This window comes from Lygodium microphyllum, chromosome 11, assembly GCF_053477565.2.
Source record: "Lygodium microphyllum isolate KBCC chromosome 11, Lygodium_microphyllum_v1.1.10, whole genome shotgun sequence".
Lineage (NCBI taxonomy): Eukaryota > Viridiplantae > Streptophyta > Polypodiopsida > Schizaeales > Lygodiaceae > Lygodium > Lygodium microphyllum.
In genome coordinates, this window is record NC_141145.1 from 89,975,758 (window position 1) to 90,047,846 (window position 72,089).

The 72,089-nt window shown below is 42.5% G+C and overlaps 1 protein-coding gene and 1 pseudogene across 8 annotated transcripts; both read left to right on the forward strand.

Moving 5' to 3' along the window:
• Window positions 1–2,829: 2,829 nt before the first annotated feature.
• On the forward strand, window positions 2,830–58,136 carry LOC148029065 (lipase-like). Of its 8 annotated transcripts, none has more exons than XM_087687828.1 (11): window positions 2,830–2,942; window positions 3,564–3,646; window positions 3,794–3,882; window positions 34,342–34,407; window positions 34,496–34,543; window positions 34,626–34,693; window positions 34,769–34,841; window positions 34,924–35,085; window positions 35,481–35,675; window positions 35,796–35,884; window positions 57,627–58,135. In XM_087687828.1, exons 2-11 carry the CDS (start codon window positions 3,568–3,570, stop codon window positions 57,820–57,822), a joined length of 1,065 nt encoding a protein of 354 aa, XP_087543954.1. In that variant the 5' UTR covers window positions 2,830–2,942; window positions 3,564–3,567; the 3' UTR covers window positions 57,823–58,135. The 8 variants fall into 8 exon arrangements, with proteins under 8 accessions (XP_087543954.1, XP_087543950.1, XP_087543951.1 ...); XM_087687824.1 differs by having other exon boundaries at window positions 2,831–2,942; window positions 3,564–3,655; XM_087687825.1 differs by having other exon boundaries at window positions 2,932–3,063; window positions 3,564–3,655.
• On the forward strand, window positions 39,316–43,254 carry LOC148029066 (uncharacterized; annotated as a pseudogene).
• Window positions 58,137–72,089: the final 13,953 nt, after the last annotated feature.

The window sequence follows — 72,089 nt, forward strand, 5'->3', positions numbered from 1 at the left end:
CCGTGGAAAGTTCATCGTACTCTTCAAACAATACACGTAGCCACCAGCTACCAAAAGCTCAAGCGTCAATGAGCTCAATTATGCTATATCATGTTGTCAAAATCACAAATGATGTCTCAAGAAGCCTTCTTGTGTACTTCTCCTCAATATCATCGACAAATTTTTTCACCCCATTGAACCCTTGGTTCATCCACACATTGCTACGAGAAACCAACCAACAGTCTTCTAATTACATAATATATAAGTATATACATTTACTCACATAATATTTACACCATAATCTATACACAGTTTGGCTCCTCAAGTGCATGACATTACTCTCGGCTCGCGACTTGTCTCCCAAACTAATCAAACTACGTTTCGTGTACGATAAGAAAACTAGCACTACCCCCCCAGGGAGAGACCACATATAAGAGGTTTTTCAATTGCAGGTATTGAAGACTCCAACGAAAGTATCGTCAGCTCTTTATCAACACTCAATGTTGAATTCTTATCCTTTATCATCCTGCAAGCCCATCAAAGAATCTCATCGCCTGTAGAATCCCAAGAACATCAACACCTGTGCCAACCCATGAGTGTAACTCCCAACAAAAACTAGTCCTATCACTAACTTCAACAACCCTATCACTAACCAATCAGGCCAACAAAGTGCCACTAATCACCTTCATCTGCACCACCAACAAAACTCCTCCAAGGCAAATCACAGTAGTCCCTTCCACCCATGTCTTCGGTGCATACCAAAGCCTACTACCTACGACAGTGAGTGCCATGGGATTGGCACTCATCTAGGAGGGGGTAATGTTAACCCTCAGACGGACAAGGTGGAAAATTCGAAAAATCTAAAGCAGAAGACAAGGCCAAGGTAAAAGTGAAACAGAAGACAAAGGTAGGCCAATAAAAATATGAAAACACAAGAAGTGCAGAAAAGTCCCAAATCAAGGAGAAAGGCACACAAGAAAAAGTGCAAGTCAATACTTTTGTGAAAGAGCGTAAGGCGCACCATGATTTATTTTAAGAGCGCCGCCGTGCAAATTGTAAAGGTAGATGGGCGGTAGGAAGAAGGAAGCTAGGAAGATAGGAGGATAATGGGAAAAAGGACCTAGGCATGATTGGCCATGTAAAAAAGGGGATAAGGAGATGATCGCCCAAAAGGGATTTAGGGTTTTGTATATAAAGTTGAAAAGTGAATGAGAAGCTCATTCTTGTGTGTAGCCAAAAGTAGCTCTCCTCCTCTTCTTCTTCTTCTTCTTGTTTTTGTTCTTACTTGCTTGAGCTTGTGCTTGAGAGAGGGAGTGTGAGGGAGTGAGTGTGCGAGGGTGAGGGACTGTGGTGGAGAAGCCCTCCATCTTCTTCTCTCTTCTTCTCTTCTCTTCTCTTCTCTTCTCTTGCTTGTAGCAATGGAGTTTGGAGTGTGGAGCTCACTTGAAGCTTGCACTTGGATCGTGGAGCTACCGAAGTGCTCGGGAGAGGAGGCAACTCGATCAGGCATGGAGGTAAGCTCACTACACTAGTAGAGAGAGATAGTGTGTAGGCTATGTGAGAGGTAGCCATTAGTGCTCGGCTTGAAGCGCTTGAAACAATAAGCAGTCTGCGGGTCTTGGTGGTTGCTACAAAAGCATTCTACAAAGCTTCAAAGAGCATATAGAACTTTTCTCTCCTTTCAATTCAACCAGTAAGAGCTAAGTGTGTCCAATTCATACTCTATAATTCTACAAACCATATTGTGCTATCTTCAGGTTGAAGATAATGGGCAGCTTTATAGGCATTGCCTTCATACTCAAATTCAGATATTGCATTGAATACTTTGATTGAAGTATTTTCAATTAATTTTTTACAATGAAAACAAAGACCATTGGAAATTTGAGGATGAGCACATTGTGAATGAGAAAGAAACTTTAGTGCGTTTGCCCTTTGAGAAGGAGACACCCTTAGAGTGGGTTGTTGCTGTTGGGGTAAAATAAGAGTATCTGAGATTTTAGGAGAAAGTATAAGATTCAGGGGTAGAACCAATGTTTTGCCCTTAATATTCCTTGCTATCAATGGTTTTGGAGAGATAAGCTCCTTTATTTGCAACGACTGGATGTCCAGTGGCCACTCTTGAGGGAGAGTGATTTCAGACTAGTTGATGCATTCTGATAGAAATCTTTGTGTGTTTTCATCAACCTTCATTATTATTGTTTGTCCCTTGCCTTTATCATTATTTACTCCTTCTAACACTCTAGGTATAGTTAAATACATACACCAAAACACCATCCTATATTGAACTGCTAGATGAGTAGATGCAGCTTTCATCTGTAAGCCTGAAGTTCTTACATGCAGGATTAGAAAATCACTTAAATAGGGATCTTCAATGGAACTAACATAGTTAAGGTGAAGCTCAAAGAAGATGGGGCTATTAGATAGAGGTGACATTGCAACTCCTACAATCATGTCCATGATTTCCTTGTGGTGTGTGTCTAGCATGGGAACCATACATGAAACATTCAACCCATGACGAAATAGAGGAATGATACCTATAGCTATATAGCCAAGATGGAAGATGGAGATAAGGATATTTTTGGTGGGTTACCGCATGGCCGCTTCCCTTTTCTCACAAATGTGTGGCGAAGCCTCATGGGCTTTGCTACCACGCAACGTGCAGTTAGTGGGTCTGGCTGGCTAGAGCAGCTATGATAAGAATATGAAAAACACAAATGGGCATACATGGATAAATTTTGCGAGACTATTGAATGTCCATATGAACAGGCACGATAAGACTGGGTGGTTGGATTAAATAATGGCGGAAATGAAGATAACAGGATTAATTTGAAAAAAAGAGAAAAAGGGGTCGAAGACTATTTTAAGCTAGCGATCTACATGTGTGCTTGATTTGCGACTCTTAACGTAGAAAAAAGAAGTGTTGCCTTGTGCAGAAGGAACGATCACTCCGTCGATGAATTCAAGTAAGCACTCTCTCTCTCTCTCATTTTCTCTTTCTCGTTCCCTCACATACACACACAGCGACACGCAGAGAATCTATGGACATCTCAGTTTTCTGCTAACTGCGAATTACCGCTTCTTTTGGTCGGTCCTCTGACTTTCTGAGAAGTTCCGTGTTTCGTCATTGGTAAATCTCTGCGTTTTGTTTTGTCTACAGAAATGGCAGGTGTTGGCCCTCCCAAAATTGTTAATCTTGTCGGTGAATTGATCACTTTCACCTGTTTTCTTCTTGTGTTTCTGGATCTATGGTTTGACTGGAGGACAGCCTTTCGCAGTTTCTTTACTGCTCCTGAGAATAGATTGCTTCTGTATAGTGGTTTCGTTCAATCTTTTTAGCCAGGCAACAAATTATTCGTTCTTAGCTGTTGAGATCCAATATTGCCAAAGTTCATGCTATCATACGCCATGTATGTTATGCGCTGTGTTGCTCTTTAAAAGGATAAAGTTCTTAACATAAATTTAAGCTCTGGTAGTTTTCAATATACTGGCAGACGCCTGTTTCGAAAAATATGAGAGAATACTGCTTTTGAAAGTGAAAACGGTGTTAAATATTTGCGCTTGATTGCTGACTTTCTGGATGCTAGATGCATGGAGTGCCTCATCAGGTCAGCCATATGGAAGGCTGTGTGCTGCTTCTTTCTGCTAGGCCTAGTGCCAGCTGTTCTAGGTGGACGAGGTCATCACTTGGCTTCTTGTAAACATTTGCATGATCCTGTTAACAATATTTTGAAATGTAGATAACCGTGTGTTGTTTTCAGATGAAGAATGATATCATGTGCATGCTTTTGATAACCCCCTCAAATTGCATTTACAGGATTGGAACTTACAAGGGTTCATGACTATGATGATGGCTTTCAGTACAACCATACACTTGCTCAAATACTTGTGGAGTATGCTTCTGTGGTATGTTTTTGTAACGGATAGTTGAGTGGAGAAATGCATGATGGCTGCAGTTTAACTATACATTTAAATTCTTGTGAGGTATGGAGGGAGAGAGAAAAAGGGGGGTGGAACGAGTCAAGGTAAAAGAATAAAACATTGTATTAATGTGTACAAAAGGCCAAAATGACCTGTGGGACCAGGAGACACATGAGATGTTTGATGAAATATCATGATCATGATTTGTGAGTGCTGTAAAGATGAAGGTATAAATGAGGAGAAAGTATGACTAGAGAAGGTACTTGGGGGGGGGGGGGGGGAGAGAACCAAAAAGGCACATAATAATGGCCTTCAGCTGGTGAATTCTCTCATAGATCTCTCCAACATGTGATTAATTTCTCCTAGTGACATGTTTGGAAGAGCTTTGAATGTTTAGCCATGATCTCTCAAATCCTTCTATGCAGCTTGAATTGTTGATAAGAACCCCTAGTCTTGGTTGACTTGCTTGACCAAGTTGTGTAGTTTGTTCCATTGTGACTTTTGTCATGGTCATGGAGATTCTCAAGAGATGGGAATGCCCAAGATGCCCTTTGAAGTGTAAGGGTACACAATGGATGAAGAATATGAACAAGGAGAGTGAAGGAAAGAGAAAGACTGCAATGAAAGAAGAGAATGGAAGACGAAAGTTTGCATTGAACTCGAAAAGAGTGCTGAATACAATGAGGTCTAATTAATCCCCCTGCATGCAGTCCAAAATGTGAGTGAGGGCACTAGATCAGGCTGATGACAAAAGGTAGCACCAGAAATGGAGGAGAGACTAGAAGTTGGATTGTGTTGAGGCAATTTGCAGATTGGCAGTAGTCAATCGCCTTGCTATAAATAGCAAAAGATGCTAGAAATCAGCTAGCGTGGTCGAATTGATGCCAAAAATGCTACCTAATTGCATTTTGTAGTCATCACAAAAAATCTAATCGTCAATAAGAAATGTTGATCGCCCACTGCTAGGTGTGAACAAGACCCAGGTGCTATAGCCATTGAGTAAGAAATGCATGAGGCTGGAAATTGATCTTCAAGAGACTAAGAAACAATCCATCATATCACAAGACTTGCACCATAGAGAAACATAGAACTTCAAGGCACAGGCTAAAGCTCAAAGATTGATCTTATTGTATGCGCTTAAGAAATGGCAAGGTGATCCCTATCCCCTCTAAAGAGCAAAAGCCCTAGCCTCGAACCAATCACTACAATGTCAATATTTGAGTTTCTAGTCACAAGTTCAATCCTTGAGTCCACACCTCTCAAAGATCTTATGAGAAACCGAGTAATGTATCGGTGATGGGTATAAAGCGGGTGGCAAAATCTTGTGCCAACCCCAAAGGGCTCTCCTCAAGGAAGTGGGAGGTTTGATCGTAGGATTAGGTGCGCGAATTTGCTTGTTTGCTATGAAAAAATTCATTCATTTAGTTAAAGATAAAGTGGCCTAGCCAATTTAATTATTGGCTGGTCAGACTATTTTTTTGGATATTGAAATAATTATTATATTATTTTTTAGTAATTTAAGATGAAAAATTAATGTAATAATATGGATAATACTGGAAATTCATTTGAAAAGGTTGCCACTTGTTAAATTTTCCAAAGGGAGCCTAGGAAAAATGTGGGGAAGGTTGGGAGAGCAAAAAAGAAGGCTTAGAGAGAGAATATCATTCATTCTTGCTGGAAATACATCGTGAGGAGTTGAAGCAGCCATTGTGAGCTGAGTTTCAGTCATTATCAGTAGGCGTTTGCAGATTTGGAGCGGATGAGGCCCAACAACTACACGAGATCCTAGGCAATTGGGTGATAGTCCCAGGTTGAAGGCATTAGTAGATTTTGGGCCTCCAGGTGTAGGTGACAACATTTATTGCTACTAAGACAAGGCAATAGGTGCATTTGACCAATTTTCAGTCATTTCTTGCGGCAAAACTTTGAAATTTCTCTCTTCTCAACATTCTCTCTCATTTTCCAATTATTTCATAACCTTGCTTAGAAGATCTGTGTATTTGGAACCTTGGAAGCTAAGGAATTTCAGTTTTCACTGCTGTGAATCCTAATTTGTAGTAGAAATTAGGATTTAGCAGTTGCCTCGAGAGATGTATTGGACATTGAAGACTCCAAGATCTGAAATTTTTAGGGCTAAAGGTGATTTTCAGCTGAAATTGGGTGGAGGACGAGCGAGTCATCAAATTTGGGGGATTTCCACTCTTCTCTAAGTAGGTAAAAGCCAATTGTGTAAGCACGGGGAAAAACGTGAGAATGACAATACTTTGAACTTAGCCAACTCGATCAATTATCACCATGAAAACTAGGAGAGAGAGAGAGAGAGAAAGAGAGAGTCAACACCACATTGAGAGGGGAACCAACCTCTTTACCTTTACAGGAATTTATTGAAACAAACCACGGGCACTATGTGCTTGAATCATATACAAAAGGGTTGATTTGCTGTAATTTTTAAAAGCCCTAATTTTTGCAAACTTTAGGCAGCAAGTTGACTTTGTTCTTTAGTGCTTGGATTAGATCAAATGAAGTAGAAAGTGCTTCTTTGATGAGAGATATATAAGAGAGTATAAATCATGTGGTTGAAGTTTCAACATGAGAGCTGTTTCAAATGAAAAGAGAGGCCTTCAATATATAGATGTGGGGCTTAGGTGCTCAAAAGTAGAAAGTGGAGATTACAAATGACAAGTGTTTGCTGAAAATGATCAAGTGTAGAGACACTTGTCTCTTCAAAATGATACATGTTCTCTTCTAGATGTCATTTATCACTTTTCTAGAGAAAAAAACTTTCAAATCTTATATTCTAAAAATCTCTCAAATGGTTAAGAATGTCTGGAGCCTCTGACACAAATAAAAATTTCATTTGAGCAACTTCTGAAAATAGTAACCTTGTAAATTTTAGGAGTCGCTAAATTTAGATTTTGATGAGCTTCATTATATAGGTTCACCAGTTCGTGGTTTGTTTCTTTGATCATAAGCATCTGGTTCTACTTTTTGAAATCACTCATTATATGGGCTTCTAGTGAATGCGAGTATTTGAGTGTAAAGGTTTTAGTCATTTGAGTTTTTTGGTTAATCTGATTGCTCGATTAAACTTTTAATTTCTCTTGGGTATCTTGTCAATTACGATTCAAGTATAATTATAGGGCGTTCTAGCCATCGAATATACTTATCAGAAATCTTTGGTTGGTTGAGAAAATGTTTGAGACTGTCATGGTCCGTTTTGATGAGAAATTCTCCACCTAGAAGATAGTGTCTCCAATCTTTTAAAGCTTGAATAATGACCATTAACTCCTTTTCATAGGTAGTAGCATTCCTTTCTGCATTTTGCAACCTTCTGCTTGCATAAGCAATTGCATGACCTTCTTGGTTTAAGATTGCACCAATGCGGTCTCTTGAAGCATCACATTCCATAAAGAAAGGTTTTGACAAATTAGATATAATCAAAATAGGTCCTTTGTTGATATAGAACTTTAGACCTTCAAAAGCTTTCTTCTAGTTTGGTCTATCAGAATGTCATTGCTTTCTTGGTTAAATCATGCAATGGTCTAGCAACCATTACAAACCATTTAATGAATCTCTTGTAATAAGAGTATAAACCCCAGAAACTTCAAACTTCATGAACTCTAGTAAATTCTAGCTATTCTATAATAGCCTTGACTTTTTTTAGATCCATATGAATCCCATCTTTGGATACAATATGGCCCAAGTAGTGAATCTCTTCTAGGAAAAATTCACTCTTTTTCACATAAAGTTTGTGTTTGCAGAGTTCTTGAAACACTATTTTCAAGTGTTACTTATGCTCTTCTTCATCTTTTGAATGAACCAAAATATCATAAAAGAAAGTATATGTAAACTTCTGATATGCTATAAAGATTCTTTCCATCATTCTATTAAAGATTGTAGGAGCATTGGTGAGTCTAAATGGTAGCACAAGAAACTCATACAAACCAAAAGTTGTCTTGGATGTTGTTTTATGAATATCTTGAGGAGCAATCCTTATATGATGGTAGCCACTCTTCAAGTCAATTCGGTCAAATACTTTGGATCCATCCAATCTATCCAAGATAACGTCAATTCTTGGAATGGGAAACCCATTCCGAATTGTTATTTTGTTGAGGGCCTTGTAGTCCACACACATGCGCTAAGATCCATCTTTCTTCTGTACTAAGAGGATTGGAGAGTAAAAAGGTGAGGAATTGGGTCTTATTAGACCCTTCTCCAAGAGCTCATTTACTTGCTTCATAATCTTCTCTTATTGTCTTGGACATGATAGATGGTCTATTTGGAGGTGAGCTTCCATGAATGAGATTAATGTGATGATCTTTTGGCCTCTCTGGTGGTAACTCATCAGGTAAAGTATTCGCAAAACAATCTTCATACTCCTTTAAGAAATTCATTCGGTCCTCGTACATATTTGAGATAGACTCTTTAATTCTAGACTCTTTGTTAGAATCTTTGACAAAAATTAAGTATGAGAAAATAGACTTTTTGATTGCTCTATAAATTTGTACATGGGGTAAGATGGGAATAGAGTTTTCTTTTACTCCCACATCAAAAGATGTATTTTTATCCTCGAAAGGAAATCTAAATTTATTTTGATTCTAATCAATGGCTACATCTATTCCTCCATGCCAAGGCGTTCTTAATACAATATCACAATGACCAAGATTTTGATAGCCTATGCATAGTGAAGATTCGATGATTAGCAATGGCAATGGCGGCGAGAGAGAGAGAGAGAGAGAGAGAGAGAGAGAGAGAGAGAGTCGTAGTAGAGAGTGAGATGCATGACGTGTGGGTATAAAGAATTATACCTCTCGTAGGTTTTTGCGATAGTTATATGTAAAGTTCTAAAGTACAAGTGCTAAGGGTGCGTTTACACTTGAGCATGTATCAAAGGCATGGTGGCCCTTTATTTCCAACAACCTCTCATCTAAAGGCAGCGTGCATGAAGGTTGAGAAAAGGACAGCTAAGTCTAAGTATATGCAAAGCTGAAATACATATACTTGTGAGAGTGCGCTGCGGAAGAGGGAATACGAACACGGAGGGAGAGAGAGAGAGAGAAAGCAGAAAATAAGGAAGAGAAATCTGCACTGACTGAAATGAATGCTGAATACACTGAAATGGACTGATCAGTCCCTGCACGTAGCCCACAGCGTCAGTGAGGGCACCAGATCAGGCTGATGATGATGGCAGCACCACCACGGGGGAGAAGGAGTGTTGGAATCTGCAAGAAGACAAGTGACCAAGTGGGGAGGGGGACTGCTTATAAATAGGCAACGGACAAACCCTAACTCTAACCCTAAAATGGGCGCAAACCCTAAAAATGCCCTAAAATGGGCGCCCCACAACAGTGACCAAAAAGTGGCCGGGCAGCCAGTGGCTGCCCACTAAAAGAGGCCAAAAAGAAATACACAACCTAAGACAGCCAGTCGAGAGTGACTAGCCTCCCCCATCATAACACATGACAGACATGTCAGAGCTCCTAATGTCCTCGTCTGACTCAGACTAAGGCTCACAGGCAGGAGATGACAAGGCATGACAAACATGACTGCTAACACCCCCTCTCAGATCCTGGATGTGGCTGAAGGCCGAAGAGGAAATAGATCCTGGGGTGGCAAGAGGAATGCCAATGTCGATGAAGTCCGTCAATGTAGACTGTCGCTGAAGGAGCTCCTCATGATCCTGGGAATCCCCCTCTAAAACACTAGGGGCCAGGGAATCCAGAACCGCATCACCGAGATCGTCCCCCTCTGAAAGGAATGGAGGGTATGAGGGAACCACCGGAGGAGAAGGTGGGGGATGGGAAGGAACCTGTGGAATAGAAGGTGCACAAGCGGGAACGGGTGTAGCAATAGATTGCCGCGGAGGACCCTGCATCAAAGAAGGGGAATGGAGCCTATAAAGCCCGCTCTCCTGCCAACCTGTAGATAAGACAGCTCGTGTAGAAGAATCCTCAATAACAACGGCATGCTCGGTGAAGATCACTCGTGTGCCAAGCCTCGTAAGGCCATAAACTGAGAGGAGAGGAAGGCCCAAATCCGGAACATCTAGGGCCTGTGAAAAGGAGCTCGAAGGTCGGTCAGTAAACAAAGGCAATGTGCCAACACCACTAATAGGCACCAATAAAATGTCACCAACAGTGACTGAACCCTCTGATGGACGGAGATCCTGTAACAAATCACCTCGGGGAGTCATATGACTCGAAGCACCACTGTCCACTAACCAAGGCTGCGCAGAAGACATTGCAGCCACGGAAGAAGGATCCTTCTTCAAAGCATGGATATGAAGGAACACTGACTTATGGGTAATAGCTGGTGTAGAGGTAGAAGAAGGCTCCAAGTCCTCGATGTAAGAAGGTTGGTGTAGAAGACATCAAACCGAGGCGATGGCAGCTGAGTCAAAAGAATCATAGCCATGTCTTCAGAAGATATCGTCCGACCGAGAGATGCAAGCTCATCCCTCATATCCTGTAATCTGTTGATGTGGTCCTTCATGGAAGGACTATCATCAATAGCGAGCATCCGCAACTTCTTTTCAAGAGATATCCGGTGGGCAAACGTCTTCTGTTGATAGAGAGACGCGAGCTTTCTCCACACGTTTGCTGCAGTCTTCAACCTGTGAACATGAACAAGGACAGAATCCTGCAAACTCAGAAAGAGGAAAGATCTGGCTCTAGAATTAAGCCGATCCCATAAGGCTGCACGATCCATAGATGTCCCATCTGCAGGATCCACCTTAGGCCGGGGAATAGGAACAGAAACAAGCTCCCAAAGATCGAAGGAGTCCAAGATACACTCCATCTGCAGGACCATAGTGAAAAGTTGGAGCCATCCAACCGGTCCTCTTTGGGCAGCTGAGGAAGTACGGGTACCTGTACAGGGGGTACCAAAGGCTGCATCTTCGGCCCACTGGAAGAGGCTCGCCAAGATACATGAATAGAAGGGGGACGGGAAAGAGGAATAGACTCCGGACGATGGTCCTCGTGATAGAAATCACGCCTCCGTTCAGATGAGTGTCGAGACAAAAGCTCGTCATCTGAGTCATCAAAGCCCGTAAACTAATGAGAAGACATCTTCGATATCTGCAAACACCAAAACACAACAAGGGAAGGTTGCCGGTGCCGAAACACAAACACCAGAAGCTCTTGAGCTGGCTGCCTTGCACAGAACGCAAGGATGATGTCAAACGCAAATGCTAACGATGCAGTCACCACAGAAAAACAGCCTCCTGGCTCAAAACGCCAGTAAGGAAGACGTTGCCCAGCTGTTGGGGAGGCCGCCTGGCTGAAAACGCAGGCAGGAAGAGGTCGTTGATGACGTGGCAGCCACTGGAGAAGGCGCCAGCAGCAAACGCAAATATTTGGGACCTCCTGGAAGGGCCCCCTTGGCTGTTGGGGATGACGCCAGCAGCAAACGCAAAGATGTGACACCAAAACAGGCCGCCTTGATCAAGAAGATGGTGCAGAAGGTGACGTCTCAGCTGTTGGAGACGTCTTGACCAGCAAACGCAAAGTTGTGGGTGTTCTCCCGCGTAAAACTCAGCTCCGTGTACTCTCCTTCGGCTCTGATACCATGTGAGAGTGCGCTGCGGAAGAGGGAATACGAACATGGAGGGAGAGAGAGAGAGAAAGCAGAAAATAAGGAAGAGAAATCTGCACTGACTGAAATGAATGCTGAATACACTGAAATGGACTGATCAGTCCCTGCACGCAGCCCACAGCGTCAGTGAGGGCACCAGATCAGGCTGATGATGATGGCAGCACCACCACGGGGGAGAAGGAGTGTCGGAATCTGCAAGAAGACAAGTGACCAAGTGGGGAGGGGGGCTGCCTATAAATAGGCAACGGACAAACCCTAACTCTAACCCTAAAATGGGCGCAAACCCTAAAAATGCCCTAAAATGGGCGCCCCACAACAGTGACCAAAAAGTGGCCGGGCAGCCAGTGGCTGCCCACTAAAAGAGGCCAAAAAGAAATACACAACCTAAGACAGCCAGTCGAGAGTGACTAGCCTCCCCCATCATAACACATGACAGACATGTCAGAGCTCCTAATGTCCTCGTCTGACTCAGACTGAGGCTCACAGGCAGGAGATGACAAGGCATGACAAACATGACTGCTAACAATACTATCCAACTTCCATCATTTGTTGGCAATGAGTAAACCGCTCTACTGGAAGCCCCTTTGTGAGAAGATCTGCAATATTATCATCTTATGTACCTTGACAAGCCCCTTCGTGAGAAGATCTGCAAGATTATTATATGTATGTGACTGTTTTAGCCCATACAAGCTTTTGTTGGGTTTACATACAATCTTTTCTTTCCCCTTAGCCACAAAACCTTTTTGGGTGTTGCATATATATGTCCTCATGCAAATCACCATGTAAGAAAGCATTCTTTACATCCATTTGTATGAGTTTCATATCCTCACACGCAACCAAGCCGAATATGGTTCTTAAAGTAGTCATCTTGATTACAGGAGAAAATATCTCATCAAAATCAATCGCATATTCTTGCTTGTCTTTTTCAGCAAGTCGTGCTTTGTACTTTGGCAAGGGAACAGAGGTGACCATCTGTAAACCCATTTGTATGGTAGGACTTTCTGCCCCTTGGAAAAATGCACCAAATCCCAAGTACCATTCCTTTTTAGAGATTCCATCTCTAATAGCATAGCTTTATGCCATTTCTTGTAGTCGTCTCTGTCCATTACTTTCTTGAAGCATGACAGTTCACCACAATTTGTCAACATGACATAGTCAACAACATTATTTGCACCAGGAACAAACCTATGTGGCTGTTTGGTATTTCTGGCTGACCTACGGACCCAATGATTAGTGTTTGTTGGTTGTTTAGCCTGTAAGTCTGCATTAACAGCTTGCTGTTCAAAAGGTTCAGCATGCTGTTTTGTTTGTTTCGGTTGTTCCAATGGCACATTTTCTTGTTGAAATTGTGGTATATCGTGGGCAACTTCTTGTTGATCAATTTCTGCATCATTCCTTGCATCTATAGGGTCATTTACAGCAAGTATTTGCTGTTGTACAGTGGACACTCTTTGTTGTCCTATTGGTATTTCTTCTCGGAACGTAACGTTCTCACTTCCTTTGTCTTTTCGGGCTGTTTATGCATGCGATCTTTCCGGAAGATTACATCATTGTTGTGTAAATTTTTCTTTTTTTAGGATCCCATAACTTATAACCCATTTCTCCCTATCCTAGCAAAATGCATTTATAGGACTTTGGCTCCAATTTGCTGTGTTGTTCTATGCATATATACACAAATGCTTTGCAGCCAAACACTCTGAAGTGTATATACAAAGGTGGCTTGCTCGACCACACTTCTTGAGGGACTCTCCCCCCTTAAGACCTGTTTGGTAACCGATTTATCAAGTGTATGGCTATCATAAGAGCCTCTGCCCAAAATCCATGATATAATGCAACATGAGACAACATGGTAAGGATATTCTCTTGAATAGTCCTATTTATACACTGTGTGACACCGTTTTGGGGTAGATTATAAGGGGTAGTGAGCTCCCTTTTTATCCCTTTGCTGTCACAAAAGGCCTGAAAGGCTTTGGACACATATTCCCTACCATTGTCAGGGCGAAGACATTTTAATGTCTTGTTGGTCATATTTTCAGCAAGTGCCAGTAATTTTTTAAACTTATCCAAAGCCTCATCTTTACGACAGGTTGGATAAACCCATACTTTGCGTGTGGCATCATTAACAATGATCAAAATACAATGATCAAAATCAGCATACCTCAAACATGTCAAATAACCCAAACGAGAAAGCACTTTCATTCTAGTTTGACTCATGTGCCCCAACTGGCTATGCCACAAAGATACACTTGGCTGCTCTGTTATGGCGACAACATGATCACGCACACTAGATACATGTAATGGATACGTAGTATTACTTCTAGAGCCTTTTGCAATAATCCTAGAGCCCTTACATATGTTCCATTTGCTATTCCCAAAAGTAGTGTGATAGCCTTCATCATCTAGTTGCTTATCAAGCTCTTCTTGAGCTTGGGTACATGCCTTACATTATGCAAAGTGAATACTAACCATACTGAAATGCCAATTGCACACTGCCAATTCCTACAATGTTACATGCATAATTATCCCCGAAGTGGAAAACACCATGTCTACCACCATTGTAGTTAGAGAGCCACTCAGTGTGGTGTTACATGGAATGAAGTACTTGAATTAAGAATCCAGGTGTGCATGTCATCGTCAGAATTTGCAATCAATGATTGTGCACTAAAAGAAGAAGTAAAGAGTACATAATTGCCATTGTTACTCTTATAACTAACTATATTGACTTCCTCTATCTTCACACTGCTCGTCTTTGCATGTTGGCTGTCCTTTTTTTCATCTTTGTTATCATCAATGTTTTTGTCTTTGTCCATTTCTTTCTGATGTCGATGTGCGAGGATCGAGACAAAGCGTAGGTCAGATTGAGTGCAGAGTTCAGAGTAGAAAGAGCGAGAGCACGCCACAGGAAGTGTTTTGGTAAAATGACAAGATGTACCACTTTAGGTTTTGATAATATATATAAAGCACAATGTAAGGGTGCGTGCATACCCAAATACTGTAAAAGGCATGGCGAGTCTTTATTCACAACAACCTCCCACCTAAAGGCAACATGCCTGAAGGTAGAGGAAAGAATCAGCTAAGTCTATGCATGTACAAAGCTGAAATACACATATACTATCTAACCCCCATCATTTGGCGACAATGAGCAAACCGCTCTGCTGGAAGACCCTTTGTAAGAAGGTCTGTAGGATTATCATCTCTATGAACCTAACAAGCTCAATGCTCTTGCTATTAAGTACATCCTTGATAAAATGATACTTCACTTGTATGTGCTTTGTCTTTGTGTGAGACAAGATTTCGTGCTAGCATGATAGCACTCTGACTGTTACAATGGAGGATAGGATCCTTTGTAATACCAAGTTCTCTCACCAGATGTGAAAGCCATAAAGCCTCCTTGCATGCCTCAGTGGAAGCGACATACTCTGCCTCTGTGTAGACAATGCAACACACTTTTGCAGTCTAGATATCCAAGAGATTGCTCCCCTTGTGAACGTGAACACATATCTTGAAGTAGACTTCTTGCAGTCAGGATGATCAGTATAGTCTGCATCCGTGAAGCCAACAATAGATGACTTCTGCTTCCCAAAGCAGATACACAAATCCCTTGTGCCCTTAAGGTATCTCATGATACCTTTCACTGCTTCCTAATGTTTTTTGCTAGGACATGCCATGTACCTGCTAACCACTCCCACCGCAAATGCAATGTCAGGACGTGTAGCAACCATAGCATACATCAAGCTACCAACAACTGAAGCATAAGGGACCTAGGCCATAGCCTTTCCATCATCAAATGTAGGCCTGTCATCTACACTAAGTTTCACATATGGAGGCAAGGGTACACCAACGGCTTTCCCTCCCGCCATATTGAAACACTGCAAAACCTTAGTAACATACTCTTGTTGTGATAGATAGAGAAGACCCTTGGATCTATCCGTGAGTATACACCTGCCAAGAATATGATTGTCCTCACCAAGATTCTTTATATCAAAGTTGTTATGTAAGCTTTGTTTTAAGGAGTCCAAGGCATGAACATCCCTATCTGCAATCAACATGTCATCCACATACAAAACAAAGAGAATAAGGCTGCCATTTGCTACCTTCATAGTATATAAGCAGCGATCAACTTGAGAGCGGTAGAATCCATGAGATTGCATAAATGTATCAAATTTATGATACCATTCTTGTGGTGTCTGTTTCAGCCCATATAAACTCTTGTTGAGTTTATATACCATGTGCTCTTTTTCCTTTGCAACAAAACCCTCAGGTTGTTGCATATAGATCTCCTCATGCAGATCACCATGTAAGAAGGCTATCTTGACATCCATCTTTATGAGTTCCATATCTTCAGACACAACCAAGCCTAAGATGGTTCACAAAGTAGTCATTTTGACTACATGAGAAAAGATTTCATCAAAATCAATTCTATGTTCTTGCTTGTACCCTTTAGCAACCAAGTCATGCCTTGTACTTTGGCAAGTAACCAGAAGTGACTTTCATTTTGTAAACCCATTTGCATGGTAGCACTCATGGTTTACAAAATGAAAGTTTTTTTTGTAAACCCATTTGCAGGTTGAATAACCAACAAATCTTGACCATTGGGTCCGTAGGTCAACCAAAGTGCAAAGATAGCCAAATTGATTTATTCCTGGTGTCAATTATGTGGCTGATTATGTCATGCTGACCGATTATGGTGAGTCATCATGCTTCCAGGAAGCAAAGACAGCCAAACTGATTTATTCCTGGTGTCAATTATGTGGCTGATTATGTCATGCTGACCGATTGTGGTGAGTTGTCAGCTTCACCAGGAATAAATCAGTTTGGCTGTCTTTGCACTTTGGTTGACCTACGGACCCAATGGTCAAGATTTGTTGGTTATTCAACCTGCAAATCTGCACTAATAGCTTGCTGTTCTGCAGGTTCAACATGCTGTATAGTTGGTTCTGGTTGTTCCAAAGGCATCTGTTCTTACTAAATTTGTGGTACATCGTGGACAATATCTTGTTGATCATTTTCAGTATTATTCCTTGCATATTCAGGGACATTTATAGCAGGTATTTGTTGCTGTCTAGCGGGTATCCTTTGCTGTCCAATCAATACATCCTCTCGGAATACAACCCTTTTGACCTCCTTTGTCTTTTCGGAGTGTCTGTGCATGCGATCTTCCTAGAAGATAACATCATTTTTGTGTACTACTTTTCTTTTCTTGGGATTCCATAATTGATATCCCATTTCACCTTCATCACCATATCATAGTAGGAAAATACATTTACAGGACTCTAGCTCAAGTTTGCTATGTTCTTCCTTACAAATGTGCATAAATGCCTCGCAGCCAAACACTCTCAAGTGAGCATATGAAGGTGGCTTGTCCAACCACGCTGCTTGAGGGGACCCTTCTCCCCCCCAAAAGACTTGTTTGATGATCGATTAATCAAGTGTACGATTGTCATAACGACCTTTGTCCAAAATCCATGAGGTAAAGCAATATGTGACAACATTGTATGAAACTTGTCTTGAATTGTTCTGTTTATATGCTTTGCAACACTATTTTGGGGTGGATTGTGAGGGGCGGTGAGCTCTCTTTTAATCTCTTTGCTATCACAAAAGTCCTGAAAGGCTTTGGACACATATTTTCCACCATTGTTAGAGTGAAGACACTTTAATGTCTTGCTGGTCTGATTTTTAGCAAGTGCCAGGAATTTTTTAAATTTCTCCAAGGCCTCGTTTTTACGACGGATTGGATAAACCCATACTTTGCGTATGGCATCATGAACAAAGGTAATAAAATACTTCTTTTCCCCTAGAGATAACCCTGTTATTTGACATACATCTAAATGTACTAACTCTAAGGATGAAGACTTTAGAAAAAGAGATTTTTTATATGACGTTTGAGTATGCTTACCATAAATACAATGATGACACTGTTCAAAATTAGCATACCTCAAAGATAGCAAATAACCCAAGCGAGAAAGCACTTTCATTCTAGTTTGACTCATGTGTTCCAACCGGCTATACCACAAAGAAATGCTTGGCTGCTCGGTTATGGCGACTACATGGTCACGTACACTAGATACATACAAAGGATACAAAGTATCACTTTTGGAGCCCTTGGCAATAATGCGGGAGTCCTTACAAATTTTCCATTTGCTATCCCCAAAGGTGGTGTGATAGCCTTCATCATCTAGCTGCTTTGTTTGTAGGCTTCCAAGATGTGGCAAATGCTTGGAAGCTATGGAACACGGAGCCCTCGACTGTTGGCTTGGTCAGAAAGTGTGTCATGTGGTGTAGGCCATTAGGTTGTGCCTCACTGTGAGCAATCACTAAACCAGTTTGAGAGTCAAGGATCTCAATTGTGGTCACTGTAAAGAAAACCGCTCGTCCCAACCGGCAAAGCTATTGAACAAATAATAAGTTCACCCCAAGCTGAGGAACATGATATACATTGTCCAGTGAAGCTAGATCTAGACCCTCATCAGTGGCAAAATTGACACAACCTTGAGCTTGAATCTTGACCGAGGAGTTGTTTCCTATGCGGATCCGCCCAGTTGCAGGGGCTCAGGTACGGAAGATGTCCTCTGTAGGAGTCATGTGATGTATAGCTTCATTGTCCACAATCCAAACAGGAGCTAAAGTGCTCGGTTGTGACGAGTGGGCCTCTGTGGAAATCTCATTAGGAGGCAACTCACAGATATAGATGAGACTCACATTTGATGTCTCTACGGAGATGTTGTGGGCCGTTGCAGACCAATCAGACAAGCCCTCTAGAGTTGAGAACGTTGTTGACTGAGATGGCTGATCGGTGGTAGTGTGAGTTTGAGCTTTAAACGGCCCCTTGCCATCACTCTGCCTCCCTTGTTGGGGGTTGCCTGATTGAGAGGCTAGGTCTGAGACTTAGGTTTTGGTTTTGTGCCTCTTGCCTTTGATCGACACTTATCGTCCAAATGGCCAGCCTTTTGACAATGTTGACAATACCTATTCTTTTTAGGTGCATTCTACCACCCTCGTGTGAGTTGTGACTGGGAGTTTTTTTGTGATTTCCTGGATTGATTTTGTTTTTGATTTTGATTGGAAGTTTGATTTTGTTTGCCCTTTCCTTTCTGCCCCCTTCTGAGAATGAGCAACAAAAGTCCCCTTCGAGGGATTATTCATATGAAATTGATCGAACAACCGTGCATAACGCAACAACTGACACTCAAATTCATAGAAAGTAGGCATGGTAGGCTTTGAAACTATACCTTCCACAAAATTGAAGTATTTCTTGGGGAGTTTGTTTAGAAACAGTGTGACCTGATCATTAGAGGACTTGGGAGTCCCCATAGTGGAGAATTCAGCAAGAAGAAGTCAATACTGAGTCAACTTGACTTTCAAGTTATCCCGGTCAGATATTTTGAAATTTTGAAGCTCATGGTCAAGATTGATACAAAGGATCCTATCCTGAGTCTCACAGTGGTCAATCAAGTGTGCCCATTGCTCTGACGCTAAATCAAAATGTTGAAGCTGACAATGAAACTTAGGCAATAAGCCTTGCATTAGCTCGACAATAGTGGAGGCATTCTTAGCCTTCCATGAGCGGACGACCTCGTATGGAATAAGTGCGGGATCGGGTTAGGGTTCCAACCCTTGCACAAGATTCCATAGGTTCAATGAGTCAATGACATGTCTCATCAAGTTCGACCAAGTGGTAAAGTTTGACTCGTTGAAACAAGTCTTGTCATTGAATGCATGCTTGGTTGAAGATGAGGTAGAACCATGAGGTGTCGGGAAAGTGGAGTAAGATGGATTGATGGAATAGGATGGTGGTGGTGGTGGAGGGGTCTAATAAGAAGGAGGGAGGGGGAAGAGATGGGCAGGCAGAAATGGCCTGTGAATGTCCAATGAGGGCTGATTGAGGTAGAGGTATTGGAACATGAATGTTTTCATAAGGTGCCGGTGTAGGTGGAGGCACTGGGACACGGAAGCCTTGTCGAAAGTTCGGTTGAGGCACAGTAGGATGACTAGAAGGTCCACTAGGTAAGGCGATGGAGGTAAACTGTGATACCAACTGATCCACACTCCGGAGAGACTAGGAGCGATACCTAGGCTGCAATGATCTGGAAAGTGTGTGAGAAGAAGGTGGAATACCACCCGGTTGATGTGCGGTGCAAAATGAGGTGTCTGAAATGGGAATGTGAATGGTGTGAATGGAAGTGGAGAAGCATCGGAAGAAGATGGTGGGATGGGTGGGTTTTGAATTTGTGGAGTGAAAGGTGAAGATGCATTTTGTTAATTTTTTCCATTTAATGATTGAAAATGAAAAGATGATGATGAAGATGCACCATGTAATGAAGGAATAGGAACACTAAATTCATTCTGATTTTGAGAAGTAAACTGAAAATAAGGAAGGGTAGAAGAAGATGTACTTGGCTTTTTCTTATAATCCCCACGATGTGTGTTAACATACAAGAATTAGTCCTTAAGAGAACCTTTTCCGTAGTCAACAAATTGTACTTTTTCTTCCTCATGATTTCTACCAGTATATTGCAAAGCAAAAGAGGTAAAAGACGAAGGAACAAAATATGAATTTAAAGTACCTTGTACAAGAGTAGACGGAAGAGGATGAAAGAATAGAATATACTCTGGATCTCTTTCTCCAACAGGGGCCCCCATCCTTGATGGAGGTCTCGACGGCCCTGCAACATTATCAGACTTAACGCACAAAATTTGAAGAGAGAAAATCATGTATATCTTCCTTGAGTAGCTTTTCTTGAAGGGAAATTCTTCGGTCGAGCTCCTCAATCTTATTTTGTCTGTAAGCCATGATCATGTGATATTCTTCATCGGACAGCTTACATAACTTGTTTCTTCCTTGTGGTCAGTGTCTTCGACCATGTCGGAACTTTGTGGAGCAAGCTGATTTGTCCACTCTCGCTCGGTTCTCCGGCATAGATGTTTCTGGAAACTGAATTGGTGTTGTTGTGTTCAAAGTCATTTGAACCTACTGTTGTTCTTACTTTTGCGGAGAGCTTTCAGATCAAGGCCTAGGTTTCTCTCAGAGAACCTTGCTCGGTTCTCGGCATAGATGTTTCTGGAGACTGAATTGTTGTTGTTGTGTTCAAAGTCATTTGAACCTACTGTTGTTCTTGCTTTTGCGGAGAGCTTTCAGATCAAGGCCTAGGTTTCTCTCAGAGAACCTTGCTCTAATACCACGTAAAGAAATACCCTAACACAGAAACACAAACAGAAACCGTACGACAAAGCACAGATTGATAAAAGAACACAGTTAGGGTTAGGGTAACTTAGAGACAATGAACACAGAAAATAAATGAAGTGATATGATTGTTGAATATACAATGCTCATGCAGCAAACACACTATGTAGTGAATGAATATTGAACCTCGAACTCTTGTATCTCAAGGATAAAGGCAAATGAGCTGGAGAGTGTGTCGTACTCCGAACGGATCCAAAATCGTAGCAAGACCGCCTTCGGATGTCGAACACCAGCAAACGTAGCCAAGGAAGGCTAGATTTGATGCAGACGACAGCGCAGGAGAGAGAAAGACTAAAAACACTGGCTGTAAGAGAGAAAACAGCAAATGCAGACAGTGGAGAGAGAAAATCTGATGCGACAGATTGAGGAGAGAGAAAAACAGCAGCGACAGTAAGGAGGAGAGAGAAAATTGAGCAGGTGGCAGTTGGAGAGTGATCAACAATAGCCGTTCTGTTGTAAACAGAATAGCCGTCTGTTGTAAACAGAAGCAAACTGCAGGTGGAAGGCTGGAAACAGGCGCCAGATTATAGATGACAGCAAGGGACAGCTGAGATTGCGATGTTCTCCGTGAAAGGGGTGTGGGCAGCAAGCTGAAAACACTTGAAACTTGCAAAAACGAGATCTGTTACTGAGTGGAAGGCAGCATACTTATTTATAGAAAGTTTGGGCCCTCTCAAGTGGGTTTGTGCTTATGGGATACTTACACCCTTTAGGAACGTATTTCTTTTAAATAAACAAGTACTTCATTAATTAAGCATGTTTTGGGGTTGTTTAAGTGAAGCTAATGTATTTTTTAACTCAACACCTGGTAGTAGAGGTAACTGCATTAAATGTAGGCTAGAGCAGATAGTAGGAAGATTTTAAATCAGATCTCTCTCATCTTGTTTTCTCTCACATTCTCTAGTAATTTCTCAAAAGATTTGAGCATTTCTTAGCCATTTGGAGTAGATCTCAGTCATATTTGGTGGGCAATAGGAGGATTTCCATTGTAAACCCTAAATTTCTGCAGAAATTAGGGTCTAACAGCTACCTCAGGACCCGTGCCAATCGGAGAATGCATCATACACTGAATTCAGCACTTGAAATTTGTGTAATTGTCAGGATTCAGATACCAACCTATTCATTGTAAATTGAGGTAGCATCTGGCCGGTTTGTGGTTCCAATTGTGCAAGTCCTAGTGGAAAGTCAAGGGGCAAATGGCCTGAATTGCTTGCTGATTGTTATTACAGCAAGGGGCTTTTGGAACAACAAAGGAGATCGTGGAATCTCAGCTTGTACTCATTCCATTAGCAATCAAAGTTATAGAAATACCGAAAGAGGCTCTAGTTTTGGGGCCAACAGGATGTCCAACGTTTGAGATTATTAAGGCAAATTGTGCATTTCAGTTTACGCTCAGTTATTAATTGTTGTAATTAGGTGCTTGATCAGGTTTTATCACCCTATCTAAAGAGGAAGTCTGGTTGCATGGTTTCACTACTTGGATATCACTCGATTTTTTGAATTGGTGGGCCTGAGGCATCTGATTGAAAGTTAGAAGCTTTGCTCTAATGGTGAAATTGTGTTTAGTTGAGCATTACAGCAAGAATGTCTTTAGATAGAGAGATAGAATCAAGTAGGGATGATGTCTCTCAATCTGAAAATTCACAAAGTGTTGGGCAAAATGCAAGGCCTAATCTTGGACAAGGCTTACAACATGGACAAGAACTTGATAATGTTGATTTAGACCAATATGTGGATCCTTCTAGGCATTTAGAAGTTGATGACTAGCAAGAGAAAAAGGAATTTGATGACTAGTGTAAAGATCAATTGAAGACAGCGGTTGAAATGTCAATGCAATGGCAAATGATTCATGCACTTTTTGAACCCTTAAGGAGAGCAACAAAGGCAATAAGAAGAAATCGTCTTTAAGAGCTTCGGGACAACAAGATGCACCGAAGGAAGAGCCAATACAGCAATATGATGTTTCAAATGTGGGTACTGAGCATAAGCAAATGATGCTAGTGGGGCAATTGATGCATATGCAAGGCCAACTTGAAAGTGTCAATCCAATGCTTTTTTGGGACAACAGGGCATGCATGCAATTATGGGGCAGCTAGGTTACTTTCGGTAGTGACACTAGTTTCCATGCTATGGTGGGTCAAGGACCGCTTACGGGATGTATGACACAACTCCTTATCATATGCAACAACCAATGTGTGATGTGCAAGGCCCGATGTATCCAAGTATGGTTGGTAATATGTATAAATCCATGTATAACAATATTGACATGATGGTGGGGCACAAAGTAGCAAGTTTGTCAATGCATACATGCAATCCATTGTGTTTGGGACTCATGATATTAATGCTGGTCATGCAAATGTTCCGTATAGTGTTGGTCACGAGGAAAAATGCTGTTAGTAATGCATGCAATGTATGGGAAAATGTATCTTGGCATGGATGATAGTATGCAAATTTCCATGCACAGTCAGTACAATGGTCCAAACTATGCAAACAAGGGTGTTTCTTTGTGCATTTGGTGCTCCTAGCATGCCAAGGGACTAGTCAATTGGATGTAATGTTGCATATTAGTTAAGTCGGAATTGCAATAATGTGAAAGTATAAAGCATTGCAATGCTTAAGGGGAAGAAAGGCCTACCACCTAATGGAGGTTTCAAGGTAAGTAAAGTTAGAGGTAAAGTTTCCATATGCTTCTTGGTGAAGCTTTAGTATTGATGCAAAGTGGATGGAAGAGGATGACTTGGTGGACCATCCTTAGTTGTTACAACTTTATCTAGATGCCTTTCAGTTAGAGCAGACTTCAGTTCGAGCTCAGTTGGGTTTAGTAGAGTAGGGGTTCGGAGTATTGCTTGATGCTCAAGGGGGAGGTAGCAATTCCACTCCTCCAGTTGTGGACAGCTCTCATATGTACTGGATCTTGGATGTATTTAGCATGCATCCAAGATGTTGTGTTGATAGTATGTTTGCCATGATGTCACTAATCAATATAGTAGTCATAGTGAGATGTATACATATAAGTATGGTTGTTATCGTGGCTCTGAAACTATACTTTTGAATTAGTTTGGGATCAGTTCAGCATGAATTTTTGCCTTAGTTTTAAGATCAAGTTTTGATCAGTTTCAGCGTAGTTGTTGATCAGTTTGAGAATCATTTATGGTCACTTTTGCAATCAGTTTTGCATCAATTATTGATCAGTATTTGCAATTAGTTTGTGATTAGTTTGGGTTCACATTTGCAGCAATTTGTTATCAGTTCTTAGATCAACAAGTTATCGGTTTATGATTAGATTTTATGATTAGATTATGCTCAGTTTTCAATGGTTTACAATTGGCTTCATAGAGAGGAGCATGTGAGTAAACACCATTGAGAGTTTCAGCCATGCTTTATGCTGAAAATTTGCTTTGCTGTGGTTTTGAAGTTAGAACAATTGATAAACATGAGTTATGGATGTATCCAATGGGTTTCTAGTAGCAGTTCTGGATTGTTTTTCAAATTTATGTCATGTTTATGCTGGTTGGACATTTTCAACAAGGTTTGGGGTATGTAGCATGGTTAGACAACACTGGCCAATGTTGTGACTGTGATGCCTTATGAAAATTCTAGTGTAGTATGCTTTTCCTTTGGCACAATGTAGTGCAATCGAGGACAATTGCATGGATTTCAAGGGGAAGGTTTGTCACGGGGATGTGAAATTTTAAGATGCCTTAATCTTGTCGATAACATTTGGTTAAGTTATTAATCGAATGTGCAAGGTTGTTTAGCACATGTGATGCACATGGCAGTTATTTCATGGTAATAGGCCAAGGATCTCGAGGATGCAGTAGGTGTCAAAGGCAAAAGTTATGATAAGTTATGTTAATTGGGCTTTGGGGATTAGTTGGTGTCAGTTTTGAGCGTAGGACAATTATTTGGCCAATAAGTGTCAGTGGTGATACTAGGGACTAGAATTAATTAATTAAATAATGTCAATCTAAGGGTCAACGGAGGTTGGGGACCACCCCAGGTTACAAATGGCCTAGCTAATTTAACTATGGATGGGCACATTTAATTTTGGGCAAGGTCAAAAGGGCTGAAATTAAATTTTAAGATTATTTAATTTTGAAAATTAATTAAATGGTTGGATAATGCTAGGGAGTTGTTGGTTCATTTTTTGATCAGAGAACAATAAATCGCTGCAGAAGACAGCCATCTGGGGGTCTCAGCAGGTGTGGGGGACAGCAAGGAGACCTTCCAGGGATTGGGGATAGCATTGCTAAATAGGTGACATCATTTTGGAGGTGCCTGACAGTAGGTGATTGCATTAAATGGAGGCTGGAGCCGGTAATAGACAGATTTTAGGGTTTTCTCGCGAAGAAAATTAGTTTCTCTCATCTTGGATTTCTCTCACCTTCTCCAGTAAATTCTCAAAAGATCTCAACATTTCTTAGCTATTTGGAGCAGATCTCAAGCATGTTTGGTGGACAACAAGAGGATTTATGTTGTAAACCCTAATTTTTTGCATAAATTAGGGTTTAACAACCATGTGGAACCTGTGCCAATAGGAGAACGCATCGTACATTGAATTCAGCACTTGAAATTTATGTAATTGTCAAGGAATTCAGATGCAGCCCATTCATTGTATATTGGGGTAGCATTTGGCTAGTTTGTGGCTCCAATTGTGCAAGTCCTAGGTGAAAAGTCAAGGGGCAAATGGCCTGAATTGCTTGCTGATTGTTATTACAGCAGGGGCTCTTGAAACAACAAAGGAGATTGTGGAATCTCAGCTTGTATCCATTCCATTAGCAATCAAAGTTAAAGAAATATCGAAAGGAGCATTAGTTTTAGGGCCAACAGGGTTGTCCAATGTTTGAAATTATTAAGGTAAATCGTGCATTTTGGTTTATGCTTAGTTATTAATTGCTTTAATTAAGTGCTTGATTAGATCTTACCACCCTATCCAAGGAGGAAGGTTGGTTTATCAATCCTCTCTCTCTCTTTCTCTCTCTCTCTAGTACTGTAATTTGTGGTTGTAGATGGGCCCCTCGAATATGGTGCAAGTTGTTATTAACAATGCATCAAATTGTTAGCACACAGGCTGTTTGCTTGAGATTGAGTTTTTCACAATTGTGTGGACTCTCTGTGCAAGTCATTGTTTGAACTTGCTCATGAAGGATATCGGAAAGCTCAAGTGGGTGAAGAGGGTGGTCCACAAAGCTATATCAATTGTTACCTTATTCAGGATTAAGGTAAAGGTGCTTGCGATGTATCGTGAGTATAGCACACTCTAGTTGAATAAGCCATCTTCAACTCAGTTTGCTTATATGTGGTTGTTGCGCGAGCGCCTTTAGGAGGTGCAATTTGCTTTGTGCGCCAGATAATGGTATCCACTCTATAGAATGAGTGGGATGACAGAGCAGGCCAAAGCCATGTACCTCTTTCGCCTCAATGAGTAGTTTGGACAGAAAGCCCATACCATTGTTATTGTCATGACTCCCTTTTATAGGGTGTTACATATGAATGATTGTGAGGGGCCACCATGGGCCTTCTCATTCACTTTAGACCAACATTGGTGGAGGGGTGTGTTTGCACAATGATCATAGATACATTGTGCATATATTCTAAAGATAGCTGAGAGGAGATAGGTATGGATGCAGAAGCCCATCCATGGTTTTGCATCATTGGTACATTCGGCCTACAAGTCACTAGTGGTCATGGATGATAAAGAGCTTCGTTCAGACTGGCTTGCATATTTGACTTGTGTAGTCCCAGTGCAGTCTATAAGCATTAGGCCCTAGGCACTTGAGAATCTTGTAGGGTCCACAATACCTTGGACTTAGATTTTTGCATTCACCCAAGGATAGGGAACTCTTCTTTGGATGGACGCGAATGAAGACCATGTCTCCTTCAACGAAGGATCTATCTTGACGTTTCAAGTCTACATAAGCCTTCTGTCTGTCCTTGGTGGCTTGGATGTCCTGTCTTATTGACTTGATTTGGTCATCCATATCTTCCAGCATCTGCTTTGAGGATTCAAACCTTAAGGTTGGATCCAAAAAGCTCAAAGAACTACGACAGTCATGCCCATACAATGCTTGAAAAGGGGTCATCTGAATGCTTTGTTGGTAGGAAGCATTATAGGCAAACTCAACCAGTGGCAAATATTGAATTCACCATTTGGGTTCACGGCAACAATGTGCCCTTAGCATATCCTCAATGACTTGGTTGACTCACTCCGTTTGACCATCGGTTTGGGGATGGTAAGCTGTATTGTGAGGTCCAATGGCATTGAAAATGGCTCTCCAGAAGTGTGATGTAAAGAGAGAGTCACGATCATTGATGATTCCTAGGATGCTATGTAGATCAAAGAGGGCATGTGGCTTTTACTTCTTCCACTTGTTGGAGAAGAGAGTCACTTGTAAAGTAGCTATTTTGGTGGCAAAACTTTGGATATGCATTGGAGGTCCTTCAACCCTTAGACATGAGAGTTCTGGCTCAGGATTGCTCTTTGGATGCATGTGAGAGAAATTGGAGTGCCTATTCTCTCATTTATACGAAGATTTGCAATCAACTTAGTACACGGGAGTTAGAGCGGCTACTCTATTGTTGCACAAACTTACGCATGATGAGGGCTATGATGAGCAGAGGTAGTCCAAAGCAGGTAAACACTTAACCATAAAATTTAAAATTTATTGTTCTAAACTTTAAATTTTATACTTTACAATTTAAACTTTAGCATTTACAATCTTATGTGAATTGTATAGCTGAATGTTGATACATTTAAGTTGATGAGCGACACTATTTCGAGTGTACATCAAGAGATGGATGAGGAGTAGATGATCTTTGTGAAGTTCTACATGTTGGGGGTAAAGGTGCCTCCGCCTAGCCGCCTATGTAATATATTACTACACTGACATTACCCGCCACTGCACACTGTAGGTGGCAGGCGCCTATCGCCGTCACTTTATTCTTTATTCTTTTAGTAATAGTTTGAATAAAGGAAGGCATGGTTACACATTGTGACTGTTGGAGTTCCCATTTGGTCTCTCTCTCTCTCTTTCTTGCTTTTACTTTCCCGCCATAGCTCTTCCAAGCAACTTCGATCATTCTCTCCTTTCAACTGGTATAAGAGCATGGTTGCTCGAGCATTCCGACTTGGTTCGTGACTCCTTCAGCTTCCTATCGATTACCTACACTCATTGGGTCTCCTTCCTGGCAGCCATAGCTGACTCTCCCGAGGTATGCCTATGGTTTGCCTATGGCTTTGAGCTTGGATTGAGCCATTGTTTGCTCAGTTTTGGATATTTTTTTGCTGCTGGAATATTTGGATATGCCTATTGCATTCGGGCTATGTCTTGGATGTATACATTGATGTAGTGACTCTCGGGGATCGACATAGAGTTTGGATTTACTCTCGAATCATTGGTTTAGCTTGAGCTCGCTTTGCATAGCGTTTGGATCTTCATCTTTGATGTACTTATGGCATGCACTTTGCCTATGTCTAACTGGTCTTGATATGCTTGGCCTATGCCACTATTCCATGTCCGTTACATTGTTTGGAGTTGGAAGCTATCGAGCCTTGCTTTGGCTTGACATTTGATTGTTCGGAGCTTATTTTATTTCTCAGCTTGCCAAAGTTATAGTTTGGATGTACTTGATATCTATGGATGCTATGTATGGATGCTACACAGTCTATATGCTCATAAGGTCTTATTGATGCTTGATCTTGGATCTTCTGGCATTGGTGCTATCATATGCCCTTGTTGAGCTTCTTTGCTTGATATTTATGGCTTTTGTGTCAGTGGGAGCATCTTGATACGCTTGACGGACATTGAGCAGGCGGTTTATGCTACTTGAGCATTTGGATACTTGAGACTGGGATCTTTACTTGGATGTTGTATGGTTCATATGCGGTGGTTCTTACAAATATACTTGGGCTGATTTGGGCTTTGCACTCTTGAGCATACATCTCTTTGTGTCAGGTCTTGCCAGTGTTGTGTACACTTTTCCCTATTATACAGGGGGTGTGCCGGCTTACCGATGAATTCATTTGACATGCTTGGGTGTTTGCTCGATGTCCGTATGACTGTCACATGTTGATTTATGTCCGCTAGATACTGGTTATGCTTTGACAGTCAGTGGTTGACTTGGTGCATTCATTTTGCCTACAGTTTGCTCTCATTGTACCTTGCTGTAATTTATTACAGCAAGCAATTATGTATGGATTGATGTGGAATTTTTATGTTGAATCATCCTGATTTTATATACTTTCGATGATACTTGGTGGCAGCATCGTTAGCTATTAGTTCGTGGTCATTTTGCCTTGGTTTTGGTGGTATTTTGGCTGTTTATATTAGAAGACAGTAATTAGTTTTGAACTATCTGCATCGTTTTGGATTGCAGTATGGTATCTTCTTCTATTGATAGTGCTATCTTCAACATCACTAAGCTTGATGGTATGAATTATGCCTATTGGAAGAGCCAAGTTTGGCAGGTATTGGTACAGAAATCTCATATCAAGCCACTAAGGATGCATGGCGAGTAGCCTGAAACTATGACTGATGACGAATGGAATGAGCTTGATGAGTTATGCAAGTCCACCCTCATTGTATTTTTCACTGAATAGGTGCATCACAATGTGGTTGAGGATTCATAGAGTGCTTAGCAGCTTTGGGATAAAATTAAGAATCTCTATGACAAGAAAAGTCCAGCAAGTCGATGTATTGGCTGAAGTAGCTTATGGACCTGCCCATGAAGGAGAATATGACAATGTCTGCTCATTTGAGCTAGTTTCATGCGATTCTCAAGAACTTGACTTCGCAGGGCATTACCTTTAATAATGAGATTACTCCATTGTTTTTGCTTGGGACTGTGAGTGACTCATGGGATGTATTCCGCATTACCTTATGTGCTCCTGTTACTATTTTGAACTTGCTTGATGTAGAGAGTGCTCTTCTACGCGAAGAGATAAACTGTAAGAACTTGGATGTCTTTCATCTGACGTATGCTTTGACCGTTAGAGGCAGAGATGGTAATGGAAAGAATGACCGTGGGAATGGCCGTTGCAGAGATTGGCAGAAGTTTAGATCTAAGTTGCGCAACAAGTCTCATGGGAGAAATGCTAATGTGATATGTCATCATTGCGGCAAGAAGGGTCATATACGTCCACAGTGTCATGAGTTGCGCAATGAGAAGCGCAAAGAAAAGGGAAAATACAAAGTACAGGAAAAGTCCTTTGATTGTAGCATTATGCCTGCGAAATCCAATGTGAAAATCGAGGAGATAAATATCATGCAGAGTGATAACTCCAATGGGGAGTACATATTTGCAGCTAGTTCTTGTGATGTTACGCCGTTGACCGAGGTTCACTTTATGTATGCACAGTGCTGGCTTTTGGATTCTGGTGCTTCATTTCATGTTATACCATTCCGTGAGTGGTTCCATTCCTACCGCGCTGTCTCTGGTTCAGTTCGCTTGGGTGATGATAGGTCACTTGCAATTGTCGACATTGGAGATGTACAACTGCAGTTCTCTATTGGCAGTACTTTTTTGTTATAGGATGTACGTCATGTACCAGCGCTTATACGCAGTCTTATGTCTGCAGGCAGCTTGATGTTGGATTTCATGTTTCATTTGGAGATTTTGCCTGGAAGATCACACGTGGCAGACTTGTGTTTGCTAGAGATGCTGAGGCTGGCAGTCTCTATCCTCGTAGTTGATGGGTTCTTTGTTGACTATGTTTTGTCAGTCAGTTTCATCCCACATGTATCTCTTTGGCATGCCCATTGGGCCATATGTCCTTGAAGGGAATGAAAATGCTTTCTGGTTTGTAGTACTTACCGCCCCTTGACTATGCATGTTTTGATTCATGTGAGCATTGTCTTTATGGTAGACAGACTAGGAATACGCATAAGAAGTTTGGTAGAACACGCATGAGTAAGCCCCTGGTAATGGTACATTCAGATGTCTGTGGATGCATGTCCTGTCAATCTATGGGTGGTGCAAAGTATTTTGTGACGTTCATTGACGATTTTTCGCGTAAAGTTTGGGCTTACCTCATTAAGCTTAAGTCAGCTTGGCTGTGTTTCAGAGATGGCATGCATTGGTTGAGAACCAGACTAGGCATAGGCTGAAATGCCTTAGGACTGACCGCTCCCTATACCGTATCCCAAAATGGTTTGATTGAGCGGATGAATAAAACCATCCAGGGGCGTGTATGCAGTATGCTTAGCCATGCAGGCTTACCACAGAGCTTTTAGGCTGAGGCAGTCAATACAACTGTGCATGTTATCAATAGATTACCTTTTAGTGGTTTGGATTTTCAGGTTGCAGAGGAGGTATGGATTGAGTAACCTCCGTCTTATGCGTATCTGCACGTCTTTGGATGTGAGGCATTCTTTCAGGCACTACATTCTCTATGAGAAGGTGGTTTATAATACGAAGGCGGAAGGGCTTAGATTGTTGTTGAACAAGTTATAGCCGCCAAATCGTTTAGCAAAGTAGTTAATCACTTTGCAGGATTTTGATTACGAGATCAAGAGCAAGCTACCAAAGCTACAGAGCATTGTAGAATGTCTTGTGGATTTCGGAGAGCCAAAAGAGGTCTTGCCTAAAGGAAGTGACATGGAAACATTGTTTAAGATTGATACGGTGTTTATTCCCTCTTGGTATGCTGCTATAACGTACTATTTATCTATGGGAGAGATTGGAGCCACTCTATCCAAATCCGAGAAGAGGAAAATTAAACAGCAGGCATTGAAAATTTCCTTGATCGTAGGAATACTATATCGGCAGGGTGTTGATGATATCTATCGCCGATGTGTGATGCTTGACGAGGCTTCATTTATCTTGGAGGAGTGCCATGACTCCGCTTGTGGAGGACACTTTGTTGGGCGGTTGACGGCACAAAAGGCTTTAAGAGCTGGTTATTGGTGGCTGTCCATGTTCCATGATTCATTTGAGTATGTTAAGAGATGCGATACATGTCAAAGACATGACAGTAGAGAGAATAGGAAGCGTCCACTTACGCTTATCATGGCTATCCTTCCATTTGGTCCAAGGACAAGCGGACTAAGTTGGATCCTAAGAGTGTCAAATGCATTTTCCTTTGCTATAGAGATGCAGGTGAGATGTGTTATCGTCTCTGGGATCCATATGCGCGGAAAGTCATCTGCAGCTATGATGTAGTCTTCCATGAAGACAAGATGCATAGGCAGCTTGAGAAGGTGGTAGAGATACGCATGGTTATATTCTAGGAGGAGCCACGTGCTCCTACACAGCCGGTTGGACAGCCTGCAGTAACAGTTGGTACACATGGCCAGGGTGTTGGATAGGATGCTAGACATGCAACAAAGCATGCCATGAGACGGTCGACTAGAGCTAGACGTCCATGTGATAGATTTGAGCCCTCGATGCATTATGTCTTGGTTACAGATGCAGGAGAGCCTCTCACCTATGATGAGGCTATGCGTAGGGATAACAGTCACTCCTAGGAGAGGGCCTTGCAGTTTGAGATAGACTCCTTGCACAAGAATATGACTTGGGATTTGGTTGCATTGCCTCAGGGCAAGAAGACTTTGTTATGCAAATGGGTGTACAAGGTGGAAAGTATCCCTGGAAACCCCAAGCCGGCTTATAAGACAAGACTCGTTGCTAAGGGTTTTAAACAGGAGCATGGAGTTGACTTTGATGAAGTTTTTTCTCCTGTGGTCAAGATAACCACTCTTCGCTTAGTTTTAGCCTTAGTTGCGCAGCTTGACTTGGACATGTATCAAATTGATGTCAAGGCTGTATTATTGCATGGGGATTTGCATGATGAGATATACATGGAGCAGCCTAAGGACTTTGCAGAACCTGGCAAGGAGCACCTAGTGTGCAAGTTGAAGAAAAGTCTTTATGGCTTGAAGTAGGCACCTAGGGAGTGGTATCATAAGTTTGATGACAGACATCAGGGATTACTCTACCTTTCACAGAGGGAGTCCATTCATAAAGTCCTTGAGCGTTTCCGCATGCAGGACGTGAAGCCTATTGGTTGTCCATTACCTTTTATGTGAAGGTCTCATAGGCTGATTGTCCATAGACAGATGAATAGAGGGCCAAGATGGCCAAGATCCCTTATGCATCAGTTGTGGGCAGTTTGATGTACGCCATGATAGTCACTTGTCCAGATATTGCCTTTGCAGTTGGTATTGATATGGCTACATCTAGCAAGAAACATTGGGATGCTGTGAAGAGTATCATGAGATACCTGAAATGCATAGCAGATATGTGTATTTGCTATGGCAGCCAAGATATTGGAGTTGTGGGGTACGCAGACTCTGATTATGTAGGACATGTAGATAGAGTAGGAAGTCCACTTTTGGCTATGTATTCACCTATGCTGGAGGTGGTGTCTCTTGGATGTCCAGGGTTCAAAAGTGTGTGGCTCTCTCTACCTCCGAGGGCTGAGTATGTTGCAACCATTGAGGCTTGCAAGGAGGCCATATGGTTGGGCCGTTTGGTTCATGACCTTGGGATTGATTCTATACCCACACTGCATTCGGATTCTATGAGTGCCATTCAGCTAGCCAAGAATCCGGTCTTCCATGTGAAGACGAAACACATTGAGGTGAGGTATCACTTCATACGTGGAGTCGTGGAGGACAAGTCTGTTGACCTTGTCAAGATCTCCAATGACGAAAATCCAGCAGATCTGCTCACGAAAAGCCTCACTATTGAGCGTTTTGCCTTCCTCAGGAGATTGGTGGGCGTCGGATGAGATGACGTTTTTCCTCATCCTGTTGTACATGTGTACATTGTGTTGTCTTTTCTTTTTCTTTTCACTCCTCACTGGGGCAGATTTGTCTTTAAGTGGGAGATTGTTGGGGGTAAAGGCGCCTCCGCCTACACTTGTAGGTGAACTACATCCTTGGCCCGCCAAGCCTTTTTAGATGAACTCGAAGCAAATCTTTCGTAAGGGCTTTGGTGAAGATATTTCTGCATTCTCCAGTTTTGGATAGTAGATTAGCTCTATCATCCCATGCTCGATCAAATCATGTACGTAGTGATATTGAATCTCTATATGTTTTGTGCGCACATGAAAGATAGGAATTTTGGCAATTGCGATGCAACTATGGTTGTCACATCTCAGCACAGTTGGCTCTTTGTCTTGCACTCCACTACCATGGGATCCTTATTATACATTGAGTCATTTCCATGGTGGTCTGATTTTCTCTTTGCTACTCTATTTTGTTATGGAGTACACTTAATGCCCTCAAGGAAGTTTTAAGATAATTTGATAAATATTCATCCCCCCATGCCTTTTGAGGACTTTCATTCTTTCCTGAGAGAGAGAGAGAGAGAGAGAGAGAGAGAGAGAGAGAGAGGACATTAATCTCGAGGCTGAAAAAAGCCCGTGAGAGAACCATGTACAATGATGACCTCCCAATGGACATCAAAATGTGGTATACTAAAGCTAATCAGTAGTGCTATGCAAAGAAATTAAAGTGATAAACAATGCAATGTCCATGTAGGGGTACAATAAAAGGATGGTGGAGAGGTGCTGTGCAAAGAAGCTGAAGTGATATACAATGCAATGTCCATTTATTTAACTAAGCCTTTATCAAGACTAATTAATACCTGTATCAATTGGCCAGGTGTATGTCAATGATTTGGATTCTCTCATTGCTTGGAATTGCTCTAGGTGTGATGGCTACACCAAGGTTAGTTTTGAATATCTTATTGCTCATTTCAATCTTTCAATGAATTAATGAACTGCATTACTCTTTTTTTTTGTGTTTGGGTGTCCAGGGTTTCAGATTGGTGGAGCTGATAGTTGATGTTCAACACTGCCTACAGGTTTACTCAGCTTTTGTGGTTGTCTAAACTTAAAGTTGGCAGTGGTGGAGATGGTAACTTATTTCTGGATGAGTTTCTGCAGGCTTATGTCGGGCTTGCTGAAGACTTGAATGCAATTGTGATTGCATTCCGTGGAACGCAAGAGAATAGGTTTGTCTCTGATCAATCTATTTGACCACTCTTCAATAAAGAGAATGCGGCTAATACTTAAACATTACTGCACAGTATTCAAAACTGGATGGAGGATCTGTATTTTAAGCAGCTTGATCTGAATTATCCAGGAGTTACAGGTGCAATGGTAAGGATGTGTTTATTTATTTAGTTCCCTTTTTCTGTTGTAATGTGGTCTGTTTTATGATGTTAAACATAATACTTTGCAGGTACATCGTGGATTTTATACAGCCTACCATAATACCACCCTTCGTACAAGAGTAGTTGGTGCAGTTATGTCTATACTTGATGAAGTGGAAGGATTGGACATTATGGTTACAGGACATTCTATGGGGGGTGCCATGGCTGCGTTCTGTGCTCTTGATCTCACGGTATGCTTTTCCTCAGAGTTTGTGTAATATCCACATTTGTAGAGTTACTGGGCTTTGAGTGACAGCAGTTATGCCTCTTGCTTCTGTGTACAGCAAGATTAATGTTTCTTTTTATGCGGCAATGCTTGAGATGATCTGTTCCCATTTAATGACATCTTTGTTGATTATATGGTTATCAAAAACATCTGTTGTGTGAGTGGTCCATGTTGATATTATTACTTGGCTTCTTTCGGTGCTAACTGTTATGTCAATCAACGTAATCATATCCTTCTTATACATAATTGTGTTTTCTACGTGTTTTTGGTAGTTCAAGAATTCCAGGAGATAATTCAGTTGAACAAGAGGGAGGACGGAGTCTGTTAGCTCTTTCTGAAGCCATTTTTGATGCATTTCAGGTAAACTATGGAATGAGGAATATTCAAACAGTAACATTTGGGCAACCACGGATAGGGAATAGTGTATTTGCAGCATTTTATGTTGGCTTGGTGCCACAAACCTACCGAATGACTCATGCACATGATATGGTTCCACATTTGCCTCCTTATTATTCCCTTTTTCCTCAATGGACGTACCATCATTTTGGGAGAGAGGTATATACCATCAGCTTGTTTTACTTTATATGGTACCAAATCAAGTAAATAGGACAGCATAAGTCCTGTTTACATATTCCTTATGCTTGTGTCACTGACATTCTAATGATTTGAATAAAGATTTGGATATATAAAATTGGTCTGGGAAGTTTAAGCTACGAAATGGAACGTGTTTGTGATGGCTCTGGGGAAGATCCCACTTGTAGCAGGTACCACATAACTCTCTGTCCTTGCATTCAAAGAAAATTTTTTGAAGTTAGGTTATGCCTTGTCTAGTCTTTGGATGAACAGAATACAGATAATTGGCTTTGTTAGATTCCATGGGCAGTAGTGATAGAGATAGATTGGAATAGCTGTTGTAAAAGAGTAATATGTAGCTCGCTTACCATAGATAAGTCACTTAACAACCATGTGCCATTTTATGCATAGCATCTAACTCTAATTGCATAGTGGCCCACCACTCCTTGATATCAAATGCATATTTGTAATGTGGTAGTGGTTGTCGGTTTTAGGTTTTGTTATGACTGTCGTCAGCTGAGAAGGAATATAATTTGTAAATTGTGTGGCCAAATGAGATAGAGTTGAGGCAGTGTATGCATGGGAAGGGAATCCTTGCAATTGAGTTCCTTGGGGATGCTAGTGTGTAAGTGGATTCCCACCACCATAGCATCAGAAGCATTCAGTTCAACGACAGGGATAGACCTTGAGGGAGTTATGCTTGAGTGCAAATGGTTTGTGGGATGGAATGAGCTAGATAAGAATGGATTTGTGATAAAAGATTTATGGGTGGGACCATGGGAGAGGAGGGATTGATGCACTAAAAGCAAAATCAGTAGAAGTAGATTGCAAATCTTGAGAATTATTACAACAAGATCTATGTCTAGGTCCTTCTCTTCTCAAATTTACATGTTGGTATGGGTCTAGGTTTCCATGGTATCTTATAGTTGGTACTTGCAAATCAAGGGGAGTAGCAACGAGAGAGGAATAGGTGAATCGTAAGGATTGTAGGAATTGCCACCTAATTGAGCAGGAATGAAGTTTTGGATTGCTAGGTATACCCTCACTGGTGCATTCTCCCTTAGTTCGGAGCTTTAGATTCTCACTATCTAGTCCCTCCGCTCAAGATGCATTCGAATGGATGCTAATGTTGAAGAGAGGGACATAAATCCCTTAAAGAGCCTCAAGAGACGGGGAAATTGGATAAGAGGATGAGCTCTCTCAAGGGGATTACTTTAGATTCTTGCTAGCTAGTCCCTCCCTCCGAGATGCATTCGAATGGATGCTAATGTTGAAGAGAGGAGGCATAAATCCCTTAGAGAGCCTCGAGAGATGGGGAAATTGTATGAGATGATAAGCTCTCTCAAGGGGATTACTTTGATGAGAGATTATTGATTTGTTCGGGTTCTCTTGAATGCCTTAGTTCTCATGATAGCTCAGATATTGGGGACATAGCAACATGGAATGGGCAGAACAACGAAGATACCATTTGAACTGGATAGAACTAGCCAATGTATTCCTAAATGGTGAAACATCCTTGTTATTGTTCTCAATTTCTTGTTAGGAGTTCCATCTCTCTTCTAGGGAACAAGTAAGAGCACATTGACAATTGCATGGAACCCAGTGTTTCATGCTTGTACCATAGTTGCCAAGGGTTTCTGAAATGGGATGTAAGAAATGGGTTTCATAGGTTTCATACAAGTTTTGTGTTGGGAATAAAGGGCCATTGTGCCTTTTACATGTGCATGGGTGTGAATGCACCTTAGCACTTGTACTTTACATATATCTATCTCAAAAACTGTATTGTACCCATACATCGTGCATCTCTCACACTCTACTCTGTATTGCTGCTCATGTCTCTCTCTCTCTCTCTCTCTCTCTTTGCCATTGCCATTGTTGACCATTGCATCTCCACTGTGCATCAGACTCTTCAAATTGGTATCAGAGCATCAATCATCACGAGTAGGCTTCTTGGAGTTCGTTCAAACTGTGTCAGCTCATCCCACGCAAAGAGAGAAGCAAGTCACCTTCAGTTTTTATTAGGCGCAGGTCACTAGAGGGCAGTTCGCAAGTCACGCTGACCAGGCGCAGGTCACAGGTTGCAGGCTGCAGTGAGTTGCAGGTAAACACAGGTCTGTCGCAGTCAAGCGCAGGTCACAGCGGCAATCAGGCGACACCTCAGCGACAATTCTAGGTCAGTGCAGGTCAGGTGCTGGTCACGCGCAGCCGTCGAAAATCCACTTAAAAAAAAAATAAATTACGTTTTAAAAAAAAGGTTTTGCGGGTTGTCATGCATGGATAAGCACAATTTGACAAATTTTAGAGATTGTGCATACATTTACTCCCGGAATTTGGGGATTTTGACATATCTTTTGGAGAATTTACTCGGTTGAGTGAAATTTGCATACATTCGGGTCACAGAAATTGGGGCTTTTCATGTATTTGTGAAAATTACATAGTGACAAGTACAATTTCCTGAAATTTTGACACATTGGACCCTGTGCAATTTGGGGATTTTGCAAGAGTAGTACAATTTCTATGCAAATTGAGCACATTGGACCCTGGGAAAATTTGGGGCTTTTGCAAAATTTGTGAAATTTTGGCAAAATTGGATTGTGGAATCTACACGGGAGTTATATCTGATGCAATTTGAGTAGAGAAAATTTGGGGCTTTTGATTGTGTGAGTCAAATTTATGCCTGTGGATGCATTTGGAGCAGAAATTACAGCTAAAATCTGGGGCTTTCTCACGCAATTTGATGCATTAGCTCGTGGCATAGCTACAACTTGTGGTGTGCATACATTTTGTGAATCTGAAAATTGACTTGCAGATCTGAAATTTCTGCAATTACGTGGTTTTTCATTGCTGGTTGGTACTTATATTGTGCCTTGGTCATTTGTGTGATAGTTGGGCTTATATTTGTTAACTTTTGAGTCACTTTTGGGTTGTGAATCATGGCTGGCAGTAGTGATAGCAGCACCCTTTTGCACATTAAGAAGCTTGAGGGTGCACACAACTTTGCTATGTGGCAGAAGCAATGTATAATGTCTTGGTGTCACCACGTGGCGATACTTTTTACAGTTGCTTTTCTTATTTACTTATATAAATATTTTATTTTTCTTTTCTTTTGTTGCTGTTGCTTTTTATCCCCAAAGTTCTCTTGGAATAAGCGGAATCTTTGCATGGCCAGAAGAGGCTAATGGTTTGTCTGAGCCTTAGGACCAGTTCCATATTGAATGGGCACTGAAGAATAGAATGCCAATGGTTGGGATTGTGTGCTTAGCCACTGGAGATGGTGCAGGACAATGAGCTTGGCCAAGATAGAAGATGCACATGTGAGAATGCTCACGGAATAAAAGTCATTGTAACTGAGCCACATTACACTTCTGATGTAGTTGCAATGATAAAAGTTGCATAGAACAACTTGAGCAATGTAAGGGTCACCATCCCGAAAATTTAGGGAGTTACTATTTTTGGACCCCAGAATCTGTTCACGTCATTGTCTTTGTTTTTACACAAGGATTAATTCTCTGGTTTGTGTCAATGTTAAATTTTGCACCGATCATGGAGAATTTTAGACCGGAAGGTTTAAGTGGGAAAATTGTTACATGTATGCCATGTGGCACAAATTCCCAAAAGAGAGAGAGAGAGAGAGAGAGAGAGAGAGAGAGAGAGAGAGAGAAAGAGAGCATAAAAAAAAACGTAAAAGGCATAAGGGGTAGAGGGGAGAATGAAGTTTTGAGGAGCTGAGGGTAAATTGCTGCAAGAAAACCAGCCATGGAGAGTACTTCTACGTCTTTGACTCAAGCACAGAGGTAGAGCTTGCTCCCTCTGATCATCTCTCTCTATTCTCAGAAGAAATGCTTTGGATGATGGATTGATTCCATCGAAGGTACAATTCTGTGTTTTTTTTTCTGCACATGCTAAATAAGAACAGTGAACTCTGTTCATGTTGAATAAGAACAGTGAACTCTGCACATGCTGAATAAGAATAGTGAACTTTGTTCATGCTGAATCTGAACAGTGAACTCTGCACATCCTGAATTGTAAGAACAATGAACTCTGTTCATGCTGAATCAGAACAGTGAACTCTGCACAGTGAACTCTGCACATACTGAATAAGAACAGTGAACTCTGTTCATGCTGAATCAGAACAGTGAACTTTGCACATGCTGAATCGTAAGAACAGTGAACTCTGCTCATGCTGAGTAAGAATAGTGAACTCTGCACATGCTGGATAGTAAGAATAGTGAATTTGTGCGTGAGCATGTGGAAAAGACACCAAACATGGAGACACGTCCAGTGCAACAAGAAGCGCAAGCACAGGATCAGGGAGTGAATGGTCAAGGCAGTTATGCACAAGTGGCATAGCAGACTATTCCGCCTCAGTTTGCTACTTATCGTGGTTACTTTGGTGGTGGGTCAGTTTTTCAAGCAATGTCTGGATTACCCATGGGTTATCAGGGATACTTTCCTAGAGGGCCACCAAGAATAATGCCTATTGAGGCAGTGAACCCACTTTATGCTAATATTGGTCTATAGCCCGGTTATCAGACTCTGTAGAGTCCTTATTTGATGCCTGGAGTACAAAATGCAGCCGCTGGTTTTTCTCAGCCTAGTGGGCATATGGCAGCTAAGACAGGTGAAATGAATGTTGATAATGCACCTAAGGGACTCCCCTTTTTACAGCCACTTGTCTATGGCAACCTGACATCAAAAAGTGCAAAGCCTAAAGACTATAAAGAGGGTGGTCAGGCAATAAAGTTTGAAACCTTCAGTGGTATGCAAGATAAGCTGAAAGCTTTGACATTTATACAACAGTTTGATGCAGCTTACACAGGAGGGAATTTTACTGAGATTTCTAAGATGCGGAAGGCTGCAACTTTTTTGAAAGGTAATGCTTTGCAGTGGTGGAATATATTGTTGATGCAAGGATATGCACCTACCACTTGGGTTCATTTCAAACAGTTGTTTGCAGCCTCATTGAAAGATGAGCCATCGGGAAAGACAGAAAAACCATGAAATCTCTGAGCACGAGACCCTCTTCTCCTCCCAACCACGCCTAGATAAGTGATGGCACCTCTCTCCCCGTTTCCTCTGCCAGTCGTCGACTTTTCTTGAGTCCTACTATTCTTGGACTCTCTTACTCTCTAGGCTCCCCTTAACCCCGTTCGGGCGCCCAAGAGCCCGGACGGTCATTCTCGTGCATGTTCCCCTAGATTTATCTTAATGTCACATTAAATGTCACATTCAATATTTGTGACCTTAACGTGACATTAAATGTCACTTTTAATGTCACACTCATGGTTAACTAACACGTTTGAAGTAGATGTCATAACTGCATGGCATAAATTGGACGTGGCAAATTGTACGGATTTAGAAGAGTACAATAAGAAATTTTGGGAAGCACTTTTGCTCGTGAGTTCTTACAGGACAGTGTCCCTGTCAAAACAAATTGAAAAGTACTATCGCGGTTTGTCCGAAGCCATCAGGGATTATTGTACCAAGACTAGGGTTACAAATATGGTACAGTTAATTGAAAATGCTGGTGTGGCAAATGCATTGTTGAAAGGAAAAGCTGACAGCTTTAAAGGCACTGAAAAGAAGGATTCTCAGTTTAAGTAGGATCCTGGCAAGAAGAAGAAGCAATTTCCAGAAAGGACCAATTTTACAAAGAAGTCTTTTTGGAAGAAAAGATTTCAGCAGCAACCTCAGACTTCTTTTAAATAGGGTAAAGGACAAAAGAGGCCACTTTTTGGCAAAACATTTGAAGAAAGAAAGGCTTTAATGATGGCTGGAAAATGCTTTATTTGTGAACAGAAAGGCCATATTTCTTCTAAGTGCCCACAACAATTTTCTAAAGATGCGGAGGATAAAGATGCGCCAAGTAAAAAAAAGCCCAACATTGGCTTAGTGCCTGATATGGTGGAAGATCAATCAGTTGATGATGCTACAGAATTGTGCAGAGCTTGGGGAAAGATCAGAGATTCCATAGTGTTTATTTTCTTTGATCCTGGAGCTTGTGCAAACTTTATTTCACCATCATTGGCAGCTAAATTGGGTATACGTCCCGAGGAAATGGAACCAGTTGGACAGGCTGATTTGGCATGCCCAGGACATACTGAACCTGTCACCCCCATTCTTGGCAAACTTCGTATGCATATTCAGAGCTATGTGGACACAGAGAAGTTTCATTTTATGCCTCTAGAGGGCTGTGATGTTCTGTTGGGTATCCCATGGTGCCACAAGAAGCATGCTATCTTGGATACTTACAATAGAACGATTACTCTTGTACATAGGAGCAAGACTCATGTGTTAGATGTGAAGTTTAAAGGAAAGTCTATCCCAGTTGTTTTTGCTTCTGCAATTACTTCTGTAATGAAAAATCATATTTTTGCGTACTTGGTTTTTGCAAAGCAAGTTAATGAAGTTGACAGCAATATGTCTGTACTAGAAGGGCTTTCTTGGATAAATTCAGTGACTGTTTCTCAGATTCGTTACCAGGAGAGTTACCCCCTGAGAGACCTGAAGATCATACCATAGATCTTATTCCAGGGACTAGTCCGCCCAATAGGCCACCGTACAGGATTAGTGCAACGTAGCAGAAAGAGATTATGACACATGTTAATGAGCTTTTAGAGGAAGGACTAATTCAGCCCAATAGTTCTCCGTTTTGTTCACCTGTGTTGCTAGTTCAGAAAAAGGACGGCTCTTGGCGAATGTGTATTGACTACAGAGCCTTGAATAAGAACATGATCAAGAATAGGTTTCCAATTCCGAGGATAGATGACATTCTTGATCGATTACAAGGAGCAGGAATGTTTAGCAGGATAGATTTAAAAAGTGGATACCATCAGATCAGAATCAGGCCAGAGGATATTCATAAGACTGCTTTTAGAACGACATTTGGTCTCTATGAATTTTTGGTCATGCCGTTTGGATTGACCAATGCTCATGCTACGTTTAACATGATGATGGATAGAATTTTCCACCCTTATCGAAGTTTCGTTGGCACATTCTTTGATGATATGATTATCTTTTCAAAGAATGAAGAGGAGCATAGAAAACACCTAGTTGCAGTCTTTAATGAGCTTAAGCGTAACAGATTGCTCATTAATGGTAAGAAGAGTGAATTCTTTTTGGAAGAGATTCACTTCCTTGGACACATAGTTTCTAAAGATGGTGTGAAGATGGATCCTGCAAAGATAGAAGCAATTGTCTCTTGGCCAGATTTGAAAACTGTTCACGATGTTCGCAGTTTCCTTGGCCTATGCTCTTACTACAGAAGATTTGTAAGACACTTTGCAGAGATTGCTTCTCCTTTACATACGCTTGAAAAGAAGGATGTCAAATGGCAATGGACTGACAAAGAGAAATCAACATTTAGATGTTTGAAGGGGAAAATGACTACAGTTCTAGTACTCATTTTGCCAGATTTGTCTAAGCCATTTGTAGTGCAGTGTGATGTATGTGGAAACAACATTGGTGCTGTATTAATGCAGAATGGCTGAGTTGTGGCATACGAGAGTAGAGTACTTTCTGTCGTTGAAAGGACTTACCAAATTTATGAGAAAGAATTATTGGTTGTGATCCATGCACTCTCTAGTTGGAAGCACTATTTGCTTGGTGCTGATTTTGTAGTACAAATGGATCATCAAACACTTAGATACTTTCTCACACAGTCTAAATTGTCAGAGAAACACTTGCGTTGGGCAAATTTCCTATCTATGTTTCATTTTCAGATAGTGCATGTGGAAGGAAAGAAGAATGTAGTTGCAGATGCTTTACCTCATAAACCACAGGTGTCAGCTGTGTCAATTCCTTGTCACCATGAATTGGATGATATGAAAGAGCAGTATGTTGATGATGAAGATTTCTTTGAAATCTATGAACAATTGATCAATGGCCAACATCATGACCATTATGTGTTCAAATAAGGCTTTATCATGATGCATGGAAGACTATGCGTTACAAAACAGCTAAGGCTAAAAGTTTTATTAGAAAGTCATGCTCCACCGTATGCAGGACATCGTGGTATTAATGCTGGAGTCAAAGTGGTAGAGACTTTCTTCTGTTGGCCAGCCTTGAGATCTAATATTGATGCATATGTCAGATCTTGCCTTGTATGTCAAAAGGTCAAATTTGATAGACAAAAGGCACTAGGGTTATTGCAACCACTGCCTATTCCAGAAAGGCCATGGGAAAGTATTGCCATGGATTTCATTTTTGATCTTCCAAGAACTTCTTCAGGGAATGATGGAATCTGGACTATCATTTGCAGATTCAGCAAAGAGGCACATTTCATTCCTGTAAGGAAAAAGATTAAGTCAGAGCACATGGTAAAGATATTTATGCAAAATATCTTCAAGTACCATGGAATACCACGGTCAATTGTTAGTGATAGAGACCCAAGAATGACTAGCTTGTTTTGGAAAGCATTGTTTGAAAACATGGGCACTACGCTGAAATTTTCATCCTCTTTCCATTCACAAACTGATGGACAGTCTGAAGAAGCAAATTCGACTGTTTTAGATTTACTGAAGTGTTATGTTTCAGATCATAAGACTTCTTGGGAACACTACTTGCCATTGGTTGAGTATGCATACAATAATACAATGCACTCATCTAGTGGCAAAGCACCTTTTGAGATTGTGGAAGGTGGAAAGAAATTGTCTCACATTTTGCAGACAAAAGATAACATCTCTGAAGCAGATCGTTATGTAAAAGATTGGGAAGAAGCATATAAAAAGGTTAAGTATGCCCTAGAAAAGTCACAAGCTAAACAGAAAAGAGCTGCTGATAGTCATTGTCGGGAGCTATTGTTCAAAAAGGATGATTGGGTCTTATTGCGTTTTGAAAAGGCACGTTTGGGAAAACAGAAGGGCAAGGAATGTTTGTTTCCAAAGTTGAGTATGCGTTATTATGGCTCTTTTCAAGTCTCAGAGAAGATCAATGACGTAGCATATAGGCTGAAATTGCCAGAGAATTGGAAAATTCATAATGCATTTTCTGTGAGCCCATTGAGGCCTTTTATTGGTGAATTGCCAGAAGATTTGGTTCAAGAGAAACAGCCTGAAGTAGAGGAATTAGATGAGATTCTAATTCCTGAGTAGATCCTGACATATAAGGATAGGAAAGTGAAAGGTAGAGTTATAAGAAGATTTTTGGTGAAGTTCAAGAACTATTCACCAATGGATGCCAAATGGATGGAAGAGGCTGAATTGGTAGATTCGCCTCAGTTATTGCAACTTTACCGAGAAGCTTTCTTACTGGAATCCACAGTGACTTAGAATGCTTTTTGAACCAATATATATTCTCTATTGTACAGTTAAATATTGTATCTCATTGAATAATGCATAATGTATGGCTTACATTTAGGATTGACACGTGTATCATTGAATGAAATCTCAGTGCTTTGAAGTTGTATTTGTTACACTTCAGTTGAATGAATATGCATGTTGTGATATTAATAGTTCGGGCATACGTGCTATCGCCCTGTGTTGCATCCGGAAACATGTATATTTGAAAGGCTCCTAATAATCATAGTTGGATACATGATGTAATCCTCCATCTATGTGAGACTTGAACTTGCGATGATATAAATGGTAGTGGGGAAAACTCCTACCATCGCCCCGTATCATGTGTTAGCAAGTGATACATGCGATGACACTAATAACATGGAGAATCTTGTTAACACCCTGTGTCATTCATTAGCATGTGTGGCATGCAATCGAGGTCGCTTGCTTCTTTCAAGATGGGGGTATGTCACCAGGTGGTGATACTTTTTACAGTTGCTTTTCTTATTTACTTATATAATATTTTATTTTTCTTTTCTTTTGTTGCTGTTGCTTTTTACCCTCAGAGTTCTCTTGGAATAAGCACGATCTTTGCATGGCCAGAAGAGGCAGCCATTGAGACAAATTGGGCTAATGGTTTGTCTGAGCCTTAGGACCAGTTCCATATTGAATGGGCACTGAAGAATAGAATGCCAGTGGTTTGGGAGTGTGTGCTTAGCCACTGGAGATGGTGCAAGACAATGAGCCTGGCCAAGATAGAAGATGCACATGTGAGAATGCTCACAGAATAAAAGTCACTGTAACTGAGCCACATTACACTTTTGATGTGGTCGCAATGATAAAAGTTGCATAGAACAACTTAAGGAATGCAGGGTCACTATCCCTAAAATTTAGGGAGTTACTATTTTTGGAATCCAGAATCTGTTCACGTACAAAAACCTAAAAGAGGTACTTTACATATAAAGATCAAGCACAGAAATGTGACTTCCATGCAAATCTATACTTAGCACTGTGGAAGACACGTTTCTGTACATCCCTGATAAAGATCTTTGCATGGAAGACACGTATCCTTAGCACTTATACTTTACATACATCTATCACAAAAACCTAAAAGAGACACAAATCTATTGTACCCATACACTATGTATCTCTCACTTTCTACTCTCTACTATTGCTCATGTCTCTCTCTCTCTCTCTCTCTTTCTCTCTTTCTCTCTCTTTCTCTCTCTCTCTCTCTCTCTGTCTTTGCCATTGCCATCGTTGACCATTGCATCTTTACTACAGATTAGACTCTTCATTTCGTAAAATATTAGAAATAAGTTTCATTTGATATAAAAAAAAAGTGTGTATTGTATAACTCGTGTGACGTAGAAACCACAAATTGATATTTATTCATTATTTTGTACAATGCAAATGGACATTGAACATAGCATTGATATTTGCATGCATCGTGGTTCACTATCCATGCCCAATATCAACTTTAGCTGTAAAAGGAGCCATCAATATATGCAATCATCATGGATAACAACTCAAAACAAAACTCCAACAATCAATGCCAAATCCATGTCAACGTGTTAAGTGAATCCATGATAAATGATTATTACAAAAGTCCCACAACATTTAGGATATAGCATCTATGAAAGTTTAAAATAGGTGTTTTATATGTTTATGAAATGCCTAGGTATGAAACGAGTTTCCTAACCTTTTGAAAGTTTAAAATAGGTGTTTCATACGTTTACGAAATGCCTAGGTATGAAATGAGTTTCCTAAGCTTATGAAACCGGTTTCTTGGCAACTATGGCTTACTAAGCATATCGAGTGCATTATCATTATGTCAGGCAAAAACTCATTGTAGGAAGGTCGGCTTGGCCTATGTGCCAACAAAAGACAATCTTGCAAATCTTTTCACAAAGGCTTTGCCTTGTGAGAAGTTTGAAGCTTTTTGCAAAGCTTTGGGCTTACTTCTGTTGTGAAACCCTTCACCCTTCACTCGCAGTTTGCATTTTTGCGTTTCTGCGTTTTGCGTTTAGGGTTTGCAGCCCCAAAAATGTGCCTATTTATAGGCCACTCTCTCATTGATTCCTCATGGCTGATTCATTCAGTTCGTCACCTCTTCTCTCCAGCCTCTCCACTACCCTCACACCCCTTCAGGAGGACATTACGGTTCGTGGTTCGTGGCTGTCTTCATCATCTTCCTTGTGCTACGGCACCCTTGTTCCCTTGCATCACATTCACTCCATGATTCAGAACTTCATCCTTTCATTTATTAGAGTTTCTTCTCTCTTCTCTTCTCTTCTTCATATTTGCGGAGTTCACTCCGTATTCCTCCTCGCAAACCCTACTGTCTCGCTGGTATGTCATCTTTTGACATGGTATTAGAGTTGGATCTGCTCAAATAACAGCAAAGATCTTCCACTCTAGTGAAGGCAAAGACCGTGGCGGATTCAGCATCCACTTCTCTTCTTTTTCCACTGCATCAATATCTCGTTTTTGCAGGTTTCAGGTATTTTCAGCTTACTGCCCACACCCCGTTTGCGGAGGACATCTCAGCCGAAGCTGTCCATTGCTGTCTCCATCAATTGGCACCTAATTTCCAGCCCTCTTCATGCAGTTTGGAGCTGATTCCAACTAGGCGACTACTGTTCCTGTGCAGACCTGCTGCCATACAGCATGTCGCGTCATCACCGTCTTGCTGCCTGCGTTTTTAGTCTTTCTCTGTCCTGCTGCTTGCGTTTTGTCTTTCTCTTTCTCTCTCTTGCAGGTTGTCTTGTTTGCATTTTTAGTCTTTCGCTTTTTTGTAGGCTGTTCTGTCTGCGTTTTTAGTCTTTCTCTCTCTTGCAGGCTGTCCTGCCTACATTTTTAGTCTTTCTCTCTCATCACTTGCGTTTTTCTACTGGTTGCAACCTCTTATTGCTGGTCACATCCTCCTCCCACTGGCTGCTCACTATCAGCCCTTTCACTACTCTCCTACCCCTTGAGGCGGACATTGTTGTTCGTGCTTCACATTGCGCTCACACCCCTTGTGGCGGACATTGCGGTTTCATGGTTCATGGTGGTTGACCTCTTTCTTCTTCAGCAAGGCACACTGGTATCCATGGCTTTTTTACCAATAGATGTCCAGACTACTGGGTGCTCCTACTGTGGCATCACTGGACATACCACCAATGCTTGCCGACTTCGACCTTTGCTCCCCATCCCTCCGGAGTACATGCGTCTTCCACCAAGCACTCCTTGTGCCACCTCTCCTTTTTGGGCCACTCAGATCGTTTTGCATTGGCTATCAGAGTACTATGCTCAAGGCAATAAGATACATCCAGTGCGCACTAAGTCCTTTTGAGCACATGGAGGATTGATTGGCGCTATGATCTCTTGGAGATCGTCACAATGCCAGCGGTAGTCTTCTCCCACTTATTTTCAGGTACAATGGCTTCCACGACCTACGGATCTGTAGTCTGCTCCATTGAGAGACAGTGATTGTTTGATACCGTCTCCTCCTCAGCTTGCTCCGTCGAGAGACAATGGCTGCTCAACTCCCTTTTCTTCGGTTACCCGGTCCGCCCCACTGAGACACAACAACTGTTGCCTATCTCTTGCTCATTTTGAGCCCTACCCTTCCCCACCCTCGACTACTCAGGTTTGAGAGGCTACCTCTAGGAGCTCTTCGGCATCAGATACCTTCTTCAGCACGACTGGCAGTACAAACATTTCAGAGTCCGTGATCCATGAGTTTTTGAATTCCCTATCTACTTCAGAGGGGGATTCAGAGGGGGATGCTATTTCTTTGCCCTTGGAGGGGCATCTACTTCTTCTTCGACTTCAGCGGAGGCCCCTCCACCTCCCACCTGAAAGAGAGAACCTACTCCACATAAAGTTCTTCACCCATCCTCTACTTTCTTGGGGTGGTTGTCTTCAACCAGTCATCTCTTCTACTAATACCCAGGATCTTCAGGTACCACCTAGATCGGGATCTCAGAGGTTCAGCCGTGACTTGGTGATGAGGCATTCGTATTCCTTCTAGCATGGATGCACGGAGCTAGTGGCTTCACTCCCGAGATTGTGTTTCGGGTTCTCCAGTTCACTTTGTCTACTGGTCTTTACTGCAAATTCCCTTTCTAGTGGAAATCTTGGATCTTAGGGATCCTCTACATCTTCTTCCTCCTCTTCTCTTCTTGCCTTGGTCACTTGGTTAGCATGGAGCCACCTCCCGAGATCGAGTACGGGCATATCCTCATGGTTCTCGGCACCACACAAAGTCCTACATTCTTCCTATGCATTGCATGTTTTCATCATCTTTGTACTAGGGTGCTTGGGCAAGTGAACAATTTCCCCACGAGGGACACTGTCCAAGTGGCACCTGTTGCATGAGCATTCTTCAGCATGTAGCATTGCATCTCCACCTTACTCTTCTCTTGTTCCCCTTTTTGGGCCTAAGATGGGGTATTGAGAAACCTTTCACCCGCAATTTGCATTTTTGCATTTTTGCGTTTTGCATTTAGGGTTTGCAACCCCAAAAAGGGGTGGCATCCTAGATTGACTGTGTCTATTTATAGACCGCTCTCTCATTCATTCCTCACGGCTGATTCATTCAGTTTGTCACCTCTTCTCTCCAACCTCTCCACTACCCTCACACCTCTTCAGGAGGACATTGCGGTTTGTGGTTTGTGGCTGTCTTCATCATCTTCCTTGTGCTATGACACCTTTGTTCCCTTGTATCACATTCACTCCATGATTCAGAACTTCATCCTTCCATTCATTAGAGTTTCTTCTCTCTTCTCTTCTCTTCTCCATGTTTGCCGAGTTCACTCTGTGTTCCTCCCCGCAAACCCTATTGTCTCGTTGGTACGTCATCTTTTGACAACTCCCTCTTGTGGATTGATCATAGGTCATTTGGCTCACTATTTTTTTATAAATGAATGCTAGCTCTTGTTTATGACGTCACTCCTTTTTGGGGGGCGGCAGAGGGGGCGGGTTTACTATATTTTGGTAGTAATGTGTGTGAACATACTTCTAGTCTTGTATATATGCCTATTCATGGCAGTCTTGTAAATCTTCTTCTTTGACACCTCTTAATACACTTTGTGTTGTGTGCTCGGAAGCTGCTTCTCTAGCTTGCGTGTGCATTCTAACAACCCTAAATTTAACTATAAAAAAAAACTCAACCAAAGAAGATAAACTCAAATTGAGTGACAGTAACACAATCAACACAATAAAACTCAAAGTTGAAGATATGTTAGAGATGATGATAATGAATGAAGAAACACAATATGCTAACATGAATCCAATGGACCTTGAACCTTTGTGTCTCGGTTGGACTAGGGTGGAAATTGAGTTAAAAGAGGACTCTCTTGACAGTTTTGAGGGTGTCTTGTACCTTGTTGAACAGTTCTTGAAATGCAGCAGGCAGCCTCCAGATTGATCAACTGCTATAAACACAAACTTTAGTATCCGGACAGATTGATCTTGGTAGTTGGTAGCAGAGCGTGTGAAGAAAACTGCTAGGGTTTGTATTGAGGAAACATAGAGTGTACGACCACGACAAAAACACAAAGAGACAGACACAGACATAGAAAGCAAAACTCAAACCCTAAACACAAAACTCAAAAACTCAAACTCAGAAACTCAAATACAAATAGAAGAAGGGAGAGAAGAACACAACTCTAAATTGAATGAATATTGTAAATGAATGTAAGAGTGTACAGATACTCAAGGGCAGAGCAAAGTGTTGGAGATTGATGTCCACCGAAGATGGATCCCAAGTCTATGACCACCAGTTGGAGTGTAGGATGAAGAGGATGCAGCAAACGCAGGTGTCAGGAGGACCTGGAGCACAAACACAAGCTAGACAAGTGTCGAAGAGGGTTGAAGCTGATGCAGTTGCCAGTTGCCGCCATGTGTTGAAGAGGTCCAAACGCAGTAGTAGAAGGTCGCCTGATGAGGGAGATGGGTTGTCAGCTGCATTGGAGGAGCAAATGCAGCAGTAGAAGGTGTGGTAGCAGTCGCTAGGGTTGGACAGCCACATGTGTGTGGACTGATGGCTGAAATCTACACTCAAGGGTGAGAAACTTGCACAGACGGGAATGAGGCTGAATGGGGGAAGCTTGTTTATTTATAGATGTTGAAGGGTGCCCCAAAGAATTAGGGTTTTTGGGGAACTGTTGAAACTCTCGGATTGCTCCTCTTTTTAGCTTTTTTCATTAATTAAGTGTGTCTTGGGGCTGTCTAAGAATGCTAATCAGCTGAAAAGTGTGTTTTAGCTCAACACCCCCTCTCGGGCCCAAAAATCAGCTGGAAGGTTAGGCCAACCACTTTGATTTTTACTTACGCCAAGACGTCCCATCCCAAAGCAGCTAGGGCATCGGATAAAGGGTGCATGTCAGCTACCTAGTGGCCTACCAAGACTACAAAGGCGATGATTATCTTACCAAGGGTGTCCAAGTAGTCACCCCAGAGAGGATAGGGTATTAGACAAAGAGTGCAAGTCGGCTGCCCAGTGGCCTATCCCTACGAAGGCGGATGGAACCACATGGAATCTTAAAAAAAAAGTGAGTTAAATTTTATGGGACGTGGTCGATTGAGTAACAGTGACCCAGAAGACGGGAGTAGGGAGGGTACACCCAACACATCACAAAAAAGTACAAGCTTACATATCCACTTGAGGGTGTCAATGACGAGGAAAAAAGGTGATGAGGTATCCATGTGACGAAGGAGTATGGTGGTGTGGTGACAACAGATGCCGGTGGAACAACTTAAGATCTGCTCAAGTGGTGCTTTGCACAATAAGATACAAAGTATGCTACATGTTGAAGAATGCTCATGCAGTAGGTGCCACTTGGATAGCATGCCTCACGGGGAAATTGTTCACTTGCCCAAGCGCCCTAATACAAAGATGATGAAATCATGTAATGCAAAGGGGAAAGGTACAATAGGGGGGAGAAGCTGATGTCGAAGACAAAGTGTTGAAGCGTGTAGAATACCAAGAAGGGTAGGAACCCCCTCTCAACCTAGATGTATATGTCAAAGGAGGAAAAGGAGCCTAATGTCAGTCTTCGTGTGGTGCTAAGAACCATGATGAATGGAAAAAGATGATGATAAAAAGGATGAAGCATCTTGTTGGAAGAGCAAGGTAAAAGTCGCTGCCATGATAGCATCAAGAGAGATATTGTACGATCCGTCTCGAGAGGGGAAGCCTCTATGCTGGAAGAAGAGCAAACACTCCTAGGATGATGAAACGATGAGAGGAATATTGCGTATCCCCACGTCTCCAGGAAGAACCAAAGCAAACTTGCAAGTTAGCCCGACTGAAATACAAAACCCTACAAAAGAGATAAGAATTTGTAAGCACAGAGGTCAATAGTGAGATGCTTTAAAGCAAAACATAGTAGAAAGAAAAAAACTAACTGAAAGAACAATGCAATGAATGTGTACGTGTGTGAGTAAATGCAACGGAAGACATAAGAATGGAAAAGCTAAGGACAATGAATCCTACGGGTCTGACTCTAAGAGTACAAAACCTAGAGACATGCCAGTCTAAGAGTGTGATCACCATCACATACGCCCAGTAGTATATCTTTGCCAATGAAAAGGCCTAACGAGGTGGAGAGGGAGGTAAGATGATGCATAAAGTGCAATGGGATTGGAACCTGCAGACCAATCAGACAATCCCTCAGTAGCGGTTTGTTGAGGCTCTTTAGCTGGGAGACCTTGGACCTTGGAGCGACACTCCTCGTCCACATGGTTGGATCTCTGGCAGTGTATGTAAACCTATTTTTCTTAGGGAGTTGCTGTCAAATAGATATTGATTCTCTGGTTCCGTTCGAGGAAGAGGTGTCACCCTTGGATTGACTTGCCTTCGCCTCTTGTGAGTTCTTGCCACTTGTGGTTTTCTCTCTCTCGAAGAGGCAACCAACCCCATTTGCTCTGAATAAGGCTGTGATGAGGATTTCTTGTGGACTTGATCATATAGTCTTGCGTAACGCAAGAACTGACACTCAAAACTTGTAGAAGGTCGGTAGTCTAGGCTGTGAGATGATGTGCTAGATGAAATTGAAGTATTTTTCGGGCAACTTTATTCAAGAAGAATGTAACCTGATCGTCATCTGGCTTTGGAGAGCCAATATTGGTGGCGAACTCGGCAAATAACCGCCTATATTTAGCCAACTTGACTTTCAGTTCATCCCTTCCTTAATAGAGAACTCTTGAAGCTCAAAGTTAAGATTTATGCACGGAGTATGATCTTTGGCTGCATAGCGGTCGAGAATGTGACTCCAACGCTCTAACGCGAGCAGAAAGTGCTGTAAATGAGAGTGAAACTTACGAAGCAATCCCTATATTAGCTCAACATTGGCTGTGGCATTGCAGACTCTCCATTGACAGATGTAGTTAGGGTGAGCTAGTTGAGGGTCTGACATAGACTCTAGACCAACGACGAGGTCCCAAAGACCTTGAGACTCAAGCACTTGTTGCATGAAATTTGACCAAGTGGTAAAATTCGACCCGTTAAAACAAGTCTTATTCATGAAGGCATTTTTGGCCGTTGCAACAAGAGTGGTATTGTTAGGTGATGGATAATGAGGGAAAGTGTAATGTGGGTAGGATGGGGGAGTGGAGTGCACTTGGGAATGGGCCCTAGAGTGCCCACTAGACATATGGTGAGTGTGTAAGGTGGATCCATAGGTAGGGATGCAGTGATTAGGCATGGGCATGGTAGCCACATGAGTAATCCAAGGAGGTGGGATGGGAATACGTGGAGCAGAAGATGGGAATCCCTATGTAGGTGTAACCCAAGGAGAGTGTGAAAATGCACCATAAGTTGAGGATGGAAACCCCTGTATCAGAGTGGTCATGTGAGATGTGAATTTGGGGGTAGTGAGGGGGATGCCCATCATAGTCGTCCCAAGTGCTATGGTTGTGCTCATTTGCGGAAAGGTGAGAGGCAATGCGTTAAAGGGTGATATTCTTCCTAACGAAGTACTAAGGAGCAAAGAGGTAGAGAATGGGTAGAGAACGAGAAAGTGCTAGGAGCAGAAATGGAAGATCCAACCGGTAGTGTGTGTGATGCGGATGTGGAGTGTAATCCAAGGTGTTGGAAAGATGATGAGAGGTGATCAAGGTGTGATGTAGAAGAGGGTGGGATGGGAGGGAATTGAGAAGTGTGTATTATGTCTGAAGTTGTAGATGTATCTGAATTACGTTTTCTTCGAGAGCCATCTCTATTGAAGTTCACATACGTAAAGCCATCCGAAACCTATATCTCAAAAGAAGAAACAGGCAAGGGTTTTGATTCATGCAACTCAAAAGGATTGTACAAACCTGACATTGGACTTGGTTGAGATGATGAAGATGGATCGACACAAGTTCCAAATACCGTATATCCTCCATGATCGGAGAGATGACTAACCTCACTAACCATTCCGAATGTGGTTGTAAAACTGGTAGGAGGGGTGTCAACATCACCGTACTTGTTGCGATACTGCTCTTCAAAGTCCTCTTTTGTCATGTGGGTGCCAACTGTCGCCTACATTCTGGAGGAGCAAACACAGCAACAGGTGTGACAATAGTCACTGGGGCTGCACAGCCATGTATGTGTGGATTGATGGCTGAAATTTGCACTCACGGGTGAGGAACTTGCACAAACGAGAATGAGGCTGAATGGGGGACAGCCTGTCTATTTATAGATGTTGAAGGGTGCCCCAAAGAATTAGGGTTTTTGGGGAACCACTAAAACTCTCTTGGACCACTCCCCTTTTTAGGGATTTTCATTAATTAAGTGTGTTTTGGACCTATTTAAGAACGCCAATCAGCTGAAAAGCGTGTTTTAGCTCAACAGGGCGCTCTGCAAGATGATGAAATGTAGACTAGCTGATCTTGAGACGATAGCTGTTAGCAAAACGCAGCTGTGCAGGCAGGGCAACAACTCTAGAAGGTTGTGCGACAGCTGCAATGATGACATCAGCTGCTTGACAGGCTACGTAGACACAAAATGCAGCTCCTGCTGATGGCGACTGTTTCTGGATGCTCTTGGAGTGATGTAGACAGGTCATGATCAGCAAACGCAGGTTGTACGGCATGGCTGATTAGGTCACCAGGCTGGAGAAGGGTTGGACAGCACATCACGGCAGGGCTGATTAGTTGCTAGGCTGAAGAAGGCTTAACATCAACAACATGCTTGTGTCCACACAAGGTGCTCAACATTTATCATGGCAACAATGTTTCTTGTGGCCGGCTGGTCCAAAACATCATGTTTGTGCTGTTGGTTCCATACATGCTATTGTGGTGACACATGGTAGGAGATCTAGACCCTTGTGTTTCATGTTTTTGTCTAGACATGCATAGAGTGCTAACTTGCATATTTGGTGATGAACTAAGGATTGTTGTGTAGAGACCTACAATTGCTCATGCTCGTGTGATTGTTGTGCTATTGTTAGTGGAGGTCTAGGAATTTTTTTTGTTCTAGGTTGTTTCAATGTAGAGATTTAAAAAGTCATTTACATGCAAGAACACTATATTGAAGCTAGAACCAGTCTTTCTCCTCGAATAGGGTGGTCATTAACTTGATTAAGCACTATTTACAACAATTAACAAATTCACAAAATTGAAATGCACACTTTATCATATAATCTTGGACATTAGACACCCTATTGGCCCCAAAACCGACGCCCCTTTCGGTACTTATTTAACTTAATTGAAGAAGAAGTTGATGTACAATGGGATTCTCCCAATTCCTTTCGGTATTCCAACTTCCCTTGCTGTCCAAAATGACCAGCAAGTTTTCAATCTGATTTGCCTCTTGATTGGGGTAGTCGATTGGCCTTCATCTACTTTGATGGAGATGGAAAATGCCCCAAGTTCATTGATTGTTGGTCCCTCCACTTGAATTTGACTAAACACAGCTTCAGCCCCATTGAATCCAAATCTTGGAGCTTCTAATTTTTGGCACGCTTCGCGAGGCTGCTGCTAAACCCTAATTTCTATTGCAGATTAGGGTTTACAGCAGAGAAATGTGAAATTTCTCAGCCTTAGGTGATCTCAATGCTGTAATCTTTGGAGCAAGATTGGGAGATGAGAGAGAATGGTGAGGAGAGAGAAAATTCAGTCTTTCTTAGCGAAGAACCGAAGAAAATTTGTCATTTACTGATGCTGCCTTGTCTCAATAGCTTGTAGATGCAAAAAATTGAAGAAAATCAGTCATTCACTGTTGCTGCCCTATCTCAGCAGCTTGTAGATGCTATCATCTGCTATTGATTGGTCTTCTCTTGCCCTTGGTTGCCTCAGAAGGTCCTTCAATGGCTACAAATCAGATCAATAGCATCTTCTCCCTCTTTTGTAGGTTGAATACACTAAAAATGCCTCTCTAGCCTCTAAAGACGTTTTTCAGTTTGCATGGGCATTTTTGACAAGTGACAGTCTTTCCAAATGGTTTTTTCAACATTATCCATAATTAAATATTAATTTTCAGTTTTTAAATATTGAAAATTAATCTAATAATTATTTTGGTGCCTTGAAAAATAATTTGAGTGGCAAATAATTAAATTGGCTAGGCAACTTATTCTCGAGTGTCTTTGCGTAATCTTTGACCATCAGATTGGCGTTAGGTATCATTAAACACTACTTCTTTAGTATCACCAACTAACACTTATGGCCAAATGAATGACCTAGGCCAACAATTGGCACCAGATACCACCAAATACTTGTGCGGTATAACTTATAGCAACTTTTGCCTTTGACATCGTGCGATTTTCTCAGGTCTGGGGCTCGTAAATTTACTCTAACCCTAGTTACACCTCACATGTGTAACATTTACTTAACCATTTGATTAAAAATTAATCCGCATGTTAAGTGAGGTTTCAAAAATACATGTCCTCATGACAGTAGCCTAGGATCTCTTTGTTTTGGGGAGAAGAGTTATTGCATTCTTGAGGCATACTATTTTGTATCAATGCTCCTTACAAAATTGATCAACCTTGGCTCTATTTTGTGAGATCCTACTTCATGAAGGGCTTGGACGAGTCTCTACTATTATTTTTCAAGCACATTCATAGTTTAGTGCATGAAAAGGATGAACATTATTTGGAATTCCAAGAGTATAGGCTTGGGCTAAGGCTTGTATTGGCACCTTGAATCTTCTTTGAGCTCATACCATTATTTCCATTGAGGGAGGGTTTCTGGGATATGAGGAACGAATGTTAGGTGTATCCATGAGATTCACCTCTTGCATTCGTTCTCAGAATAGATTACTAATTCTATTTGCATTCATAAAGTAGTTCTAGAGAGCGTTGATAGGCAACAGCTTTTTGAGTAATTCTAAAGAGAGCGCTAATAACTGACAGCCTTGAGAAAGCTGACATCATGCTTTTGCCATGTGGCTTGTGTGGCAGCAGCAAAGTAGCCCTATATTGCACAAAATTGTGTCTCATAATCCACTAGTATACTGTGTACAACATCCTTCTCCGGAGGAAACCTTTCCAAGTATTTCATAGGATCAATTTCCTTACATGCGAGGTTGTGAAAACTTGCAGGTTTACATTCTATCATGATTGTTAAATGATTTAGGAAGAGTGCAGCTACACGGATATAAATAACATATCAACAGATTAGAACCTTTTAACTTTCAAAAACTGAACTCATAAAATTCTATATTTTGTTCATTGGTCTTCTACAGATCTGTTTCTGGAAACAGCATTGCCGATCACCTTTGTTACCTGGGAGTGTATCTTCAAGCTGATACATGGGGATCGTGTTCATTCCTTTTAAATAGCAGTGTGACAGAATCAACAAATGGTGGCTTTTCTATCCAGTTACCACTTATTTTGACAGACTCATATAAGCAGGAAAGGCAGAAGTGGCAATCATCATAACTGGATATTGTTGCATTTGCAAACCTTTCAAGACTCGTCTTTATCTGTCCACTGTTTATAATGCCTGCAATAAATGCTGTACATAGTCCTCTACTTCATATTGAAAACTCATTATAGGGCACAACATATATTTGGCTTAGCGAGTACTTGCTATGCCATTCTTTTAAAGCTGTGAGAGAGAACTGGTCTCATGGCTATATCAATCTCTGTACATTGGAAACTTACCTCATGAAACATAGCAATGGTTGACAGCTGGATACTCTTATTCTTGTTTCATTCAATTGTGTCTAATTTTACTCCTTTTCGATTTAAAACAACATGCTGTTATGGGTTTACTATCCTTTGTTTAGTGATCGTGTTATTTTTACTAAAAAATTCCTGAGTGTCAACATTCTATTGGCTGCTTTTGGGTCATTGGACTTGTCTGGAGTTCTTAATAGTGGTGGGAATCTAATGTATTTCTATCATCTTGAGTCAAGCTTTAGCTAGAGACAGGTATTTACAATGGAATCTAAGTTTGACTCGGTGATTTGGCACTCATATTCAAAGAACGCAAGAAAGTCACATGCGCATGCAAACTCCTGTAATTTTATGGATGCACAACTTCATATGCTAGTAAAAGTTTTATCCAAACTAAATTTGCCAACACAGTAAAATTTTGGAGTCGAGACTCTCAAAATGCTTGGAAAATATAAAATTGCTAATTATTGGACACATGAATGTAGAAAAATATTATAGTATCCCTTGCTTGTTCAGTTAAGAGTATCCATTACATGTACAGAAAGAACTTGGGTCTTGATATAAAGGAGTTCATTGCTCCTAAGGTGCACAAATGTAGGCATTGCAGAATACAAACACAATTGTAGGATGAAGCACATTGATAAAAGAACTCAGTAGGGTTAGGGTAACTTAGAGAGAATGAAGATGAATGAATGATAATGAATGAATAGAGACAATACTTGATGCAAGAAGTTGTAAATATTGTACCTCGCACTCTTGTGTCTTCGAAAGATTGAGGCAGAGGGTTTGAGTTGGAGAGAGTTGTACTTGTATCGATCGTGAAACTTAGCAAACAACCTTCTAATGTATATGGTACCAACAAACACAAATTTGGAGAGTTTGGATCAATGTCAAATTGGGTTGGCAGCTCCAAAGAGTGGGCAGCATCTTGAAATTGTCAAAAGGATGCAAGTGATTGTTGTAAACAAGTGTAATAGTAATGTCGTGGTAGACGATAGTTGGATTGAAAATGTGGGTTGCCGATGCTCGATTAGCAATGGACTTGGTAGTTTGGTGACTCCAAGGCAATGGATGATAGTTGGAAACTTGTTGCTTGATGGCTATAGATTAGTTGACAACAATAAACGTAGCCATGGAGGGCATAAAACAGCCGCTAGTTGATTGATGGGTTGGATGAAGGTGCCAATAAGTAATGGACAACCACCTCAAATTGAGGTATTTGCTAGAGAAGGGCGTGGATAGCAAAGAATAGGTGCAAGCAATCTACAAAAGGTTGAGTCATAGATGCATGTTTACAAGAACAAAATGCTAATGTATGGGGTAATGCGAAGAACAATGTAGTAGGTCATGCCCATGCAAAATGTGATACAACGATGCCACTTGGATAATGCCTTGCAAGGGAATTGTTCGCTTATCCAAGTCTTACAATCACAATTATCTTGATGATATAGATAATGACACAAAGTACAATAATGATGCCCATGAAGCAAAAGTCATCAAAATCTTGCATGCATACTCAGAAGAAAGTTTCCCCCTCTCACCATTGGACGGTGGAAAGGAAAGCTAGAGGGAACCCCCTCTCCCCACAACATTGATGTAAAGGGGAGGGAGCATGCATGCCGATCTTGGGTAGTAGGTATTAAATAACTAGAGGAGTGACTGTTGACTTGGTCAATATATCTATAAATTTGTCCAATGATGGCATAAACTTTAGGCGGATAACACTTGGCTCAACATGCTCTCTAGTGAAATAGTAGCACACTCTTATGTGCTTTATCTTTGGGTTGATGGTGGGGTTACCGGCTAGTGCAATGGCATTCTTATATTTATAGAAGACTACGGTTGGAAAGTCACATGGAAACTAAAAGTGCCGCTAGTACGCTCCTCATATGGGAAGTAAAAGTGCTAGTAGTAAGCTCCTTAAGTAGGCCGCCTTTGTGGTGCTATTAGAGAGTCTTATACTCTACCTTAGCAGAGTGGAGGCAACCATCGTCTCTTGTTTGTAGCTGGATCAAATAGTAGGGTTGCCATATAGGCTACACAAGGGAAATCGCCATATGGGTTGCCATGAATATAGTGGATCTAGAGTTGACCACTTTTGCTAATAAAAAATGTATAAATATGCGTAGATGCATGTTTACAAGAACAAATGCATATTCAAGGCTGCCATAGAATGCACATGGAGATTGCCATGCGGGTTGCCACGAATGTGGTGAATCAAGAGTTGATCACTTGTGCTGATCGAAAAGGGATAAATATGTATAAATGCATGTTCTACATGCTTTGTCTTTGGACTAATGATGGGGTCACTAGCTCGGGTGATGGCGTTCTTGTTGTTACAAAAGACCACACTAGAATGTCACATGGAAATTGAAGTGCTGCTCATAAGCTTCTTAAGTATATGACCTCTTCGATGCCATCATAGAGAGCCCTATACTCCGCCATTGTAGCGGAGGCAACCGTCATCTCTTGTTTACAACTGGACCAAACGATGGGAACTATAGGGAAGAAGATGTAATCACCATGGGAATGTTGGTGGTTGTGATCTCCTCCTCAATTGAAATCTATGTAGCCCTACAAAATCAAATCATGATCATATGTTAGTCCATAAGAATAGGTACACCAAACATATCTCAACGCACATGTACAAGTAATCCAATGTGACATTTTAGGCGCATTGAAATATTGACTAGGCAAAGACATTAAGCTAAGTGTGGCCTAGTGGGAATCAACCATAGGAGTTTTTCTATCAAAGTCCTATATGCATGCTTGTTGAAGGGCTAACCATAGGGATCTTCAATATTTTTACAGTAAGACAAATGTCTTGGCCATAGGCCATGCCTGATCAATGAAATACTACTAAACTAAGTAAAGGGTGTATTTTGCTAAGGTATTGAGATCTTGTCCCTAGATCGAATAATCTCCATGCCTAAAAAATAGGACAGCTAACCTAGGTTTGACATCTCAAATGTGGTGCAAAGCTGGGACCTTTGTTAACCCCTTCTAGGAAGGCACAATAAAGAAATATATAGAAGAAGGGATTTTAAAAAAAAACAAAAGCACAAGAAAAGCAAAAATTGAGCAACAACTTAACACATGCAATTTGTTAAGGAGGGTGCCCAAAAATTAAGGCCATACATAAAAATTGGAAAGTGAATAGATAAGCTCATTCTTATGGTGTGCAATCTTGAGAGCTCTCTTCTTATTTCTTGCTTGCATCTTACTTGTGAGAGAGAAAGGGTGAGTATAAGGTAGAGTGAGGGATCGGTTGGAGACGCTCTTGCTTCCTCCTCCTCCTCCTCCTCCTCCTCCTCCTCCTCCTCTTCTTCTTCTTCTTCTTCTTCTTCTTCTTCTTCATGGAGCTTGACGTGAAAGGAGATGGAGCTTGCTTGAGGCATGTTGTAGCAGGGATTGTGGAGCCAAAAATGAACCTTTTGCGTGGATAGACTACAAGGAGAAGGTAAATTATTGAGTTTGCTACATTCATTTGGAGAACTTGCAATGGCTATGTGAGAGAGATAGCCATAGCTGCGTTCTCGAAATGCTTGAAACAACAAGTGGTTCATAAGCTTAGCGGTCTAGCTTGTGAGAGCAACAACATTTTGGTTCCACTATTGCTAAGGCGAATGGATTCGAGCAACTAGGCGAGTGCGCTCTAGGCTGAACAACGGAATAGGGGCTTGTATTGCAAAACATTGCATGGATGAGTGTAGTATGACAAGTCAAGAGGCTATTAATTCGCAATTGTGTGTTGGATTTATGATCAAATTTGGTACATGATTGAATTGTTGAGGATTGTAGATAGATTTGGAATTGTGTGTGAAGGAAGAAGTATTAACAACTAATGTTTGAAAAAGATTGAGCAAGGGGCATTTGAGGGGATTGTAGCGGTTACAGAAGGAATAGAGTTGGAAGAGTCAAGCGAGAGGCAACGACAATCTTGTGTTGCATTTGTTGAGGAGGGAGAAGGAGAAAGAAGAGATTGTGATTGCAATTAGCGACTCGGACGAAGGCTTAGTAAGGGCGCTCGACGAAGAGGCAGACGGCCTTAGCCTTGTGTAATTGGGCGCCCGCTAGGCTTTGACACCAAGACATTGGCCACTCTCCAAGCTATTCATACATGGCTTGGTCGTATAGAGTTAGGGAGGTAATCATTTCCCCCCCATTGCCACTAGATCAATAGATTTAGGCGCTTTAAGAATTAGACTCATCCAACCATGACCAATTGGATTCACACACCTCAACTAGGCCTCACCCATCTGATTAGGCCCGTTAAGACATGCCCCACTCTAACAACTTGATAGGAGACCCATCTTGAGCAAGTTTTGGACCTTGGGCAAGCCAAGTGGCCAATACTAACCCCACATCTTAGACAGGAACTTGCATCCTAGGATATACCGAAGTAAGCACCATAGGATACACACACCCCACACTTCCCTTAGGTACATCCCTTGATTAGTGTGTTCTGGACCTTGTGCAAACCAAGTGGCCAATACTAACCCCACATCTTAGATAGAAACTTGCATCCTAAGATATACCGAAAGCATCACAGGATGCACATGCCCCACTCTTTCCTTAGGTATATCCCTTCCCATTTCAAGACCTATCTCTAGAACATGTTAGACCTTAGAGACCCTAAACCACCTAGGCATGAACCTTAGCCCTAACACTTAATATGTAACAAAAGTGTAGCCTAGCAAACTTGCATTAGCCACTTATCCAACTTGGACCCATGTAAGGCCAACAACTTGGTGCACTTGCTACCTCTAGCATGTCATTCTCACTCCCATGTAACTCATTTGCAACTCTGGATAATGCCTTGATATTCTTCATCAACTAGGTCACGACAACTTATGCATAGGCACATTAACCCTTAGACCATTTCAGTTTTGCAATCTAACTACCCATACATTTCCTTAGATATACATCTAGGCACAACCCTTGTCACGATCCATGTATTACATCCCAATAAAGTCAACTTAATTCTAGGTCGGCATGTAGGCACCATTCTTGCAAAGATATTATTCAACTAAGCACCCCACACTCACCAAGATAATAAGGAATCGACATACACAGGATCCATTATCACACATCCATCGACGAGTGATGCTCTAGTACACTTCATGGAAGAACCAATCAAAGAGGAATCATATGTAAATCTGTATGTTACTTATGCCGAAGAGGGATATCCTATCCTAATGGATTCGCTTTAGGTAGAGGATGGGTGTTAACCCCAAGTCAAGATGGCGAAAGATGGAGAAAAAGCAAAGGAAGATGAAGAAAGAGCAAAGATACGCAAGCGGCCTCTAAAGATAAACCGGGGCAAAAAGCGCAACCTTAAAAGAAAAGGTGCCTCAAAAAACTCGAAAAATCCTTGTAAAAGAGCGCCAGGCTCCCTTCTGTGCCCATTGTAAAATATTAGACGGGTGTAGGCTAGAGGCACGGGGCTAAAAGAGGAAAATGGAAAAAAGACATTGCCACAATGGCCGGCCATGTAAAAAAGGGATGGGTGCCCATGGGATTTTAGGGTTTGTATATATAAAGTTCAAAAAGTGAATAAGAGATCATTCTTTGGTGTGTGGAAAAAGGAGTCTTCTTCTTCTTCTCTCCTTCTCACCTTCTTGCTTGTGTATGCTCTTGAGAGAGGGAGTGTGAGAGTGTGAGGGAGTGAGTGTGTGTGAGAGTGAGGGATCAAGAGGGTGAAGCTCTTCACTGTCTCCTCCTCTTCTTCTTCTCTTCCCTCCCCTCTTCTTGCACGTGCGGCTATGGAGGATGGAGCTTGGAGGTGGAGGAGGCTTGAGGATGCTTGAGCTAGCATCTAGGATCGTGGAGCTACCGGTGTGTGGAAGAGAGGAGGCAACTCATATCGGCACTAAGGTAAGCTCACTATACTCCTAGGATCGACGGCGCGTCGGCTAGGTGAGAGATAGCCATTAGAGCTCGCTTGGAATGCTTGAAACAATAAGCGGTCCGTGGGTCTTGGCGGTTGAGCGAAAGCTCCCACATTTTGCTTCCGTTGCCGGGACCAACAGATTCAAGATTGAGCACTAGCGCGCCGCATATCGAGCATCGAAGTAAGGGATTCATCCCCGAAACGGAGCTTGAGATAGGTAGGATGTTGGGTGTTTTTGATATTCAAAACAAGTAAGTATTTTGGGTTATTTTGTTTGTTTAATGATTAGGAAACATGGAGAAATCAGTTCAGTATTTTGCTTTCGATTTGTGTTGCATTTAGAGTAGGATAGGATTAGGAAATCGCACTGGAGAAGGGTAGGGTTTACTGTTGCAAAACAGGGAAAACATGGCAAAAATCTCTATTGCAATGCTTAAGATTGGTAAGTGAGTGATTGGGGGCGTCAACACCATACCCGAGAAGGGGTATAAGAGCCAAAAGGCCAAGGAAACACTCATTTGCAACAGTTCAGTGTGAAAGAGAGAGAGACAGAGAGAGAGAGAGAGAGCTACCGGCCGATTCGATTCGATAGCACCAACGACGAGCCCGTCACTCCATCCAGGTATATGAATCCCTTCTCCTACTCCCTAAGGTAGGATCTGGAAGGTTATGCCTGGTATGATTGAGTGAAGCACGAGAAACGATCGAAATTGAGTTTGCGCTGTTTACGTGCACCGTGCTTGGCCCGTCCGAGTGGCCACTCTTGGGCCGAGTCCTAGAATCGGCCCTCGGCCCCTCGCCATTTGGCCCATCCGACCAAAACCCTAATCGGCCCGTTCGAGTATTTAATTCAGACCGTGGACAAACTCGGCCCTCGGCCACATGTCGAATTCGGCCCTCGGCCCACTTGCCTCAGCCCGTCCGAACAACCTCGTCCGAGTGACTCCCTGTCCAAGTCTCGGATTTGGCCCTCGGTCCCTGCGCCTCGGCCCGTTCGAGTAACCCACTCGGACCTTACAATCCGGACTAGTTGGGCTGAGTGTAGATTTTTACCACATCTTCAGAAAATTGACCTGACCCGGCTAGGACTTAGCAGCTCAAACTGTCGAAAGCCAGTAGGGCGCTCAGAACTTGATTTTGGCACGCAGAATAGGCAAAATCATAGGGCGCCGCTGCTTAGCAGCCAGTAGTGGGCAGTTGCGAGACCTAGAGGCTTAGACGCGACCTGCTGAGTTATAAGGCCAGATTGGACAAAAAACGAACGAGGCAACATCTTAGGGAAACCCTAAACCCTGACAAGACGGCCAGGAAGTTGACCAACAAGCCTATTCGGCCCAAAACAACGCGAGAGTGTGTAAGACGACTAGGAAGTGGTTGCTGCACTCACCCTGAATTTTCGCACTTGAAGTACACATAAGGAAACTGAAAGCCTGATTGAGCACGAGTGCATGAGGAAAGACACATTGAGTGGCCATAAATTGAGGATTGTATTAAATAACTGAAGAAACTCACCCAGATAAACCACTCAAGGAACCCACCAATAGGAGAGAACCCAATACATAGACAAACCATCAATGCGCAGAGGTAGGACCAAGCAAGGGACACCGATGAAGTGGATTTGACGAGCCTACTGAACCTAATCGATAGCTTGGTGGAGCATGACAACTCGACAATGGTAGAAGAAAGTCCAGACCGCAGATACAACGAGGAATTCGACTTAGGAGTCTTTCCAGATTCAGTTCAGCACAGGTGGTCAGTAGTTACGACGCTCATGCTCGGTACGAGCTCCGCGGTAGGACGGCGGACGCTATCATAGCAGATCTAGAAGAGGAGAGAAAGCTGGCCCGCAAAGCATTGCAAAGCATGGCTGAGTACAACAGGGACCAGCAGGCTAGGAGCCAAAGGCAAGGCATGGAGTTACGAGAGGTGCAACGGGTACTGAACTTGGCTGTCACGAATTGAACGGACCATGAGAGGGCACTAGAAGGAGACTTAACGCTGAGTGAGTTTCTGATGAAGCGACTACTTGATAACACGCCTGCAGAGCAAAGTGCCACGGCTCTAGCGACATCGTTGCTCGCAGGATTAGGAGCAAACTAGGGCTCAAAGAGCCAGGCTAAAATCCCTATTGTTGCCAAGCAACTCGATAAGTACCAGCCCCATGACGATCCCTATAGCTTTGTCGAGCAATTCGAGCAAGTCTACGAAGCCAACGGCCTCAACGACCTGACTCAATGCTTTCAAGCGTTCGGGCTTTGCTTGGGCGACAAAGGTAGGACGTGGTATACGAGCTTAGATAACGCAGAACGAGCCAACTTTGATGGCCTCAAGGATCTCTTCATTAAGAGATTTGTCGAGCCCGGATACTCCGATAATCTACTAGTACGCTTGATGAATGTCAAGCAGAAAGAGAAGGAGGACATTCGCGATTACGTGACCCACGTACGGAGTCTCTTCAAGAGAATCCCTATGGGAGAGCGACCGACTGAAAGAGCAGTGTCAACTGTATTCATCAGCGGGATTCAGAACGAGGAACTATACAAGGCTTTGGCAGGCAATTCGAGCTTGCAGTGAGACGCACTAGCCAAGGTCTTTGAGGAGTCCATCCGAGTTGACGATCAGCTGAAGGAGCGGAGCTCCAGAGGCGCAAACCTAGACGAGACCAACTCGCGGAGCTCAGAGAGAGTGTCAGCCTCGAGTGAGCAATCAGCACCATCATCCCAGGATAAGGGGAAGACTACCGAAACGAATCAACACTTGGCTGATGTTAGAATGGAACTAGCCAAGTTGCAAGATATGTTGAGACGACCAATGCGTCCACACATCCAATGTGTGTACTGTGGCGGAAACCACTTGCCAGCCGAGTGTCAAGACCCTAGGTCACGACCTTGCGCTAACTGTGGTAGGTTCGGTCATGATGTCGCACATTGTAGACTGCCAAGGAGACTTTCATACTCACAACCATACGGCCAGCCTTACCTAGTGAACAAGCCGCAGCCATTTTTCGGAAGGGGAGCCCCATTGGCCCTCCCCGCGCCCAACGACATTAAGTCGGACGTTCCTAGGATGGAAATAAATCCTACAGGCATTCCTAGGCCGCTTGGTCCTTACATAACTCACCCACCGAGTGACGCTCCTGTCCACTATATGGAAGAACCAAACGAGGAGGAAGCTTACATATGCCCTTACATTTTGCATGACGACGAGGGCAATGTTGTCCTCATGGACTATCGCCCAGTCTCGGTGATGGCATTAAGAAGAGGACGAGGTAAGGGCCTAGGAGGGCAGGCACAGGACCCAATCACCTGTTGGACTTGTGGCCACCCAGGTCATGTCTCATCGTGCTGCCCTGAGAGAGAGCAGCAAAACAGAGATAAGGCCGACCAAAGGTGTGCCGAGTGCGGAATCACCCATCTTTTCGTCGACTGCCGAAGGCGAAAACCGTCATCTAGCTCAGCCAACGAACCATCGGTCCCATTGGGGCTATTTGGTGTCGAGAACCACGACGAGGAGGCCATGCCTATCCCGTTGTGGGTCATGACCCATGCCCAAACAAAGCAGGCTGGCATCTCTATGCTAGGACCTAGCAATCTTGATGCAGCCTCAATAGGGAAGAAGAGTCATAGATGGTGGAAGAGGAAGTTAGAAGCTAAAATTGCACTAGAAACGGAGAGTGTTACAACTCTGCCTGCTAGAAAGAAGGTCGCCGACGCAGAAGCAGAGACGTCAGCCCCTAAGACGGCCGAAAAGGGAAGCGCTAAGGTAGGGGAATATCCGCAACTAAAGCGACAGTTAGAAGCCATAGAGAAAGTGAGAGAATGAGTGAAGAAAGCCCAAGAACACCTAAAGGACGCTGAGCCCATCATAGAGGATGGGATCGATGACCTCTCCAGCATAAGTACGCCGAACTCACTCCCACAACCAAAGTCAAGAGAAGCAACTGCACCACGAGCGGTACTGCTAAGGCTAAGCCTCGGCGCTGCTACAGGGCCACGGTTCAGTCACGGCCATTGGCCAGGACAATCCAGTTTAGGAGAGAGATGAACACCCAATGATCTCCTAACCACACTAGTGACTACACCTGCAACACTCAGTTTGGGAGATTTGCTTAGGCAGCACCCTACCCTATGGCAGGATCTTAAGCAGTGGGTTGAAGGGTCACAAGAGCACGTCACGATAGACCCTCATGACCATGAGGCAGAAACGCAAATATCGAGTTTGACGCTGCACTCTACGCCTAAGTCCTTGCACGTTAATGCCTTTTGGGAAGGCTCCGAGATGCATGCAGTCTTACCGGTCTTAGCCCTAGGCGATACAACGAGGAAGGGAATCGTAGACACGGGGACCGGGGTTAGTGTGCTTAGCCACACAATGCTTCAGACTTGGGGAAACCCACCTGTTGAGACGGCTAGGTTTAATGTCACACTAGCGAACGGTATGAGAGTTAAGCCATTCAAGGTGCTTAAGAATTGGCTAGTAAAGATCGCAGGTGTCCAGTTCTCCGTTGACTTTATAGTCATGAAGGGAGTGGACTATGACATCCTATTAGGCCGCCCCTAGATGTGCAACGCTAGGGTCATCGAAGATTGGGGTAACGGCTTAATCTTTCTTGGCAATAGGACGGATGCTGTGAGAGTAGAGATGGACACCTGGAAGACCTCATCCATCAACTTAGATGCCATCTCTGTTATGCTCAAGGGTAATGCTCAGGCCAAGAAGTCCTACGGGCCCTTGACCAGGTATATCCCATGCCCAGAGGATGAGCAGGATTGGATGCATGTCCTTGCTACAATCGACCTGCCGTTCTCTGATCATGAAGCATATGAGCAAGCCATCAAAACAATCGGCAAGGCTGACAACACACCCTTTGTGCCAGTCTGCATGATGGCAGCAAGCCTTCAAGGGAAGCCGAAGCCTGTCAACTCCCACGTCCCAACCAGCAAAAGGGAACTCCAGGAGCTACTAGAGTATCTATTGGACAAGCTAGTTGGCAATCCAGCTGCAAATCTCAAACCACTCCAGGATCTCTTAGATGAATCTAAGTGGCAATGGACTAGAGTGCATGACTTAAACCTCATGTATAAGTGGGCCATGGTGCCTGACCAACGACCAGGGATAGACCGAGTCCTAGGAGATGACGAGCAGTTTGATGAAGAAAATTTGAACGACGAATACGAAGACTGCCAGTCCTTCAGTGATGAAAGTGAGGGTGAGGTAGATACCGTGGAATACGACACTGAAGAACAATAAATAGAGCAAATACGAGCAGACTCCAAGCCGTAGAGAAAGAGTATCTTTCAGAGGGAGCGAGGAGTCATGAGCGTGGAATGTGACCGTGCCTGGTTGGAACACGTAGGAGCCATAGATCTTGAGCAAGTGGGACTAGCCGAGCCATGAATGACATCGGTGTTTAGAACGGAATCACCATTTGAACTGCACCCACCAGGAGAGACCACCTCTTCTAGCGGAGGGGGATTCGACTCTGAATCAGAGGTTAGCTCAGACAATGATCTAGAGATCCCTAGGCCACCCACAACCAGACGCACCAAGGGGGATCTACCTATCCACCTGAGGCGCAGGCGATTGAGACAGGAGAAGGCAAAACAACCTAGGGATGCTCGAATGGAAGAACAATGAAAACCGTAGGACCTCCCTAAACTATTCACAAAATTCAAAAAGGGGGATAGGGTGGTAGTGCTGTTAGGTGCCAAACGTGAAGCACAGACAAGCAAACCAATCGAGGGGCCAGCTAGGGTCAAGGAGGTGGACCTAGCCCAAGGAGGGGAACCACCCCGACCAGTCTTCATTGCTGATGACTTGACTAACAAAGAAGAAACGAGTCTTGTCACTCTCTTGGGAGAGTACATAGACGTGTTCACCTGGTCCTTAGGAGAGCTTAAGGGGGTAGACCCGAGTGTTGTGGCCCACAACATACCCATGACGCCGGACGCAATACCGGTCAAGCAGCGACCGTACCCTATGAATCCAAAACATGCTCATGTTGTCAAGGAGGAGACTGACAAGCTGATGAGAGCAGGATTCATTTATGAAATTGAGCACACAGACTGGGTATCGCCCATAGTCATCGTGATGAAGAAGAATGGAAAAATCTGAGTATGCGTCAATTACAAGAAGGTAAACGCTGCCACCAAGAGGGACAACTATCCGTTTTGCTGTACACCGAGCACATGCTTGAGAGAGTGGCAAGCAAGGAAGCCTATAGTTTCCTGGACGGCTTCTCACGATACAACCAGCTGCAAGTGCATCCTGCGGACAAGCATAAGACTGCCTTCCCATTGAGTGGGGCGTCTTTGCTTACATAATCATGCCCTTCGGGTTGACTAATGCCCCTGCAACTTGCCAACGCCTCATACGCACCATCTTTAAGGACATGCTTCGCAAGGAGTTAGAAGTCTTTGTCGATGACCTCTGTGTCCACTCGACATGGATCGAACACTTAGAAAAACTCCAAGCAGTCTTTAAGTGGTGTCGTTTATACCGTCTCTCCTTGAACCCCTTAAAGTGCCAGTTTTGGGTGAAGCATGGATGCATTCTAGGGCACGTGGTGTCGAAGAACGGCATTGCGACTGACTTCTCGAAGGTCAGGGTCATTGTTGACCTTCCACCCCCAAGCAACTACAAAGGAGTTCAATGCTTCCTAGGCCATACTAGGTACTATCAACGGTTTGTACTCAATTATGCGTTGATCGCCAGACCACTGTACAAGCTGCTTATAGTCTTCGAATGGACTGAAGCATGCCAAAGGGCATACGAAGAGTTGAAGAAGGCTCTAACCATAGCACCAATCCTACGAGCCCCAAATTGGACCATCACCTTCCATGTGCATATCGACGCTTCTAAGTTCGCCGTGGGGGCAGTGTTGTGCCAGCTTGGCAAACACAATTTAGACTATCCAGTGAGCTTTGCTAGCAGACAACTCACTGAGACGGAAATGAATTACTCAACGATAGAAAGAGAGGGACTAGCTATGGTATCCGTAGTAAAGAAATTCCGGCATTACCTTTTGGCCACGCCCTTCACCTTCTTTGTGGACCATCAAGCCTTGCTATATCTAGTAAACAAACATTGTGCGACAGGACGCATAGCTCGATGGCTCCTCCTTCTTTTAGAGTTTGACTTCTCTGTAGTGGTACGGAAGGGAAAGCAGCATTACATGGCCGATCACATGTCGCACATTCCCACGGAGAAGCTGCTGGACAAGGTGTTATTGATGAACTGCTTGACGCCCATTTGTTTAACCTCTCCAGCGAGAGAGACCTATTTAAGGCTGATCTAACACCGTATTGGGCAGATGACATAGTCCAAGTGCTCGAGTACGGACTGCCTGACCGACCAATAGAAAAAGCCCAGCTTAGGCGATTAATCCTTAAGATCCAGCCCTATCAGCTGATTGCAGGCTAACTCTACAGGCTGGGGCAAGACGGATTGTTGCACAGATGTGTGTGCGAATATGAGATGCACGATGTACTCTCAGAAGCGCACGGTGGCATTGCTGGAGGGCACTTTAGCGGAGACACGACAGCACGAAAAGTGTTACAGTCTCAACTGTGGTGGCCCACGCTTTTCCGTGACGCAGCATAATTTGTCAAGCACTGTGACGAGTGCCAGCAGAGGAAGGTCCCAATTCGCAAAGATCGAATGGAATTAACCCCGATTATTGCTCGACAACCCTTTGAAAAATGGAAAATTGATTTCATTGGGCCTATTAGTCCTGCAGCATAGTATTCGCAGGCTAAGTACATCATTGTGGCCACGGATTACCTCACTAAGTAGGCAGAAGCGCAAGCCACACGAAAAAACGACGCTAGAACGATGGCTAAGTTCTTATGGGAGCAAGTAATCTCACGATTCGGTTGCCCCATAGAACTGGTCAGTGACCAAGGCACGCACTTCATTAATGAAGTGATCGCGCATTTCTTGTCCACCTTCCTCATCATCCATCGCAAATCCTCGCCATACTACCCTAAGGCAAACGGCCAGGCCGAATCAACAAATAAGATTCTCGTCAATATCCTAACCAAGGTCATCTCTGCTTCACGCAGTGATTGGGACAACAAGTTGATGGCAACTCTGTGGGCTTATCGAACCGCTTATAAAACAGCTGTCGGTCAAA

Coding starts and splice junctions, on each gene's coding strand:
- LOC148029065 (XM_087687822.1), top strand. Junction 34,544..34,625: donor ATGTTCAACACTGCCTACAG/GTTTACTCAGCT, acceptor GAGTTTCTGCAG/GCTTATGTCGGGCTTGCTGA. Junction 34,694..34,768: donor CGTGGAACGCAAGAGAATAG/GTTTGTCTCTGA, acceptor ATTACTGCACAG/TATTCAAAACTGGATGGAGG.